This window comes from Scomber japonicus, chromosome 11 (assembly GCF_027409825.1).
Source record: "Scomber japonicus isolate fScoJap1 chromosome 11, fScoJap1.pri, whole genome shotgun sequence".
Classification (NCBI taxonomy): domain Eukaryota; kingdom Metazoa; phylum Chordata; class Actinopteri; order Scombriformes; family Scombridae; genus Scomber; species Scomber japonicus.
Genome location: NC_070588.1, coordinates 5,323,097 through 5,384,044, shown reverse-complemented (window position 1 = coordinate 5,384,044; position 60,948 = coordinate 5,323,097). Strand labels below are relative to the sequence as shown.

The 60,948-nt window shown below is 38.2% G+C and overlaps 2 protein-coding genes across 3 annotated transcripts; both read right to left on the bottom strand.

Moving 5' to 3' along the window:
- Positions 1-18,180: 18,180 nt before the first annotated feature.
- On the bottom strand, positions 18,181-31,269 carry cops8 (COP9 signalosome subunit 8). Of its 2 annotated transcripts, XM_053328196.1 has the most exons (8): positions 31,176-31,269; positions 28,788-28,858; positions 28,498-28,545; positions 27,971-28,019; positions 26,289-26,421; positions 20,314-20,421; positions 20,014-20,076; positions 18,181-19,088 (listed from the first exon to the last, which is right to left on the bottom strand). In XM_053328196.1, exons 1-8 carry the CDS (start codon positions 31,245-31,247, stop codon positions 19,009-19,011), a joined length of 624 nt encoding a protein of 207 aa, XP_053184171.1. In that variant the 5' UTR covers positions 31,248-31,269; the 3' UTR covers positions 18,181-19,008. The 2 variants fall into 2 exon arrangements, with proteins under 2 accessions (XP_053184171.1, XP_053184172.1); XM_053328197.1 differs by lacking the exon at positions 28,498-28,545.
- On the bottom strand, positions 22,522-24,691 carry trim63b (tripartite motif containing 63b). The gene has a single exon (XM_053328193.1). It carries the CDS (start codon positions 24,439-24,441, stop codon positions 23,359-23,361), a length of 1,083 nt encoding a protein of 360 aa, XP_053184168.1. The 5' UTR covers positions 24,442-24,691; the 3' UTR covers positions 22,522-23,358.
- Positions 31,270-60,948: the final 29,679 nt, after the last annotated feature.

Sequence of the window (60,948 nt, the reverse complement as noted above, 5' to 3'; positions counted from 1 at the left end):
AAGGACGAGGAGCAAAAAAAATCCTTTTTAAAATAATTATTATAATGTTTAGTAGTTATAATGTACATGGACAGTGCTATGCATGTGTGTAAGTGTGTATATGTTTGTGTGTATCTATGCTGTGTTACAATACTCTTATATTCAGTATAACAGGTGTACACAGCTGCTTATCTTTTGCATAATGATACAGAATGCTCCTCATATACAGTATTTCATTCCACCCTTAATTCGATTAACAAAACAAATGTGTGGGAAGATTGGGTGGCCATGTAGTGTGTGTGTATATATATATATAAATCACCATGACAAGCAAAAAGATATTGCCTGTGATATGCATGATTAAATGATTAAACATAAAGAAAACCTCAAATCTGATTTGGTCATTTTGGTTTTGAGTAATTTGGCTCAAGCCTCTACTAAATGTGGGACTCAATGATCTAAGTGTCCCACATCACATAGAGTTAATTTGTGTTATAACTTTACACACGAAGATAATTATCCAAATCCAAAATTGGAAAACAGCTCTCAGTTGGTGGTGACACTTGATATATTTACACCACTTCTCTCTGCCTCTCTGTGGGTGGGACTTTTGGGCAGATGTGTTAAGGATTTCAACAGCTGTGGATAACTTGCCAGTGACTGTAATAGCTTTCATCACATGTACACTTTGTAAACTGAGCTTTATACACATTCAATACAGAGATAGAATTGATCAAAACATTCCTTGTCTTCATTTTGAGATTGGATGGCACATTAACCCTCCTGTTGTCCTCGAGTCAAGGAAGGAAGGGAGGAAGAAGGAAGGAAAGGAAGGAGGAAGGAAAGAAGGGAGGGAAGAAGGAAGGGAAGAAGAAGGAAGGAAAGGAAGAAGGAAGGATGGAAAGGAAGGAGGAAGGAAAGAAGGGAGAGAGGAAAAAGGGAAGAAAAAGAAGGAAGGAAGGAAGGAAGGAAAGGAGAGAGGAATGAAGGTAGGGAAGGAAAGAAGGAAGGAAAGGAATGAAGGACAGAGGAAGGTAGGAGAGAGGGAGGAAAGAAGGAAGGAAGGAAGGAAGGAAGGAAAGAAGGACAGAGGAAAGAAGGAAGGTAATGGGGAGGAAAGAAAGAGAGAAGGAGGGAGGGAGGAATGAAGGAAAGGAAGGAAGGAAGGAAGGAAGAAGGAGGGAGGAAGGAAGGAACAGTCAAAACAGACGGGGTCAATTTGACCCAGGAGGACAACACGAAGGTTAAACTATGCAAATTGATTAAGTATGCTCCAAAAGCCAGTACTGTCTGCAAGAGAATACAATACCATTTTGCAGTTTTGCAGTCTTTCAGGAAACTGTCCTGTCCTTCCGTATAGATCAGATTCATAGACTTATGATTGGTCTAAATTGGTTGCTGGGACCACTAACAAAAACACTGACTCAAGTCTTGCTGTAATGCAATGTGACTTCACGCAACAGTGAAATATGTCACTTTAGCAAATAGCCCCATATATTGACAAACTCATTCAAGGAGTCTTTCCAGGCTGTTTTTGGTCAAAGTTGGCAAGTTGTAAAACCCAGTGGACAAACTTACGCCTTACTTTAATAGATCCACCATTTTCAGATTTGTTGGCTGTGACTATTCTATATAGAAGTTAAAAAGTAGAGTAGCTGAACAAAGACAGTAAAAAAAAACACAAACAACAAAAATCAGAGCCCCAGCGACTGGCAATTCTGTGTCATAATTTCCACACCGAGAAAAAAATGACTAAGAGCAGCTCACTGTGGTAAACTGCCGAGGCATTCAGCCCATGCCAATGCAAACCAACCTCTAGATTCCAACATGCAACCATCCAGCAGAATATGAATTAAAACAAATAACCTCAGCCTCAGCACCATTGAGCAGTGCAAATCATTATTTTGGTTTCTGATGAATGGGTCATAAAGTACATGTAAAAGATCAGGAATCCTTCTCACCTCAACTAAATCCTGCTTCCATTTCTCTTTGGCTCTTTTCCCCCTTTTTTCATATCTTTCTCTATCAACATTTTGGACATATGTGGATACAGGAATGTGTTGCATCTATTGTCTGGGCTGTCTCTGGATAATCTGGACCAATCATCTTAACATGCATGGTTTCACATAATTAGCCAGCAGGGACAGCGTTTTATCTTTTTTTTTTTTTAAAGACAATTGACAAAGAACTATAAAAGACCTGCACCACCTGCAAGATTGTCATCATTACACATTAAATACAGGTTATCCCACACAGCTGTTGACTGTCAGGACCAGATGCTTCAGCCAAGGGGCATCTAGTTTAATAATCAGTTTCAGCACAGACAAAGTAGAAAGGTCTGCTCAGTAATTCATCTGCTGTTTGTGTGTTTGTGTGACATCAGCCTGATATCTGCTGACTAGCTAGCATTAGTTAACCAGCAGGGAGGGACAAGCTGTTCAAAGTGAAATGTAGAAACCTTCCAGTCGACTCACAGTGCTTCAGCTCCAAACAAAAACAAACCAAGAGCATAAATCAGTGTGCAGAGTCATTTCTGTTAAATTCACTACAAAATAGCCAAAGACAGTTGCAGTCATCAAAAACCTGTATACTGTAGTTTGTGTGCATGTAGGATAACTAATCACATCACAATTTACAGGACTGTTGGGACTTAAAACAACTAATGTATCCAGCTACCATCAATGTTACTTTTAACTAAAAACCTTTCTGTGCTTATTGTAATCAATCAATTTTGACAATTTTGACATTTTACACATCATACAAACACAAAAATTCAAATTAATCTTAATTCAATGTACATAAAAAATGGATATAATGCCCAACCCTAAAGGCAAGTAAAGAAAATAAGCTTATAATGCACACATTTTGTTGTCAAAATCCCCCCCTCCATTTTAATGAATGCTTGCAGACACCTGCATGTGTAATAGAAAGTATTCTTTACAAGCAATCAAATACACGCTCTTGTATTCCAGTTGCTGACCTGAAACAATATTTCACAGCTAATGAAAAGTGAAAGCAGGCACTGGTTGCAAAACTTAGATCTTCAGTTGGAAAGCTATTCTTTTCCTGTGCCACTGAAAGCCTTTTATATTATCTTCTTTCTAATAAACAGGAATGATTTCAACCTCATGTGCAACATTGTCTTATCCGCTCTGTGACAGCGTAAAATTATCTGGAGCCGTAAAGACGAGAGGGACTCTCATCCCTTCCATCTCACTGAACAGGGTCCTTTGGCACAACCATATGGTGCCATTACCAAACCAGTGATTGTGTTTCCACAAGCTGATGATTCATATAGGGCCATGTTAGTGCCAGTGTAAACATTGTTAGAGGAAAGACCGTTACTGAGCTTTCTGCCACAAACTGCAACTGCTCAAAGACATCTTTGAAAAACTGTGTGGTTTTTCAGAACAAGTCTGGAGAAAAACTGAAAATCAGTGACCAGTGGTTTCATCTGAATCGACTTTTCTGTAGATGAGTGAAATAATTGGAGGTTGAAACTCTGTTTTGATCCAGAGAAACACATGCGAAAGATCATTTAATGGGGTCTTGTAGCTGAAGTGATCCTCCTGGTGAATGATCATGTTGTCGCGGTTTGCTTGACTACTTTCCAAGTGATGAACTTGGCAAGATTAAACTAAGAGTGCCGGAGCTGTGCTCCATCCCTGGTAGCTTTCTACTGTATGTGGCCAAATAAAAGGGGTGGGGGAAAGAGGATTTTTTACTGCTGTAGCAGCACACATGCTGTCGTCCCATCGATGACTCATACCATTGGCTCTGCATCTTTCCACAAGAGCCATAAAAGTCAGGGGCCTGTAATGACTTTCACATTGAGCAGCAGGGCTGTAAATACGCTCCCACTATCTGCAGCTCCTGAGTCACAGTGGAAACCACCAGCAGACTCATCTCTTCCCTTGCCCTCTGTCTCTTTTGGCCCAAACCAAGCATTGTGTGGCATCACCTAACATTGTTATTGCCCTTTCATGGTCAGGCTAAATGCTGAGCACACAGTCCATAAATCCCTTGGACTGTTGCATGTTCTACTCTGCCAAGTTAAACATCTCACAAAAAGATCTGAGGGAACAGAAGGAGTAGGAATTACATAACTCCTGGATCCCCCCTTTTAGTCTTCTAAAATGTTTAAATGTTCCCCCAGCAATGAATCTTGTGGTGACTGCAGGTTCAACAGGGTCCTCGTGGTTCTCATAGACTGTCACAAAACCAAAGAGTTGATAATGTAAAGTAAAATATAAATATTACAGGGCTATAATTAATCTCATTGATTTTAATAAAGTTAAAGTCAAATTTAAGTAAGTCATGGAGAAAGCTCAGAAATGTATTTGCTAATGAGAAACATCATATAATTAACTACGTCGCCATGCTTTTCCCTGTTTTTTATTGTTTTGTTGTTGTTGTTGTTTATAATTCCCTTATGTGAAATGCAAACAGAAATGCCCTGTTGGCAAATACTGATACTGTGAGACACCTAATTAATGTTTGAATCCAGACTGGTATTTACAGCTTACAGAGCACTGCAGGACACAGCTGACCTTCCACATAAATATTGCAAGTTTCATGATGATGGTTGTCCCTCGTTAATGTCTTCTGATGGAGTGCAGGAACAGGTTTTATTTACTTTATATCCTCCGAGGCTGGTAGTGATGATAAGATATTGTGCCTCTTAGGGCTTCTGGTAGATGTAGCTTCAGGTTTTATTTTATGGTCAAAAGGGTGAATGGGAAAGTTCCAAGTTGTTACACAGACCAAAACAACAAATCAAGGAATTTAGCTTTTCTTAAAATCTTGGTGCAACATGTTCCTAACTTTCTCCTGGCATCCTCCAGGTGTTTTGCATCAGTGACTAATTACAAGTCTGAATTGTCCACACATGTGTGATATCAGTGCTGACCCTCCAGACTCTGTCAACACACACACTCACATAGGTCTATAAAACTAAAAGACATCTCATAACACTGGTTTCTCTCCATTTAATGAAAAGAATAGGCCTGGTACAACAGGACCTTCTCACAGAACACTCTTTGATGTGTAGCAGGCACAGATCTGAATGATGAAATTAATGATGACTGAATTCCACTTCAGTTTTAGGGTCCTGCTATTGTGTCCTGGCAGTATTGTATTTGTGTAAAATATATGTATGTACAGATATATGCATATACATTTAAATATATTATCAATATATATTTGTTTTTTTAGAGAATTCCTCTAGGATACGGTAATCAATGTCCCAGTTTGTCCAAACAAATATGTGTAAAACACTAAATGTCCCTGTAATGGAAATATCCCGTAAATGTCCTAAAAATGAACAGTTACACATCAGCTACTTTCAGGGAATTAAAAAATTCTCCTGGAAATTAGTAGGAAAGTAAAGGATCTGTAAAATTAAGTATTTTTTATATTTTTGAAATATAAAAAATACAAAACAAAACTGCACATTTAAAAGTAATTGTTAGGAATTAAATTTATTAAGATTATTTGTAAATTAACAACCAAATATGAAACAACAACTCAACCAAGTTTTTTCCCCATTTTTTCTTGTATACATTGTACCAAATTACACCATCGATCCTGTAAACAAATGACCTGTTAAATACCTGCAAATGACTCCCAGGAAATTTGTATAAAATGAAGGTAAAATAAAATATTACGATGCAATACAGTATCTTGCTGTCATGCATGTGGCTGTTCTGCGAAGTGTCAAGAACACAGTGAGATCTTGGATATTGGTTAGATTTCCAGAGTTGTGTTGGATTATGTCAATCATATCACATAATAATGGAGCAGTATGCTAAGACACATGACAAAACCAAGGCCAAAGCCGCCTTGAAGAAAACTAACCCCAAATAACCCAATCATACAACAAGCTTTCCCTGAGATCTGCAAATGAATGCAGAACAATCTATTAGTGGTAACTGCTTGCAATCATGTCAATTATAGCAGTTTATGATGTCCACTTATGCAAATTGTATTGTGTTTATGTTCCATGAATCACACCTAACTGCAGAATTTCAGAAATAATTTTAACAGCCTGTTATGAAGTCTCTTTCCACAAATGAGTTCTACATTCATGTACAACTGTGCATGTAAAAGTTCCCATTGGGCCTTCCAACAATAAACAGGGACCAGAACTCACTGATTATATGCTGTCTTCTTTGTGCCAGCGAAAAACAAAACAAAACTGAGAAAAAAACACAAATGCACATTTAACCCAAACAAAGTCTGAAAACTATTAGCTATGGGGGCAAGAGATAGCGGCTTATCCACACCGACTGTGACTCCTCAAGGCCCTTGACCTCCAGTTAAGGTAAAGTTACAAGAGGAATTAATCTAAATCTGAATAGTGAGAAAATCAGACTAAAAACATACTCTGAGAAGAAGAGTATTTTCTATCTGCATTCTTGAGATTCTTTCAAAGGCGGCAGATGGTCTCAGTCTGAAACCCTTAAAGCGTGTGTAGAGTCTGCTATGAATATGGCGTAGTGTGATTGAAACCCTTTAGGGTGATTGTGTAATCCAAATAACGAGTGTTAGTGACCAAGTAAATATGTGAAGTCACATTAAAGCAGTTTTAAATTGTTTTGCAAGTAGTTTTGAATGCCTCGACTACATACAGTTTAGAAGATAATTCTGATTTATTGCAGCTAATGGTTCAAAGTTCAAGTTCAAAGAAGCCAACATTTCTATAGGTATAAAACTATTGTCACCCCTTGCAGACACACAGCTCAATTTTAGGATTATTGTTTTAAACATCTGGATTAACAGACTGATCTTCTTGTTCATCATTGACCTATTGTACTTACAATAGTTGTGCACACTCACAGTTTGTCTGTGCGGTCACATTTCAGGTGCACTCGCTCTGTTTGACCTCCATATGAAGTCATTTAGATAATCTGGCTAATCTGTTGAGTGCAACGTGATAACAACCAATTGTAAGACCCAAGTTGAAATAAAGTGTAATTATACTTTAATGATGTTAAGCATTTCCCAGACTCTGTCATGTCTAAAAACACTTCCTTATGTTCAGTATTGTAGTGTTTAGAAGCTGAAGGAGTGTAGAGATATAGTAGACAGATATATGTCTCTAATCAGTCATCAAGGCTGTGTTAGAATCATGGGCTAAAAATATCTTTACAAAGAATATTATGGAGAATAGTTTTATCACACAATCAATAACAAAATCATCTCATCAATAATAATAATTACACCAATCACTTGTCTTTCATCTGCTGAGGGAGGAAAGTTTCTCTGCACCAACCTTTAATCTGAGTTTAAGGTTTGTACCTACGAGCTGGATTTGTGACATCACAACTACACTCATGGAGCCAATTGTAGTCCAGTGTGTAAATTATAAAAGTGTGACGCTGAAACTTGAAGCCTACAGTGAGAAGGAGAATGAAAGAGCAAAGAGTAGGGTGAGGATGAGAATGAAGACTTAACAATGAAGAAGAAGAGCAACCCAGTAGTTCAACAAATATTTACATATTAACAGATTCTGAGTTTTTATATGAGGGAGAAGGAAAATATGCTGTTTTCAGGATTTTTAACAAGGTACTTTTTTGTGGAAAAAACTTATTCTGAGTAAATTACCTAGATATGACCCAACACATGACTGGAGGGGATCTTTAATAAATGATTCATATTTTGGGTGGTGTAGAAGATGACCATGCAGGAAAATATTTTACTTCCAACATCTTTTTGTCTAATATGATGCCTTGGTCAGCGGCTTTTCATTTGGGTCAGCTCCATGTGTCTAAAAGATGAGCAAAAAAACCAAAAAACAAACTTGTGTATGACACCAAATACTAAGGGTCGTCAAATTTCATGTTGAGAATTTTATCACATACTTGAGAAAATGAGTGTTTGGTACTATGAGAATAACAAATAAGGCTCTGTTTACTGTTTTTTTTCCCTCACCATTATTTGATCAAGAACATAAAAAACTGACATAAAAAAAGCACATTTAAAAGCTGTTTAAAGCCATCTTTTTGCCACTTTCTTAATCTCCATTTAGTTTTTTTTCCACTCCTTGCTGTGATACTTTCATCAGACAGCAGTAAAACTTAAGTTCAACCTGCTCCTCAGTCCCGGTCTGACAGGAAAACATTCTTTCCATCCTGAGTCAGCTGTGTGAAAAGGGATTTTCTTTTTTTTTTTTAACTAAAGAATACAGGAGGGAATACTGATAACAAGTCCCATCATTGCCATTGGTCCCATTATCCCAGTCTGTATATGACATAAACAGCAGAGCCCTCTAAATCATGGTTTCATATAAAAGTACACTACAGACATTAAGCTTGTGCCACAGCTACTAACTTTACAAATTAGACTGCAACAACAAGCTGCATTAGGTACCCTCTGTTAGTTAGGGATATTGTATTTTCCACAAATGGAAACAATAATGCTAACAAAGAGGGACAGAAATCATAGAAAACAACAACAGCTTTCTTTTGAGCAGCTTCCTATGTCAGTTTAAGTTTTTGTCTTGACAATATTAAGTCCAGATTGCCAACAGTATGAACTCACATGTCTGCACACCCTCTGGAAGTGGTTTTGTTGACTTGTTTCTTAATAGCATCAGCCTGTAGTCCAGATTTTTTCTCTCTATTGGATTTCCTGAAGCAGCAAACCTTGCATAATGTATCTTCTATGAGTTTAGAGTTAAGTGTATGCATAGTGTTTTCTGTTCATTGTGATTATGGAGATTCATTCTTGACATTGGGACATTTAGCACACTTTTACACACAGTATTAACGTGTCTGGATATATTGTCCTGATTAGAAAAACCATGCATATATTATAGAGACTGCATACTAGACTCAAAGGTGGTGCCCATTCACTCTCCGGGTGCATAAGACAAAAAAGTAACAATGTTTAACCTTCCTGTCGTCCTCCCACGTCAAATTGACCCCGTCTGTTTTGACTGTTCCTTCTGTCATCCCTTCCTTCCTTCCGTCTGTCCTCCCTCCCTCCTTCTCTCTTTCTTTCCTTTCTCTCGCTTTCCTCCCTCCATCCTCCTTTCTTCCTTCCTTCTATCCTTTCTTCCTTCCTTCCTTTCCTTCCTCCTTTCCTTCTTTTCTATGTCCTTCTTTCCTTCCTTCCTCACTTCCTCTTGTCCTTTCTCCCTTCCTCCCTCCTTCCTTCTTTCCTCCCTCCCTCCCTCCTACCTTCCTTCCTTCCTTCCTTCTTTCCTCCGTCCTTCCTTCTTTCCTCCATCCATCCTTCCTTCCTTCCCTCCTTTCCTCCCTTCTTTCCTCCCTCCCTCCTACTTTCCTTCCTTCCTTCTTTCCTACGTCCTTCCTTTCTCTCTCCCTCCTACCTCCCTTCCTTCCTTCCTTTCTTTCCTCCCTTCCTTCTTTCCTTTCCTCCCCTCCTCCTTCCTCCCTTCCTTCCTTGACTCGAGGACAACAGGAGAGTTAAAATCACTTTTCAGGAAAATATTTACAAATATAAAAACCAACACATATAAAAAAAGTATGAGGGATAATAAGATACCTTGTATAACTGACCTTGTTTGCACTTTGAGGTGTTCTGTCAAAAGTTTTACAGATGTCTCGTTTATAGCGGTGGTCTACAAGGAAAGTGTTTTTTTAAACCATGGGGGACTTTTTTTATTGCTATACCACATGGAGGCAAGGCTGAATGGCTCCAGCCATACGAAAAAACGCTTTCTAATGTAAGGCATAAATGCCCACAACACATTGTGATAGGAAGCAGCCTCGCAGACCATATTGTTTTATTTATTGTTAAGTTTTGTTTTTTTCTGATGAATTTATGCAGATGTGATTCAAACAAGATGTCACCAAAGCACATACTGTAAGCTGCAGAAGTTCAAACATGCTTTTTTTCTTGTGCAGCTGTGGTGCTTCAACCTAGACATGGGAATTTAAGCTTGCAATTGAAAGACTCCATAGTGATTGCCATACTTATTTCATTAACTACAATTCCCATGGCCCAAGACAATTTCAAAAACGCCCAGCTGGAAAAATATGAGTGACAATCTGGTATACTGTTGACATTTCATTCATTGTGCATAGTATTAGATTGGGCCTTCAAATTGTTTTTCAAAGACATCAAGCTGAAAAGTTAACAGAACATCATTTCCTTTTCATTCCAGTTGATTACTTCTCATCATCATTTGTGTGTCTGTATATTGAAAAAACATTTCTCTCAGCGCAGCCAATAAAAAGCTCTGATTTAAAGTGGCACACCGATTAGGCTAACAGCACTGAAGTCAGTTTCCTGCAGCAGAAGATGGGTTTGCAGTTAGTGAGCAAGGAAATGCTGAACAAAGCTCTACAACTCTACACTTTAGAAACTGGCAGAACCACAGTTTCATTTTCTCAATAAACCTTGAGGAGTAGAGACAGAGTAGGAAAGTGACAACCTGCAGAAACACTGAATGAGGAGGAGTGAATATCAACTGTCTTACATCAAAAAATAACCGGCTGTTTGGCAACAATAAACAAAAAATGTGTTGGTGGTGTGATGTTACCTGATGCCCCATTTCCTGTCTCTCTTCTGGTTGACTCCTACTTTCAAATATCCAGAGAATTCAGAGAGAGTGAAAAATAATAACATGGGACATGGAGCCTGTGGCCAGCTTCAAACCACAATGAGATGTTTTGGACGATCCATTGGGAAGACAAGTTATACAGTCCAAGATAGTGAGTGAAAGAAACATACAGTGCACGGACGTATGATATGATTGGGAAAAAGCTTAGGAATGCACTGATGAGTCTTTTTGCATTTGTTTATTATAATAATTCCTTTAGACCTTCAGACCTCCTTAGAAGATGATACTGGCTTTCTTTTATGGTTTCTTACTGTCAACAATGCCCATGAAGACCAATACAAACAAAGTGTTAGCTTGCCTCTAAATAATATACTGTATATAGAAACTCTACCCCCTCAGCAATCACTACTGAATATGTAAATCTCCAAGAACAAAGCCAAAATATATTGTTTCATACCAGTCTGATGTTATGGTTTAATCTTTGCCATGTTAATCATCTTAGTTTAGAAAGCTAGCATGCTAACGTTCAGTAAGTTAACACAAAGTACAGCTGCGGCTGAAGGGAATGTTATTAGTTTTGCAGGCATTTGGTCAAAAACCAAAGTATATCTGAAACTACCAATTATTTTTATGATTAAATAATCTGCTGCATGTTTTCTTGATTAGTTGTTTTGACTATAAAATGTCTTAAAATGTTTTGCTTGGTCTGATAAGCATTCCAAAAGCCAAAGAAATTCATTTTACTATCATACATGATACAGAAAGCTTCAGACCATCACATTCAAGAAGCACATTTTTGGCAGTTTTACTCAAAGTTGCAGGCAAATAAAATTAATGATGACCAGATGATGGTGTTAGGAGAAAAGCTGGTCACCAGGTCATGATTAATGATCAGTTTTGGGAAAATTAGTCAGCTGCTTAACACTGACTCATTTACAGGTTAAATCGATGAATGTTAATTGTCCTAATAGTTGTTTGTTTTTTGCCAGTTTTCATGTTCATGTTAATGCATTGATTTGTGTATTAATTTATTATATATGCAAAATCACAATGTCAACCTCATGGTGGTGCAAGAGGAAAAGTTAGAGGGTCACTAACTCATTAGGAATCATTGTATAGGAAACATGAACCCTAAGAAAAATGTCCATCTAGAGTGTTGGATCAACAGGCCAATATCACAATCTACGAAACCATGCTGCTAGTGTGGCTAAAAAAAGCTCAGAAATGTTATTTAAACAATATAGGCCATTTTTGGGGTCCCTATTTCATCAACAAATTGGTACACATTTGGTGCTCTGGTGAGTATTTCAGCAGCCTAACAGTTTGTGTGTGGTTGACTCAAAAATAAACTACAGTGCATGTGTTCATGATAATGGAGGAAAGTGTCACGCAGTGCAGCTGTGTGACTGACAGCCTGTTTTTAATAGTTCCTGCACTACGGAGCTTTGTCATAGAGGAATAAGATATAACTAATTCAATACTTTTCAATAAGATTGATTAATGTTTCCTTTTTATGAAATTTTACTGAAAAAATACAGAATATTTCCATTTATTCTTCAAAAGTTAAGTGTTTTTCTTTAGCCTTCTGATACTCTACCAAGAGCAAACATCAAGTATGAGAGCTAAAATAAAGGTTCCTTTGATCTAAGGAATCATGGCGGATAAATAAGACAAACTAATAGTTAAATAGACAGTGAAGAGTACTTTCCTCTGGCTGAGGCTTTCATAGTGTTAGAGATATCTCTGCTGCATGCTTAAACCATTTCACTCTCTCAGCACTATATTTTCCAGAAGTATTACATAACATCAAAAGAATGTTAATTTAAAAAATGTTTTTGGTGTTAAGAGATCATTTATTTTTAACTTTGTGTTTTTATTTTATTTTAAGTAAGTGCAGACTTTAAAGCTGTATAAAATAAAAACATGCTCTTGTGCATTCTCACTATACTCTGCCATTGATCTGTATTCATTTCCCTCACTTAATTTCCTCTGCAATTATACACAGTCTAAAGGTGACGTCCATAAGAGGAGGACATGTATAAATGGTACATGGTGGACTTATAAAAGACCCACTCAGCTTTGGCTGGCAGCAGGACCTTTTAAGCCAAGTCAAGTCCTGCTGGATATCTCAACTTTTAATGGTGGATTAGGAAATCTCCAGGACGATGGCCCGTGGCCATTATCTGGGAACTCCTACTGAGGTCACAGGGCTTGAAAAACAGCTGCAATGAAAAACTGCATCTAATTCTCTGTTTATGGGATCAATCTTTAAATTGTGTTGGTTCTCATGAGCATGTTTGGGGATACATGTGCAGGACCTGGCCATGCTGCATGGATTTAGAAAATCCTCAAGTGCTTTTTTATGTATGTAAGAAAAAATGACAGTAGTAGTAGTAGTAGTAGTAGTAGTAGTAAGTTTAGTAAGTACGAAACATGAAATTTCTTTGATGCTCAACTAGGGTAAACAGGAGTGATTTATGAATCCACAAGGCTTTAGAAGATGTCTGAATGTAGAGACATCTTCATATGTTTCCAGTTTGTTTATATCATTTTAAAGATACTATATCTGCAGTAATCTCTTGATATTCCATAACCTCAATGATAAAATACTTGTAAATTCACTTTTAATGAAGCTATATTAAATTTCCAGTCTCTATCTTTGTTTTAGTCTTATCCTCTTTGCAGCAGATATTTGTCCACTTGGCACAGATACAGCAACGCCTCTGCAATGTTTCCTTCACTCCGCTCCCCTCACTCTTCCTCCCACCACAGTTTCTCTTGCCTTGGCTCCTAGTGGCCCCTCGCACCATTCCTCTCCTCCTCCTCCTCCCTCTCTGATTCCCCCCTCCCTTCTCCCCTCTTCCCTCTTTTTCTCATCACCGTCCTCTGTTCCATCTCCCACATCCTCTTGGAGTCTTGTCTTGGTCTCATGGCCATGACTCATCGTCCCACATGGAAACATTTTCATTGTGGATGTGAAGGAGCTTTTACTGCTGTTAATGAAAATTTAAACAACACCCCCCCAAGTTGGAGCAAAACACGTGAGAAAAGGAAGTCTGCCTTTTTGCCTTTTATCCAAATATTGCTGCTTTTGATGAAAGCATTATAAACTTGTCTATGGTGCATTTTAGTGTCTGGTAATAGTGAGCAGTATGTTGCATGTCATTCACTTTGAGTTTACACAATCTGTCAGTAAAGGATGCCCCCTACTGGTTCATCCCTTGTCTTATGTAACCTCTTCATCTATCCAATGCATTCCCTGTTAGGTTAAACTTCTGCAGCTATCATGAGAATGCTGAATAGATTATATCCACCTGATTCAGACACTGCCAGAACTGCTGAGCTATGTCATCCAAATATGTAAAAGCATTTCCAGACTCAAGCTGCATTTAAAAAAAAAAAAAAGAATAAAGTATTGGATATGCAGTGTACACTACGTTGAAGCTGTGTTTGACTGACACATTATGAACAAATATAAAGCAGCCAAATGAATAGGTCTGTACTGCAACAAAGGTACTGCTAATATTAAAGGATATTCCATTTACTTAGAGGATAAAGCTAGTGATTTTGCTCATTTTGTCTTGAATCAATGAATTGATCTCACTATTAAAGTATTGTGTGTTTATTCAAAGCTTGATATATCGTACTTCTTTGTGTCAAGGAGCTGCATAGTTGTCCAAAGTGTATTAAAAACACGTCAGATGATGAGCCACACCGCTACACCAGGTGCATTATGAAATGTTTGGTCACGTTAGTTTGTTTTGAAACAGCTCATCACATCTGCTGTCTTTGAAGAGCAGTTCTGTGTACAGCAGAAGTGTGTGTGTGGGAACGCAGTCCTGTTTACAGTGCTTTGTGAGCTTGTTATGCTTCATATGGCAACTTCTTGAACACAACTTGAGTACAAAGTGACGCATTCGTGATACACAGAACAAGAGACTGAACCTCAGTAAACAAAATTGCAGTCCTTCATATGTGAAGTGGTGTCTGCTTTACATGGAACTACTTTCTGGAGACTGAAAACAAACATGATCATTGTTATTACTCATTGAACCCTATTTCTAAACAAAATAATATGATGGAAACTCTTTGTGGTGAAAGAGGTCATCCAGTTCAGTGCGTGGATTACTTTAAGCAGAACTGTGTTTGTATACCAACCCAGCGCTTTGCAGTCCTCTAGTACATAACGTCAGTGGCATGTGCTATGATGTGAGGCAGAGGTAACCTTTGACCCCTGGAAAAAATGACCTCACCAACAATAGCCCCTAGCTCTTTGTGAACATCTGTGCAAATGACACGAAGACACAATGACTTAGTTAAGCTCTCAAGAGTTTTTTCTCCCTCAAATAACATTGTTTTCTTCCCTGTTTCTATGAAAATCTGTTATCTGTCTGGAGACTATCGTAGACACAGAAAAAGAAGATTATACAAATAATCCAAAACAGTGATCTGAGCCACTTCAAAGCACACAGGCTAGACTACAAACACTTAAATGACAAAGACTTCTACAACGTGGAGGCCATTTATATGGAGCTATGATGAACTCAACAAAGGCATGACTGCGTTTAAGTCCTGAGAAACTATTTTTGTAACAACAGCTGTAATTTAATACAGAACACTTGTGTTGAACAGCACAAACTATTCTTGGCATCATATGGTCCTAAAAGCAGTAAATAAGTGACCGGTGAAACAAAAAAAAACAAAAAAACAGCCATTTCTACCACAGAAGTGTTGGTGATACAGCTCAGTTAATGTTACCATTTTTATAGCTGGACTCTATTTGAAGTCATGACCTTTAACTGTCGAAAAGAGCATGCAGTCACTTTGCTTTGAGGCTAAAATACAGATCAAGAATACACGAGTCCAATGGAAACCATCACCATGCTTTCTTCATTGAATCAGCATGTTCAGACCTTGCTGCTGGATCCACAGAGACTATTCTGGAAATATGACCTTGTGTCCTCACATCAAAGCACTTTCCCAGCTGTTTCACAACATTGCCTTTCACGGATTTAAGGTCTGAACCTGTAAAGCTGTGTTGGTTATCCACATGCATCAGGTTACTCAGCATTAAAGGCATAATAGGGTTTTAAGGAGCATCAAACCTGCACTGTAAAGAGTGATTTAGTATCCACATGTAGGATAATAACTCAGGTTTTTCAGATTAGCTCATTTCCCTTATAGATTGCTTCAAAGACAACCAGAGCTGTGTGCTGTGCAGAGCTTCTTCCTGGTTTGTTTAAAATCTGTCCCTGTAAGGGTTTACATAAAACTTGTGCAATTCACAGGACATCTGAAGTACTGAGGAAGCACTTTACTTGTCTCATTCAGCAACACAACACACACACACACACACACACACACACACACACACACACACACACACACACACACACACACACACACACACACACACACACACACAGGGAAGACAGGGCTGCAATGCAATGCACTGAGTAACCATTCAAAGCATCTAGGGTTCAGTTATGAAGGATGTAAAAATGCTTATTCATCAATATATAAGCAAATAAATACATAAATATATGACAAACTAAATACACAAAGACAAAAGAGATCATTAAATGCATAACTAGATAGTACTGACAGGCACAACACTCAGGTCACAAGAATAGGTGTCAATGAGCAGCAACAATGACCAAGGACATAAGAAGCAACTACAAAAAAAGAACATATAAAATAAAATAAAATATCAAACTGCAGCAGGTCAAACAATAATAGAAACATAAAATAAAACTATTAGATTGGTGATAAGTCTACTGCCAAATAAAAAGCCATCTAAATGTTGGGACACAAGTAAAGAAATGTATTTTATCTTTATATATCGCTAAATATATGTATTTAATAAATGAAGAACTGTTGATATACAAAAACAAATATTATTTCTACATCTCTATATTTATGATGTAGGTGGTATAAAACTCACTTGGGTGGTCACAGGAGTATAATCTGTTTGGCTCTTCTTTTTTAAAAACCCTTCATTTATTCGGTTGAGTTTATCTGAGATCAATGGTTTGGTTTTTCATAACATGCTGATCACATTCACAAAATTACATATTTATACCTGGAAGCTACCCAGTACCACCGCAATCTTGATCTGTTAAGAGTCCTCTTCAAAAGCACCTCAGTGGTGTGGTGGTAATGAAGGAGGGACTTTCCCCTACCCAGATTTATCCTACCAGTGTGGGGGGTTGGTTGAGCTGGCGACCCTCCAGTCACTCACTTGCTTCTCTAACATTTAGGCCACCTCTCACACCCCCTACCTTGCTCTATTAAATTTGCACTGGTAATAGTGTACGAAGCTTAGCTGACTAATTATTTACATCACATGCCAATTTAGCTCCTTAACTCCAAATCACACTCACACATCACCCATATCAAGTGGTGCCTATTTCAAAACTATATTTAAATTAGCGTATTTGGCACACAGTGAGTCAAAACCGTTTTACTCTTGATTTTTTTTACACCAGACACAAATTGAGTTTTTAAGTTTTGAACCCAGCGACCTGCACATTCAGCATAGCATTTCACCAGTCCCGTATTTGTGTTGGTGCATCATATATCACCCAGAACAGATTTAGTTCTGTTGTGACAGACTGCTCAAGGTTAGCAGGAGTGACCAGGGTCAGTTACCATCTCACACTCACATTGCTGACTGACTCTGGCACTCTGCGCTGTCATGAAGCCAAAGCTGGTTCCACACATGCCCAGACATGGGTTACAGTGAACACGTGTTTATATATATATGTACATAAATACACACTGTAATACATCTATAAATAGGAGAAAACCAATAAGGTGAAGAGAATACATGAAAATATTTGTGGGGATAAACAGAAAGCTGCAGTTCCTCAGGTTGTTTACTTAAATGGACTCAACAAGGCAACAAGAGAGCGCTAACACAGCAAATGTAAATAGTTTTAAGTGTTTGTCAAATATTTGCAGTGGTCCGTGTGTCATTTTTCACTACAAAGCAAACCATGTCAGGAAATAAATGAATTCCTGACTGCTACAAATATGGAAGGTATGACCTTAATGTGTGATTTCACACTAAATAACATCAAATATGTGCCACTTCCTTTTCATGTCAAGCTAGCAATAGATCAAATAACTACAAAGTCAATAAGTGTCTCAAATTCAGTTCCAAAACAGGATACAGATTGGGGTGAAAAAAAATAAAAAGTCACCACCAGATTTATTTTCTTGCACTGATGAACAGATGGCAGCCAGATTTATGCCTTTACAGGATGACATATCACTTTTCCTTGATGTTGTGTTGTCTGTGAGTCATACGGCTTCACTGGGTGATATTTTCCTTCACCCCAAAGGTAACGGCTAAGGTAGTCTACTAAGAAACGGCTCCAAAGACTAATAACAGTGATCAGGCTTTCAGTCTCCAGAGAGTAGTTCCTTGTAATGCAGATGCTGCTGAACATATGTAGGAATGTGGTTCTGTTTGTAGAGCTTCAGCTAGCTTGTTGTGCTATATAAATAATCAACCTCTTGACTTTGAGCTACAATGTACATTTCATAGAGAACATCAGTATTTGTCATTAAGAAAAATAGACATTTACCAGCCTTATCCTTTACCACTTTTACCTGTAAGAAGATCCCTCTTAAATTAAAGAAATAACAGAATACAAAAGTTAGAAACAGCAAAATATTTATTCACCAGTCAAAACATAAACTTCAAATACGAGGTCTGAGTACTGAACTCCCTACTAGAGCTGCAAGAGTAGTTGATTCATTATTTGTTGTTTGTTTCAGAAAGAAAATGCCACACACGTTTGATGGCTCCTCAAGTGTGATTATTTGCTTGTTTGTCCATATCATATCTGACAGTAAATTCAATATCTAAACATTTAAGTCAGACAAAACAAGCAAATTATTTACATCACTGTGGCTTCTGAGAAATTGTGACTGTCATTTCTTGCCACAATTGTTTTACATTTCGTGTACGATTTATTGAGAAAATAATCAGATAATAATCGTTAGTTGCAGCTCTACTCCACACAGTGATGCATGCATGCCAAGACTTCTGTTACTTGACAAAATTTGTTTCAGGGAACCCTTTAAGTGCTGAGACAGAATGGCCATTGTGTACCTACTGCTTTGTGTATTTATTCTGTTATGTTTAGCAATGAAAACATATTGACAGTGATGAGAATCATTTCCTGTGACACCTCCTCAGATCTGAATTTCTGCTTCAGGCAGGTTGCAAAGAACTGAAATATATATTTATATATAATACAACATTGTAGCCAATTGTCAAGATGCTATATTAGTCACTGAACATAAATAGGCAGGTCGTGGAGAAGAGCTTGCAACAATCCTACACGATGATGGGTGTGTTTTTGGTACATCTTTTTCAGGGAGTGGGACTTTGCAAGCTGTAGGAAGGAGGAAGAGTCTATACAAACTTGTGTTCTCCCCTCTGTACCAAGCAGGCGAAAAAGGGTGGCAGTGGTTGTGGCGGGTTATCAGTTCTCGAGGAAAGCCACGTAGTCAGTGAGTCTGGCCAACTGCTGCTCATTTGGAACCAATGAAACAGGGGGAGGATCTGTTGAGAGAGAGAGAGAGAGAGGGAGAGAGAAACGGTGAGGCGAGGGAAAAAAAAAGAGGAGAAGTTGAGTCAGAGGGGATTCCTCCTTGTGCCAAGTGCTATTGATCTTCTTACATCTCTCCTATTTTAACTCAGTGGCTAAAGGCCATGAGTTATAACTCACACACTCAGCGGGGCACAGGTTTCAAGTTAGCCACACTGTCAACATCTGCACATGAGCTCAACCTGTTTAACAACACTACCTGCAGAGTCTCTCCATGTGACTGTGACACATTTAGCCTGGAGATCATTAAAGAGTGCAATGCTCTGTTTCAGCAACACTTTTCATTCATCCAAACCAGAATCATTGTTCCTCACTCTATAATAGATATCACCAAACACTCTTAACTCCTAGTTTTGCTGTGCAGGGGGGGGCTCACATGTTTGGATTTATGTTGGTGGGTTAGCTGTGTTGTGTTGGACATGTGCGATGCAGATGCTTCAGCAGCAATGTCCGATGATTACAGAGAGAATAGACCGCAACCTCCTCCTCATATGTTTGCATGAATCAGGAGGTTTCTGTGACAAAATGGATCAATCAAGGATCCTCCACAGTGGACGACGTGATAATGTGATTAATATTTTGATGAAATAAGGGAGAAAAAGGGAGTGGAGCATAATCTTGGGGAAATATTAACCTTTTACAAGGGAAATTTATCGAATACAATTTCAGGAAAGTCTAGGACTATATCATCATTTTCTGTGGAATTAAAATGGCCCTAAATCCCACTCATTATTTTTATGAAACTAGTAAAACCTAGGCGGAGGAGTAGTAGGGAGATGGGTGCAGGCTTACTCGTGAAGAGAAAAACATTTGGGCACAGGACAGTGGGTTGATGATGGGTACAATTTAAAAAAAAGAAAGAGCAACACTGCCACCTACCTGGCTTCTTGGGCATCACCATCCTGGTAGCGGGGTCTGCCTGCCAGCCCTGGCTCACAACACCTTTGGGCAAACAGAGGCGGAGGAGGAGAACAAAGTCATATCAGTGGACTCTGATGTGAGACTGTTGAATGTATTAATGATAAGGTAATGGAAATAAATTGCAACACTCCCCAGTGGGAACACTGCTTGGCTACAGCTGCTATTATTACTTAGAAACACTTGTCTTTTGACCTCTTTATAAACAGTGACTGTGTTGACAAAAATTTCCTGTCAAGAGGTGTATAAATTCATGCTTACCCTTTACTGCCTCTTCCACAGAGTAGCCCACAAAGGCTGCAAAATCTTCTGCTGTGATGGAAGTATATGCCTGGGCCACTAGCGCGTACGCCCTTTGTCTTGTGCTCTCTGTGGAAGAAGCATGAACCACAGACATATCAATAGTACAGTAGGTAGTAGTTTAGTACATATGGAGTACATCAGTGCTGAAGCTGTATCTCAGGTCTATTTAAAGTAAACACAGACAACAACAACTTTCTGTCTACGCAGAAAAACACATTAGACAGACAACATGTCAGCAACAGCATGTTATGTTAATTCACTCAAGGTATTTTGTCATCATGTTTCTTGTAAACACAGCTGATAATTAGAAATAATGCTGGAGGTTGTATAATGCTGGAGGTTGATAACAATTAATCAAGAGTGACAGATAGGGTTATTGAAGCCAGGGGCTGTTTACAAAAAAAAGTGTTGTGTTGCGATCATTAGGCTCTAGGTGAGTACATTTTGGTAAAATATTGAGTGAATGCTATAAGTCTGCATGAAACATTTGTTTTTTCCTCACTCACTTAGCCTGTCCTGTTTCAAAATGTGTGTTTTAGGGTTTGGTTATATAGTAAGAGCTGCAAAAATGAGTTGATTCATTAGCAACCATTTTGATGATTGCTCAATTGTTTGGAGACATTTTAAGAAAAATAAGTATCCATATCCTCTGGTTCCAGCATCTGAAATGTAAATATTTTCTGGTTTCTTTAGTCTTCCACGACAATAAACTGAATATATTTGACCGTGGACTCTTGGTCTGGATCAAAGTAAAAGTTTGGGATGTCACTTTGGGGTCCTGAGAAACAAAGATACTTTATAGACCAAACGACTAATCGAGAATATGATCAACAGATTGATTGATAATGAAAATGACAGCCTTGCAGCCTTAGTCATGGTAATTCTGTGTGCTGGAGTTCATGGAGTCACTTTCTCTCACTCTAACCAAACGCAGGTCCCAAACAACTGACGCAAAGTAACAAAACTTTGTCTGGGATCTGAAATAAAATTAAGCGCATCGGAGCAAAAACTTTTCTGTTTTCTGCCTTTAATTGCTTTAACCATCTGGGTCGGTTTTATATTCGTCTGGGTCGGTTTGATTTGATTGTGATGACTGTGTGCGATGAACATGCGAGCTAAAAGAAAGTTTTCCATAATCAAGAATGATGATCAATTTATTATTTTGTTAAATGAAGCATGCTTTAGATGAATCATGGACATTAGATGCAGTACAATGCCTACACGTATTTCAGACCACAGAGGCCTTTATCAAAAGGCACTGGCTTAGACTTCCCAACTGTCAGACCTGCCCAATTTATCCCTCCCCCAGCCTGACATGGTGCTCTTATTTGTGAAGATAAGGTAAGAATGACAGGGCCTCACAACAGCATGGAACAACGTCCATCGGCATGCACTTTCTGCTGCTCCTGCAAGCTATCACGTAAATGACTCAGGGTTGTGGCCTTTCCGTATTTTACAGCCTAGCAACGGTTTATGTGTACCAACAGTCAGCCCCCAGTCCACTGCAATGACTAGCAGCAGTAACAATAACAAGAAGGATGAGAAAAGACAGCTGTGAGGTGAAGGCAGCAGATTTGTCAGGAGTGTTTTCCCATTCTGCAGTCCAACGGGCTTCCTGTTTTAATACTTGTCTAAAAAGTGGAAGAATTAATAATATGACCTTAGAGAAGTATGTCACAACAGAGTTTATACATCAATTGTGTCTGAAGGCATTCATATTTGTTCAGTTGGAGTTTTAATAAAAGTTATGGCTGTAAAATAACTTCTGAAGCCTTTATTTGGTGCACATGATTAATACAGACTATTTTAATACATTTGGATCCAATTATATTGTCATTGTGATCTCTCATTATTGAAGAATGAGATAAATAACCGAGGTGTTTTCCCCATCTCTAGTCAGTAGATCTCTTTCATTGCTTAAAACTGAATCATGTATCATATTTCGTAAAACAGCCTCTGTTGTTGGAACAAGTTTCTTGCACCTGATTGGCTGCATATCAGAAACTAAATGAGGCAGATGCTCCCCATGCAGCCAAACAGGTCATCTCAAGGGTTTTTTTTGTAACTCAGTCCGTCTACAGGCAGACATGTATTTTTACTGTTGCCTTTTGACCCTCGGGAGATGACTGGTGTGGCAACTGGACCAGCCTTTCTGACACGCCACAGTTGGGTTGGAGCTGCTGACCAAGACGCCTAAGTGGGAGGACGGGAGTTTTTATGGAGGAGAAACAGGACCTGGCTTGTCCTCCCTGACAGTCTATTCCAGGGCCGCTATCATTTCTCACCCTCTCACCTCTTAAAAATAGACCCCACTTTTCACCAGCAAAGGCAAAGCAGACAGGACATGGCAAGGGCTTTTATTTTTGAATACAGTCTATTGCCAAGTAAGAGCAGCAACAGGCTGAAGAGACATTTTGATGGGTGTGCTCCAAGAAAGATCTATACTACTATATATATATATATATTATACTGGGTTTGTTAAATTGTTCTTCCTCTATATACTTCTTGAATTTGATCTGAATATAAAACTCTTAAGTTTAGAATTGGGAATAAAACAAGTCCATAATTAATTTCATGCAGCTTTATTTCAGGTTCAATTGAAGATCAATTTGGTGATTACATGTAGGTCAACTTGGACAAAGTGAGAAAATGCAAAAGAACTACTTCCATAAGCTACATATGAATAAAACTGTGTTGACAATCTTAGACATTTTATTTACATTTATTTTACAGATCTATTTTTCTACTTAACACCAGCATTTAGCTGGTTCAGAAGTACAAAAGTATAAAACGTTCATTCAGGAAAGGTATGAATACGACATTGAAATTAAATATTGCACAGAAAGTAAGGGCAAGCTTGTCTAGCCCACATCCACCTTAACCTTATAGTTCTTTGACATCAAAATTCAAAGAGTCCCTGCCATACTTTTTCTTGTTAAAAAAAAATATTCAAATGCACGTATTACAGTAGTATCTACTAGACCATAACCACTACAATTTTCATTATTCTTCCTCCTCCTCTTCTTCTTCTTCTTCCTCCTCCTCTTCTTCCTCTTCCTCCTCCTCCTCTGCATCCTCAAATTCATCCTCATCACCCAATCCAAAGTCCATTTTTGCGAGGACTGCTTCAACATTCTCGGTTGACAAAGTGAAGTGGTCCATCTTCTCAAAGCCTGGCTCCGGTCTCTCTTCCCCCATTGCACATTTAGCTGCGTCTTTGGTCTGTGAGATGAGGCCCTTGGCGGTTAACAGAAACTCAGCAGCACCACCCTGCTCCAATGCTCTCACAGCAGAATCCGTCAGCTCAGAACTAGCTTGCAGGCGTTCGCCGTAACGTTGAGCCAGTGCTCGCAGAGCTGCCACCTTTTCATCTTGCTCTTTAGCGACCTGCTCTAGTAGTATGGTTTTGCGTTCTTCCAGGACAGCATATAATAGGTCAAAGCGTTCAGCTAGGCCTTGTTTAACACACTGAGCATTCTCCTGTACAGAACGGCAGGCTTCTTCCATCTGGTTGAGCAGAGCCTGCAAGCGCCCATTGCTGGCCACCAGGGAATCAATAGCATTACTCAGTTCGCCCTTCTGGGACTGGTAAACAGTTGCTAGAGGTGACACTTCACAGTCCTTGTGCTGCCCAAAAACTTTGCACATGGAGCAAGTGGGTACTTGGCAGGTAGTGCAATAGATGTTAATTCTCTCGTCTTCATGTTCTTGGCACATCGGTTCTTTAGAATCTTTAGGCTTCAGTGAGGTTTCTGTGCTTCCGCTGCCACTAACTTCTTGCTGCTGCTTATAGAGGTCGATGATATTTTCAACCAACAGGTTGCGCTGGAGCCCATGCACACCATGGCGGTCAAGCACGACCTCAAACCGGCACGTAGGACAGCGAAAGACACCACCAGAAAAGCGGTATGGGTTGCGTGAATCATAGAGGTCACTGGCACAACTACGGCACAAGTTGTGCTGGCAGGGTAGGATGACCACAGGTTTGGTGAACATTTCCAGGCAGATGGGGCAGCTCAGCTGCTTCTCAAGGCTGTCCATGGGGCTGGGGGGCCGAACCACGGATCCTGTCCTCTGGACGTCCATAATGGAAAAAGTCTCTGCCTGCAGCTAGACCAAAAAGTTTCCTAATTTCCACTGAGAGAGAAGTACAAGGTTACTCTCTCTGTCTGTTTCAACAAGTTATAAAAACGAAGGGCAGAGTCTGGCTCTTTAGTGTATGCTGCCGCCTGTGAAATGCCAATATCTATTCTGGTTGAGCGCTAGCAGCTCTGTCCTTTATACCAGCCCCTCACAGCTGGTGACACCCGATACTTTTGACCAACCAGAGCATGCATTCCTGCCTTCTTGCTGGCCAGGGATCTTTTCAGAGAATTGGCCCCCACCTCCCAAGTGCTGCATATGTCACATGTGCTAGTAGAACCGTGTCCCCTCCAAACAGACATGAGTTAGAATGAGTTGAGACAAACAGGGTCCATGTGACGGAGGAGCCCTACCTGTGACAACAAGTCCAATCCAATTGGTAAACAAGTCAGTGTTGACATCCTGTGACTTGGTTGTTTTGACCATTTTGTCACTTTTGATCAGCTGTCATTTGCTAAGTTTGCAATTTATATAGCAGTGTATACACACCACAGTAAACATGTCAAATATTATTCACACACTCATAACATAAATCACCCAAATTTATATTAATAAATTTGACATTTTGATGATCAATTACATCAATATAGTCAATTACTATATAAAATCATTATCAAGTAAAAATACCACATATTTGCTCATTAATGCTTGAGGAAGATTCAATTGTATTGTTTCTTTAACATATTTGGGGTTTCTGACTGTTTGATAATTTAAAATATTATACAGTTAGGATCACTTGGAGGCTTACTAATTTTATGAAGTAATATTAAGGGAAACCAATGGCAAAATCATGGTCTTAAGTTGGCTAATATAGCATAAACAAATAACAATTCACATGGTGATAAGAACATTATCATATTAATTATTGTTTATGGATGGATTTCCTACTTTATTCACTTTGAACCAATAAATTGTGTATTTACATTTGAATGATCTTATTTACTCACATTTATCACATCTAACAAGTAATTATCATCCCTGGTTATCTAAGAGTCTCATGACATACTGTATGTCAGCATTCATGCCAGATAAACACCGTAAACATGAGGGATAAGCTATTCTTAAACTCTTGCACAAGGGAACCAACACATGGCACAACTGTCCCAACAATCGTGACCATGACCGAAATTATTTCGCAAGGAATTTTTAAAAAACTGATTCTTTAGATGTGAGAATGAAAAAAAAAGGGTGACAACAAGAAACAGAAATATTTAGATATTCAGTTACATTACAATAGTCTAAGTACGTTTAAACTCATTATCTTCTCATTGTAATATCTCATTCAGCCTGTTGGGTTGTAACTACCAGAACTAGCATTCATGATACCAATAGGTCATATATTACTAGACATGATGTTGTAAACAGTCAAATTGGCTCCCTGTATTTTCCAACTGATTTCATTTGACCTCAGCTGGGTTGCATCATCACTAAAGCTGTGTACAACTGGTGCCCCCTGCTGATTGTCATTGTAAATCATGCAGGAGAAACGTAAATACTTAAGTCACATAAGCTTTTATTCATGAAACTGCGAATGAAATGAATTAAAAATACATCTAACATAACTTTGAAGTCATGGTAATGAAGTACAGTACCAATCAAAAATTTGGACACACTTACTCACTGAAGAGAATGTGACTTTTGACTGGTACTGTATATAATATTTAAATATCCCAAATAGGAATTTTCTCTACAATTTTCCTTTTTTTCCAGAGTAGGGAATAAAAATATAGAATATAAGATATAGAGTAATGAAAGAGAAGGGTCAGATAAGACATGATTTTTCTTGTTACCTCGAAGGGCCTCCATGACCGGAAGGATATTCTCTGACCACTGGTAAGCTGCGATGGTTGTGTAGATTCCTGGAAAGTCTCGCTGCCAAATGCGCTGGCCAACAGCCCAAACAGCTGGTAATTCAGGGTTTGCCTGCATATAACAAAAAGGAAAAGCACTTTAAAAATCTTTCCACATACTTTACTTGAGAAGGCAGCGACCCTCATACTGTACTGTAACAGAGGTCACATCCAAGTACTTGGATCATAGAAATTTTCCCAATTTTTACTCATATTTATATCATTGTAAAATACCAAATACCAAGTTCCAAGTGTTGTAATATTTAAGCAGGGTGATGATCATTATTTCCCAACTTTCAGCAAGGCATGTGACAAAGAGCAATGATCCAAATGGCACAAGATTAGGGCTGGGCGATTATGGCAAAAATCAAAATCACGATTAATTGAACTTTTAACCTCGATTACAATTAATGACCGATTATCTCCATCCTTGATGAACAATTATGTATTTTCACAGTTTCTTTAGTTTAGTATTTTACACTGCTGCCCTAACACATGAGAATCTTTAGGGAGTTAAAATAAAGATGTTTTAAGGTGTGACGCTGTGGTTAATGTCTAGTTTACTTAATTAGAACTATGTTAAGATCATGGTTTGGGTTAAAATGATCACTGGAGACAAGTTTTCAAATTCCTTAAAGATATGCAACCTTTGCTGTCATGGCAACAGTGAACACCACGATTAATTGACATGAGCAAGATTAAGAGCTCAGAGTTTCTAAATGTTGGTTTCGATTATTTTTTCGATTAATTGCCCAGCTCTACACAATATTATTCCATTTCTTATTCTACAGAAAGCCCACAAATGTATTTTCTCAATCACCTTCTTACTTCTTACTGGGACTCCTACATCAACACAAAACTTTCTGCCTAAGTATCTGTCCGAGATTTGTGTATGTGTCCTTGATTTTTGTCACTGGTGTGAAGTGGACGAGGCTCAGTTTGTGATACCATGCATCTAAATACCAGTCAGGATTTACAAATACTTGAATTAAGGCGTGATGACAGCTGCAGGGTTGTTTTCTCATGTTTGCAACAAGTTACACCTCTATTTCCAAATGTAAAAGATGGCAGTCTGCTAACTACATGGATAGGAAACAGATATAGGTCCAACTTATAACAACATGATGAAACAATATTTGTGAAAAATGCAACACCTTCAAATACACTGTGGAACATTTAGTGCTAAACATATATCTACCTCAGGAGTTGGCAAAGACCAAAAACAGAACTATAAGAGAGTTAATATTGGACTTCAGAGTCATGACCCCAAATTAATGTTAAGGTTTCTCGTAACTGCTGGATGTGGAAATAACCAAGCCCTGCCAAATCACCTTGAATGGCTGATTTTATTCAAGGAACAAACAGACACATAAAATCGTAAAAGCTGAAGATATGTCAATGTTATGTTCACATTTTGTTTTGCCGATCTCAAGCTAACAAAATAAGGTGAAAGTCATACATCCACATTTTCTTACTTCCCATTTGAATGTTGATGTGAACAGTATTTACAAGTCTGATCCTTCTAAATATGGTGGCCTCCACATCGCTCCAAGGCAGCATGAGTAGACCTATTAAATGTATCATATTCAGACAGATGTGAGGTTTAAGTTTAACTCGCTTACCGTTTTTATTGCTTGGGGAATCCGCTTCCATAGATACCTGGCATTGTTCCTGTTGGATCCAAATGAACACAAGTCAAGCAATACACAGAATAAAGTTACAAGCACAGGCAGCAATAAATAAATAAATGGGTGAGCCGTGGATGTTTTGTTTCAAATTCATACTGTTAAATGTTTGTTTTTATGTAAAGCATATTGAGTTACCCCTGTGTATGAAATGCACTATATAAATAAAGCTGCCTTGCTTTGCCTTGCCGTGATAAACCTGACAAGACTACAGCTACTTTTATTAGCACACATACCTACACATACATTTAATGCAAGCCATTCAATTCTTAACCAAATGTGTTATTTGTACAGCCATCCATTTAAATCTAATTAATCCTGCTGAGTGCTCTAAATCAAGTGATAACTGTTCTTGCCACTCACAAGATGCCACGTCATTTCATTTCTAAGAGGGTACTGATGGGTTATGGCTTTGTGTTTGTTGCTTATAGGGATGTAACATATGTATGAATATTTTTCCCAACCTTTCATTAGAGGATGTTCGATAAACAACTTCTTCGGTTTGGTACGCTCTGTGACCCAAAAGATTATTGTCAAAATAGTTTTATACTTCACTTACTCTGATGTACTAAACAATAATAATGATAGTGACAATCAATGCCCAAACTTTTGCTGCTATAGTGCACATATGTCACAAGACATAGGCTACAAAAAGTCATAGAATATGTCTTTGGCAAGCCCACATCCCCTTATAAAAAAAACAGAGTAGAGAAAAGCATGTCAGCTACTTAAAACTGAAACAGAGTTGACTTACATGTCATTATGTAGTAAATAGAGCGCCAGCAACTGAGTGTAGACTTGAGGTGTCGCGATGCCCCCTGGAGCCTGTTAAATATAAATGCAGGTCTGATATTAAAGCTTGCTGCTAAACATAAGCAGAGAACCAATTCATATTTACTTTCCTGAAAACTATCAAACTGTATTTAAGATCGGTTGTGGAAGAAGTACTCAGAACCTTTTCTTAAGTAAAAGTACCAACAAAGCAATGTCAAAATACTATAGTTAAGTCCTGCATGTAAAATCCTATTAGTCTAATGTAATGTAAATGTATGACTGATGTAGTATGCAGTATTACAGTACAAGTACTGCAGTATTATGAGTGATGTAGTATGCAGTATTACAGTACAAGTACTGCAGTATTATGACTGATGTAGTATGCAGTATTACAGTACAAGTACTGCAGTATTATGACTGATGTAGTATACAGTATTACAGTACAAGTACTGCAGTATTATGACTGATGTAGTATGCAGTATTACAGTACAAGTACTGCAGTATTATGAGTGATGTAGTATGCAGTATTACAGTAAAAGTAGTGATATATTATTATATATGACATCATTAGATTATTAATAGTGAAGCATCAGTGTTACAGTTAGCTAGTTTACACTACTTTATATACAGTTAGCTAGTTTAGTCCAGTGGTTCCCAACCTAGGGGTGGGGCCCCTCCAAAGGGCCAGCAGATAAATGTGAGGGCTGATGAGATGATTAATGGGAGAGGAAAGAAGAAAAAACTAAGTTCTGATACACAAATGTGTTTTCAGTTGTTTGACTTTTTCTCTAATCTTTGATTTTTGCTGAAATATTGGATCATTTGAACATTTATTGAAATGAAACCATGTGAGAAGTTTAGAGGGTAAAATCACTATTTGGTGGAGCTGTTAACAACTCATAGACATCTGAAATGTGACTCTGACTACACACTGGTTTCATCTTTAACTATGTGTTGTATTTTAAAAGCTTGTTATATTATCCATTGTGTCAAATCTTCATCTGAAAAGTAACTTAAATAAATGTAGTGGAGTAGAAAGTACAATATTTCCTTCTGAAATGTAGAAAGTAGTAGCACCAAATTTAAAGTGTAAGTACCTTAACACTGCACTTCAGTTTCTTTCTACCACCACTAACAGTACAGCACAGACAGTATAACATTATAGAGAAATCTGACGGCTGTAAAATGACTCTGAAGACAATTATCATACAAAGTTTGGCAACTATCCAAAGCGTCAGTTCTCAGGAAAGTCTTATCAATACATTGATCCAACAGCAGGAGAGTCTGTTGTGGTGTTCAAACTTCACTTTACTTTATATGAGTAAACTACTTTCCATATAATTAATAGTAATGCTAAAATAATCAATTAGTTTATTTATTGAGTGGAAATTAATTACCAACTATGCTGATAATCAACAGTATAGTCATTTAACAAGATGACAACAGCTGTGATGAGTTGCTGCTTTTTTTTTTTTTTTTTTTTTTTTAACTTTTTGTTGTTCAATAAGAGCAGTTTAAATGCATCACTTTTTGTCATTTTATTATTACTTATTATCTGAGATGATGTGGAGTGGGTTTTACACCACTGATAAAGACTATAAAAGCTTCATTATTAGTTAGCTTTAGCTATCATCGTTAGCTAACGTATGTAGGAAAACAAATGGTCAGTCCTAACAGTAACACTTTACTTTATATGAATCAACTACTTTCCCTATAACTAATAATAGTAATGCTAAAATAATCAGTAAGTTTATTAATTGAGTGGAAATTAATCAATTAACAAGAAATATACCACAACATTGTACTTAAGTTCAGTATTTGACTAAATGTACTTAGTTATTTTACAGCACTGATAAAGACTATAAAAGCTTCAGACTGACCACATCCAGCACAGCAGTCCTGCCAGTCCTGAAAGCAAATGGTCAGTCCTAACACTAACACAGTAAGGCTAAACTAGCACTTACTTTTAACATTATTATGAGACACTAAATTAAAACAATACAATAGCTGAAACTCTGGTTGTGTTTACCAATATAACGAAGAGCTCTCTGGCTAAGCTAACAGCTACCTGCTAACACAAGAAATGAGAGCAAACAAAAAGCGGTAAATCTGCCATTACAGAAGTATGACTGGCTTATAATAACACACTTGTAGCGTTAAGTTAAAAGGGTAATATAACAGTGTTTGTAAGTAAACGTAAGAGTTGTGCAAACAGGCTTTAATCCATATTATTCACGTTAGCCTGAGTTAGCAGCGAGCTAACTGGGTTTCACATTCTTACATCATTATTATTATTATTAAACGCTCTACACAGGACAGTTTTAATTACTGGCACATAAAATAGATAATTCCGTGCTTCAGTGCTTACCTCGAGCTCTTGGGCTTCACACTGCTCCAATAATTTATCAAAATTTTCCTCCATAATCACAGCAGCAGGCATGATGATGCCTAGCTGACCCGACTTCTTCTCCTGCTGTGTGGCTGCAGTAGATTAGAGGTGCGTCGGTGGTGCTGCTGCCCCCAGGCGGACAAAAGCATGAAGTACAGAATCTAAATCGCATACTACACCACCTCCCAACAATTCAAGATTCACTCATAACACGATGCAATACACAATATAATAAAATTAACTAACATATTATGGAATTGAATGAATTAAGGAGGCGTTTTTTAAAATCACAACTCACTTCTACAGATTAGCTTTTATGTGATGTCGTTTGTTCGTTTGTCTGGTTGTTTATTCCTGCTGTCTTTTATTTCATTTCATTTTCTATCATATTTACTGTATTGCTTTTGCTTTGTCAGTCAAAACACTCTGTAAACTTTGTTTTTAAAGGTGCTATAAAGTTATTATTATTATATTATGATTATGATGATGATGATGATGATGATTATTATTGTTATTATTATTATTATTATTATCATTATTATTATTATCATCATACAGACTTGACCTAGTAGACAGGACTACTGTTCTTGGGCCCCTCAAAGAAAACTTTAAAACAATTGCAGCTCATCCAGAGTGCTGCAGGAAGGGTGCTTACCAGAATAAAAAAAAGGTGAACCCATTGCATCTAGTTTTTCAACCCTGCATTAGAATCAATTTTAATAATCTTTTACTTGTTTTTAAATCAGACAACAGAAGATTCAAACTATTACACCAAAAAATGTTAAAATCTCAATCATGGTCTGTAACACAGTTGTTTGGACATGAGTGGATACCTCCACACTTTTCAGACAAAAGCAGCATCAGAATAGAAAAGAAAAATGTCATCACCCTGTATGCACTATTGTGCTCGTGACACAATTGACAGTCTATTTGCTACAACTCAAAATTACAAAAGTTAGGGCTTTTTTCACAATAGACATTTTAACTTGTCACAGTAGACAAAGCACAGGGGGTTACTAAGAACATTAACAGTGGTGCTATCCAAAACCATTACAGTGATCCAGCATGGAAAACACCAGAACCAAGAAATTCAAGCAGCTAAATGTAATTCAACAATCATTAGGTTGAGTTATTTAAATTTAATTATTATAAACTTGCTTTTCCAACAGAGAATGCGTTCTGTGAACAAAGGAGGAGAATTCCAAAGACCTCTAATCATTATGGCATTACAATACTGAACTATATCCAGCTAATAAATAAATGTGTTGGCCTGTACTTAACTGTGGTCAGAGTACAGTAGCAGTTTGGAGATATGGTCACCACCATTTTTAACACTGGGTAAATACATTAAGAGTTTACGATGGTGTGAAAATGGAATGGTACATAGAAGTAGAATATATAATAAAATGCAGTGTATTGCTATAGCAAGATTAATTTAGAATAACCAGACACCAAATAAAGGAGTCTTTTCATCTGACGTCATTTTTAACCTAAAACTGAAACTTTATTACTTTTGAAAAACAGTCATCAGACTTATTATGACACTTTTTCATATTTTTTGTCATTAATTTGTCATTTACATTAATTGTATTTTGCAATATTTGCTTGTTATTGTCTTTGCACTATGTCAGGCCAAAGCAAATTCCTTGTATAGGAAAACTTACTTGGCAATAAACATGTTTCTGTTTCTGATTCTGAATTTCCAAGTTCACCTCTCAAAACGTTTTGACACAACTTTCAGAGAAACCTCCAACTTTAGATTTTTTCTTTAATTGTCATTTCTATCCAGGAATTCAAATGTTCTTTTCTTTAGTGAATTGTTTTTTCATTAAATACAACAGTAGATATAACTCCACAGATCTGACAGACTGTCTTTCGCCTAAAAGTGAGTTGTCAGCTGTCTGCCAATGCTTGGGATCTCTGTATTTTTATCCTTTTTCATCTCAGCATTTTCTTTGATGCTGTCGACTGAATAAAATGTTCTCCTCCACTTCCAAAAATGTGTTGGCACTAAGAACTTTTTCTGTGCCTCCACTAACTTGATGTGGTTGTGGAGAATCATTTGTATTCTCAAACTGTCTTCAGCAGCATTAGTGGCAATTCTGTATTTCCTTCATACACTTTCATCATTGTAATGACAGTAAATGTTTTATTTTGCTTTTCAAATTTTATAGTCTGCTATAGCCTCACTTCAAACATATTCCAAATAATGTGGCACCTTCTTTTAAATTCACATTCCTTTTATGAGGCTCACATTGAGAGATTTTTACCACCCTGTTTCTCACAAGTGACAACCAAAAGGTTTTAATCTTTTGCTAAATTATTGCATACAGTCAGTCGGGCCTGCATGTTGCAAGAATTGTCCACAAGAAACACACTTAGAAATGCAAGCTTATCATACAGGACAGAAACGATAGCTTCCCAACAGTCAGTGTAAAGTAGATATTAAATTATTGTCAGTGTGCCAATTAAAATGACATTCTTTACATTGAACTTTTGCTTAACTGTACTTTTTTCTTAGAAATGTTACTGCCTGTTACCACAGACCTGCTGGCCAAATGTCAGAATGCTGATGAACATGAACTCATGGATAAAATCTCTATCCATGTAGTTATAGGATATAAGTGGTTTGATCATTCCCAAAAATTCTTGTCTTAACAGCATATTTTCATCTGGATTTGGCAGGTCACCAGCTGCCATCAATCATGATATGTATACCTGCTTCTGCCTTCATCTTATCGCCAGATCATAGACTCTTAATACAGTCAGTCTTTTAGCTCTTGTTGACTTTTTTACTGATCTGCCAGTAATCTACCTTTTTAAGACCTGCTTGGCATGACATAACTTTAATCAACATAATGTTTTGTTTCTAGTTTGATAACCAATAGAGGCATAGGTATGTGAATAATAACCTTATGTAGTAAGGGCACAGGTTTGGAGAAGGGTTTAAATACTCTTGTCGTGAAGTACTGACAAGTTGAATGGCAATGCTATATATATATGTATATGTATATATAATGCTTATACTGTAACTCTGTTCTCCTCAATTGAGCTCCTGACATCCCAGTCTTCTGACAAGTTCTTCACTTTAAGTTAACAAGCTCCAGAATTTCTTTGACAGTACTTATCACATTCAGAGACATCGAAACCTTTTATGTTGCATACAGACAAAAAGCCTACAATTCTTATGAGTGATTCTATGTTTCTTCTAAAGCTTTCTCAAAGCATGTGCTATTTTCTAAGCCAAAAATATACTGCTGAAATTCCTAAACATATTTTCAGGCAAATTTCAGAGTTGCATGATATAAAATGTGGGACACAGATTTATAAGAATCAGAGCTCCAACATGACAAGTCCAGATGTGTGCCTGCAGATATAGTCTGCTGGTAAGATTACCAAACGTTCAGTCTCCATCCCTGCTGTGGAAAGCAACATGGGCCCTTTAACTCTAAGCACAAGTCCTCTCAAATCCTTTCTGCACTTGAAAGGGAGTCAATCCACATGAAATGCTCCCTGTTGGCTACTGGAGGGCTTTTTCTAGGATATAATGAAGCCTTTGCACAACTTTCAAAACCGTCCTTAAACACAGCAATATTCAGAAGAATCTAAGGTTGCCAGATTTATAGACATCTTTGCGAATTGCTGATCATGTGAACCCAAGATTGTGTGATAAATCCTTTTTGTATAATTAAAATAATGTATCTGATGAATCATGATTTCCATTTCTTAAAAAATGTATGTACACTGGCACCCCATGAAGGTGGCATACATAATCTGCAAAGATTCTGCATTAACAAAAGTCACCACTTGCTGGCAGCATTGCACAGTTTTACAATTTTAATTTAAAGGCTACAGAGCACTCTCACATCCTCCCTGTGCTCGAGAACTACTAGTCTGTCAAATTTCTGATAATGATGATAATACATTTAATTTGTAGAGTGCTTTTCAAGGTACTCAGAGAGGCTTTACTCAACAAGTTAAAGTCTCTCTCCAGTTATGTATTTTCTTCTCAATCCCTCAGTTGGATGTTTGAGCTGCACTGTGCAGATTGATGTATGTGCAGACTTTGTTTTCACACATATCTGCTGAAGGAAGAAAGTTTCTCTGTACTTATTGGAGTTCTGAGTTTAAGGGGTTGGCCTATAAGAAGGATCTGTGACATCACAATTTATTTGGAGGGTATTTATGATAAAAAGTCCTCAATAAACCTGAAGTTGTATCAGTAGTTAAAATTTTGAAATAACAAAACACAATATGTGCATATTCAGAAGTTCTGAATTTTTCAGTGAGGTAGAAGGAGTACATGCAATTAAGGATTTAAAGGACCAGTGTGTAGCATTCAGTGGCATCTAGTGGTCAGACTGCAGATTGCAATCAAATGAATAGCCCTGCCTTTCCCTACCCTTCCAGGCATGTGGGAGAAAAAAAAAGTTATTAGACATCACATCCGACTAATATTATTCTTCCAAGTAGACTTTAAAACATTTGTGGAGGGGATCTTTAGAGCAGATCATCAACTAAAAAAAACAAACTAAGGTGGCATAGATAGTACATTAATCACACATTAAAAACAGGTTTAAAAAGATGAGTTTTGAGGAGCTGAATGGATGTGTGTTGAGGAGAAATTTACAGAACGAGGGGACGACTATGGAGTAAGTCCTGCTATTCCTGGTTCGATGCTTGGTCCTTTAGACAGCGTGGTGGTGTCAGAGAAAAGAGGCTTGTGGCGGAGATGGTCGGTGAGGTAGGAGGGGGTCTGGTCATGTAGAGCTTTGCAAGTAAAGAGAAGGATCTTTGAATGAACAGGGGAGTCAATGGAGAACAGGGATGACATGGGAATGAGTTTGCAGGTGAGCAGCAGAGCTCTGGATGTACTGGAGTTTATTAAGGACTTTGGATGATGTACCATAAAGACTGTTATTGCACCAGTTGAGGATGTGATGAAAGCATGGATCAAAGTTTCAGCAGCAGAAAGGGAAAGTGATGGGCGGAGATGAGCTATATCAGGAAAAATCCCTTGAGATGTATCATCTCATTTTCTAGGAGGATTCCACAACATAAATTCACAAAAGGCCAGATGAAGTATGAAGGATTCAGGTCTAAATACTGTATATATTTCTTGTCTGCTGCCATATTATGAACTGTCCAGAACTCTCAGGTCATCTAGGACGGTTCTGCTTACTGTCTTCAGGCTAAAAAAGGTTTCTGTTGCATCTCACTTGTATTAAATCAAATTTGGGGCTTTTTTCATATCTTGGCTTGCACAGGGATTTGTTATTTTCTCATTCTTTCTGTTTTATTCAATTTTAGCTTAAAATCCTGTCTTTGCCATGCCTTTTTGAAGTCTTGTGTAAAGCATCTTGAATTACCTTGTTGTGAAGGTGACATGAACTTGCTATAAAGCTACTAATGCTTATGTTTTGTTATGTTCACGATAAAGTTGTTCAATTCTACATTTTCTTATCTACTGTTTTATAATCTACTGCAAAGATAAACCCTGCATCTCATACCCGAACTGAAAAAACAACGATAATTTTCTTAGATGAGAACCATTATCAAAGATATTAGACCTTGATACTCTTGTTACATCCTCAATAATTCAAGTATTTTGAGAGCATATCCCCAGCTATTATAAAAGCTAATGGAGAGGATCTGAGGAATGAATTAAACATTTGAAGTATGGCTTTTTAAACAGTAAGCCAGTCGTGAGCAAGACCACACACTGGATTGGGGGAATTAGGGATCCTTGGATGTTCTTCACTTCTCATTTATTCGTGCATGTTTATTCTCTAAACCAAATGGAATTTAAATTTAACTGTGTGAGATTAATAAAGCCTGCTGGGTGAAAGGAAGGTAGCATCATGCAATGCATATAAACACAGACTACACAGACCTTATTTACAAAATATGAGGTTGTTTTTCCCACAAGTTAATTGGAACCACCAATCAAATAATGAGATGTAGAGAGCAGTCACCAGTAACAGTTTTTTAGCGAACGGAGAGGAAAAACCTTGCCCATAGTATCTAATAGGCTGAGGTAATACTGTGATTTTCCTGAGAAAAGACACTACCAAAAACAAAACAAAAAATAGCACTAACATGAACCCTTTTTACCTGTACCTTTGAAAAATGTTTTATTTATACTGTATATAAATCAAAGAAAGTGTTGCTTTGATGCTCGCATTGTAAACAGAGTTTAGTGACACTGTTTGCATGAGTCTTTGGAAGAAAAGATGCCACGGGAGACATTGCCGGGTGGGTAAATAAAGTAAATTGAGTTGTCACATTTTTTCACATAACAGGAGCTTTAACCTCAAGATTTAACGCATTATAAAAGTTCTCGAAACTTACTCATAGTTTATGTTTTATTTTCAATTTCAGATTATGGTTATCTGCTTTTTTCCCTCAGTTAGACATGAACATCATCTCCTTACCACCAAATATTGCACATAATGTTTAAATATTTGTAAACTAGAGTGAAAGGAGTGATTTATTTCATACTTTTCAGGTATACATCACTCATTTCCCACTGATTTCAAGGATCGTTTTGACATAAGTAAAATTTGATTTTAGGATGTTGTTTCTATGGTTTGAGGAATGGGTGAAATATTATTATATGTTTATCTGTAACATTAATGCTATCTATTGTCATTGTCAAGCTCTTTGGCCACAACAAAATAGAAGACAAACCATGACAAAGTTTTAACATAAAAACCATATTAAATAAATGAACATGCCAATTATAGATTAATAACATTTTGGGGTGTGTGTCTCAGTATGTGTAAGTGTACATGAGTAATGAATGTGTCTGTGTATTTTGTAAGGTGTGAAACAAGGCATAAGGATAAATGCAGGGCAGAATAACTGAACCAAATCTAAAAGAGGTGCATGTAGAGAAAAGGTAAGCGAGGGCAGTCTCAGCAGTAGCAGCATGGCAGGGAGAGTGAGATAGACCCAACTACCTGCTGCAACCAGACTTAAATAACCTGCAAACACTGTGGGCCCTGAGGCATTTCAAGTTACACTAACGATCACCTGCAGGACAAGTAGAGAGGCAGGTTAATATTGGATCAAACCCCAAGATGACACTAGGGGTCATCACACTATACAGGTGATGCTTCATCTGTTGAACACTGCTCTGTTCTCTTATCACAGAGCCTCTATAATTCATGTCTGATTGAGCTACTAGAACTTTTTTTGTTTGCAGTTTCAACTTCTCAACTTCCTTCACACTTATTCTGAATAACATCTTACCACACAGCTGGACTGTAATGGTGGACAAAATAATTAAAATAAACTTCACTGACAAGTTAATTCACTTACATTTATGTTATTCTAAGATTTAAAAAAAAGAAAAGATAGTTGCGTTGTAGAGTCCATGAGGATTGGAAAAGTCATCTTTGTTTCTGTTCATAGTCTACTCTTTAGTACACAAACATATAAGTGCAAATAAACAAAACATCCTGCTTTCCCACAGTTATTGTTCACAGGAAACAGTAGCAGATTTTGGCAAGAATTATCAGGAAAGGTCTAATTCTAAGTTCACATTACAGGCCTTAATGCTCAGTTATCATTTTTTAGTCAGATTCAATCTTTTGGTGTTGTTGGATCACATTCATGTTTGTAAGTGACATGTATCCATCTCTGGTGTGAATACTGTTGAGGTCCTATAGTGCCACACAAGCACAGATTGAACTGAAATGTGATAGATTAGCATTTGGTTACAATAACATCCTTCCATTTTGGCTTGAATAGCAAAATTTAAGACAAATTTAAAACTTCCATGTCTCTCCATTGACCCCCGTTGCTGTTTTTGCTCTCTTCCATGTTTATTTTTACTGGGCTGCGAGGTGCCAGGAATTATCGTCAGAGAAGTGAGATGTTAGAAAAACCCACATGGACTCTGATCTAACCATTCTGACAGTGGTTGAATAGTCAGAGATCAGATATGAATCAGATCTCGGACCACCTGCTTTGGATGTTGTCACTCGACTGAATGCCTGTTATCAGCCTCATAGTTCTGGGTTAGTAAGGGCCTGCTGCACCTGCTAGTAGGTTGAGAAGGGTGTTATCATCTATTCACATGGTTGATCACTGCTACGAATACGAATGGACTCCAGATCCAGTCCAACAGGAATCTAACTACCCACTTAATGTGAAGTCTGGTGAATAACGTAGTATTTTCAGGTAAGATGATTACCATTATATGTAAGCCATACAGATGGGAAAAATGTTTTGTTCACACTTCTGAGAATAAAATCAAATCTGAGTCACTTGGATATGAGCCACAATGTAAGTCATCAGTTATTCTTAACTCAAGTTTTAATCTGTTTCAGATTTGCTTAGTGAAAACTAATTGGTTGAAAATATAATCTTGGGAAAAGCATTTTGTATTGTTCAGTTCAGGATTCTAACCTACTATAGTGTTCAATCATACAATATACAAAGACTGATGCAAACATGATTCCTCTGGCTTTCCTTTATATGATTTATAAATAGTTAAGATGGTTTAATGAATGTTCAACAGTACCTCACTCAGATTGCTCCCTTTCATTTAAAATGAATAGAAAACTGGATTTAGATGGTGAGAAAATTGAATGAATCTATTATATTGCTCAACCCTCTCTTTCACCCCTTTTCACAGTATCATTAATATCCAATCAAATACCTGGGGAGACTTTGGAAACTGTGCTAACAGATATTGTTGATTCACTATCGACTGTACCTTCCTCCTCCGTTTAACTCATTCAACTAGCACATTGCAATATAGATGTATAAATCACTCACCCTGCCTGTATAGGTCCCAGCTGAAAAGAAACCTGTTCCAACAAAATAAGAGGTTTGTTTGTGTAAAATCAGGTCAAGCAGTGTGTTTTCACTTTGCATCCTACAATACCAGTGAGGTCATTTCAGCCTTGATTGTATTACTGTGGCTGTTGTTCCTTTAGATGGTATAAGGCTTACACTCCATCTGGTCCCCTTTTGTTGGTTAATGTTTTCTCATAGTAAGAATAACAAGAGGAAAAGAGCGAGGACATACACTATTCACCTGAAGGACATGAATTTGAATGCTTTTTTATTCAACATGAGATGTGAGCAGAATGTTCTTTCGCATGTCTGCATGTTCTTCTAATTCTATTAAAGAGTATTAAAAGTGCAGTGATATCAGAGCTTGGGGCAATGCTAAATCCTTATATTGTGCGTCCACCTTCTTTAATCCAAGCTTATACTTCAATGTACAATTAATAAAAAAATATGAATATTACCCTTTCATTTTTGCTGTTTCTCAAAGCCTTCACCTGCTTTAATGGTGAAATAATCTCAGGCTGTGAAAAAATGCAGGTTTCTATGCATCTGAGAAAAGAGGGATACTGGAAGTCATCAAAACATTTTTCATATTTATTTTAAGTACCGCATTTTTATTCTGCTGCTCATCCATTAATGGGTTGTGGTGACTGTACCATAAGCAGATTTGGCTCCTTCTGGTGGATCTTAAGGCTTCCTGGTCAGATGAGATGAAGAAATAGGACATGAGTGGATACCTTACAACCCTCTCGCCTACAAACAATTTATGATCACCAAGATTTGAAGATGTGTATTGTCATTTCAGTTAAATATTTTGGCTTTGAGGCTTTATTATATTCTGCCAGTTTAATCTGTTGTTCCAGAGTCGACAAACATGCATCTTCCTTTTCCACAGTCAGGAACATGTCTTAACTCTATCAGGTAGTGTAATGTCAAATTCTATAATTGATTCTTGCATTAATGTTTATGAATGAATTGCATAGTTTCTGTATTTTAGCTGAGGGCATTCTCCCAAAGTTGATGTGAGAATGAGCTTAGAGAGAGTTGATCTTCATGGTCAGATAAAACAATCACCAGGTCAATACAGTTGGCTCTAATACATTTTTTTTAGCCATTTCATGGAAACTGAAATAATTCACACAAATATATATTGTGGGCAGAATAGTGCAGAATGAGAAATACTCTGTTATCTGTTTTTGCCTTTCAGACCTCCCACTTGGTACCGGACTGACTACAAAGGCCACGCTGATGAGGCTGCATGAAGCTGGTGAGATTCTTTCCCGTGATGCCACCGTATATTGCAAAGCAGCAGGAGGCTTCATGCTAAAGTCTTCAGAATATGCATTGAACAAGGTACCACTAAATAACCCCCTGCTGCCACATGCTGGGTTTGTTGACTTCAGGCAGAGACAAGACCTGCATAAGGGATGCTCAATGTTGTCCTAAGGTAAATTATTAATTAAACTACATAAGAAGTTAATAAATAAATAAATATATAGTGTGATATTGATAGGCTTCACCCAGTGGCATCAGGGGCCCATGAAGGAAATTTTTAAAAAAGCAGCTGTCCAGCAGCTGTATTGTTTTTGTGAATGAAATAGCTCTGGGCGGGTCAGTAAGGTAGCTGAGTGGTTGGTATAGGAGGAGGAAATGATAATTTGTCCAATCACCTTGATAGCTGTCAGTCATGATGAGTCGCGATGAAGTGACGTAGTTGTTTCTCCTCTCAGGAAAAAAAGCAAGTGGATGAAAGTTGACTAGAAAAGGTAGTATCATGTTTAGTAAGCCCAAACAAAAAAGCAGCGCGTAAAAGAGGAAGGAAAGAAAGAAGCAGGATGATGGTATAGCTAAAATGACCAAAGTAGACACGTTTTTTACTCAAACCCAGGCAACCCAGGCTAAAGCTAGCATGCCGCTGGAGGTTAGCGTTAGCTTGCTAGCTAGCTCCGTAAATGAAGCGGCATTGACCGCTGCGTCCCGCTTCTCCGGACTCAGTGGACTGGCTATACTCTCTATTGGGAACAGCTGAGAGGACTTTGGACCTGAGCAGCGTCTTAAATGACTTTGCTGAGCGCGAGGCCCGGAAGATGAGCTACTAATGAGTGAGTACAGCTTCTTTTTGTTATGAAGAGGAATTAGTGGGATTTAAATCTATGGCAATGTAATATAATATTGGAAAAATGACTGTGTGATATGATATAGTTGCCACATCCATTCATTAATGCTGTGTTTTTATAAGGCATGTAATGAGCATGAGCTGTGTTTTTCTTGATGGTTATGCTTATGGACATGCTGTGCAAGATGTCTTTGTGTAGCTTTGTTAGTGTGGGCTATATTTGAATGTTTGATATTTTGGAGACATCATCAGGATGTGGTAGTTTGAGCCCAGGTCAGATAAGTGAGCCCAGGTCAGGGCAGGCTGTTAGATAAGTGTTGATGTGGAGCTTCGGCTGGTGTCCAGGATGAGTGTGTTACAGTCACCTGTAATGTTAGCCTACATAGTGACAATAGCAGTTCTCTCGAGCGCTTGTGTGTGTGTGTGTGTGTGTGTGTGTGTGTGTGTGTGCGTGTGCGTGCGCTTGTGTTTAGGGGGCACAAAAATGTGTGAGGAAAGACTGCTCTCTGGGTTTTATTATGTTGTTTTATGTTAAATTTAATGGAGGTTTTATTTACAAAATTGAATAATCTAATGGAGACTTGTGGCATTGTGGGGGCATACTTGACTACATGGAAGTGTTGAAAAAAACAGCAAAGAACAGTTCCCTAGACTTGGGAAGGTGTCACAGCTTGTTGTATGCTTACCTCACGCTAATGCAAATGCAGAACAAATTTTCTCAACAACTGGCGTGAACAAAACAGAGTGTACAAACAGATTGCACTAGACGGGATGATGTCGTCCATTATCTGCATCAAAAGTAATCAGATAACGCCATGCTGCTGCAAACACAAACTGCTGGTAGAGATGAAAATCAAGTCCAAGTCTGCTGCTTATAGTTGTACTAGGCCAAAATAAGCCTGTGTGTGTGTGTGTGTGTGTGTGTGTGTGTGTGTGTGTGTGTGTGTGTGTGAGAGAGGGAGCGAGAACAAGTATGCAAGTGAGTTACTGAGTGTTCATGTGCATATTTTGGGGAGCAGAAACTCTGTGTGAGAGGCACAAACTGAGGCCATGGTTAGTTGTTCTGCTATTTAATTGGAATGGTAGCTGACTTATGAAATAGACCTCAGAGTGTTGCCTACTATGTCAAGTTAGTTATGTTGTTATGTGAATACCATGCCCATGCAAGATTACTTTTTTTTAATTTGAGTGGAACATTTGGACAGTTAAACCTAAGTTGCATGTTTCTAGTCTGTGGGAGGAAGCCACAGTACCTGGAAAAAAGCCATACAGGCACAAAAGGAACATGCAAACTCCACATAGTAGGGCCCCAGCTGGCCAGCGGGTTCGAACCCGAATTTTGACATTTTGTAGAGCTTTATAAATGTACTTCATAAATGTACAGATAGGAGAAGGAGGACAAGAAACTTACAGCTAATGTACAATCATGTACTTTTGCTGTTTGGGGCAAATAATCATAATTGATCTCGTGGTTGAACTTGTGTAAGTAATGCAAGGCATAAGGATGAGTCCAGTCCGCCTTGCAAATGAGGGTCATCCCAAATATGTCCAAAGAAAGTCTCATTCAACAACTCATAACCATTCAAAACTGGGACATAGATAAAACATTTAACTGTGAATTCACCCAAACTGCTTCACAATAAGCTCCAACTGCCAAAATGTGTGCATGTGGTCACAGTGTAGTGAAGCCAACAGATCCCCAACAGAGAAGCAGTCCCGAGGCCAACATACTGGACACTCTCGCTTCTGCTGCACTTTGAAATCTTATCCATGAGAACCAAAGCAGAAATTATATCCTATGAGAATGCACTGATGTTAGTGTTCATTGTCAAGTAAACTCAAAGCTGGAAACAAGTTCTACTTGCTCCCACTTAATAACTGTGATGGGTTTCCATTTGGCTTGTCATGAATTAGATCCAACAAGAAGCTCACTTCAGCACAACCACATATCATTTTTTTTATTTTGGCATGATCCCCAATCTCTTTGATCCTCCAGTTTGTTATGTTCACTAGCCAAGAACGTTGCAGTTCATCACCATTCAGCTTTTTTCTATGGGGTGAAATTCACAGATGGTAGGCGGGTGCATGTCAAGATCTTTCAGATACTCCCATAAGGAAAGGGAACATGTATTATTTATAATTTCAATGTGTGTGTATGTATGTGGGGAACTGGGGGAATGATCTGTGATGTATATATAATTGCCCCTTGAATTGCCCCTGTTCTCTTTAATGTATGCATTCTGACAAACGCACCTACCCACACATTCAGAACATCTGAATAATTTACAGTGAAGAAGCTCCCCACACTTTGTAATACAGTATTATGTTATCTTGTAGCTCAACCCTCAACACACTTTTATTTTGGGGATCTGTAGTTGAATTTGCTGAAATAACCCCAGATTTTTTTTTCACTTGTGTGTTTTAATGCCTTGTATGGGGGGCTTTTATGTCTGGAAATTGCCTATAAATTAGATGGAAGAGATCGGGATGGATGGACAATTTACAAGAACCAGAATTTATAGCCGTGGGAGGGGTGCTGGACCCCCCATTTGTGTTGTTGCAAGATTTTTATTTCTTTCTGTAGCGTGTGAGCCAGTCCTGCAAAAATTGACCTGGTATATAAAGATAGCAGAGCGTACAAAACTAATTTAACACAGTCACAAAACCACAGCGACACAACTGTGGATGTTTTTCACTGGAATCTGTGTTAAAACAGAGCGCACAGGGACAGTAAACATTAAGGTACCAATCCTATACAGGTGTCTTTGTTTCTCTCAGTTATATCTCTGACTGCATTCCACAATATATGTAAAACTTACACATAACCAGAGGCAACAGTATAATTATGTATTAAACTGGGCTACTATGAGTGAAGTGATCATTTAGTTGAATTAAAAGCAACACCTGCAGTAACACAGAGTGCACAGGGTTGGTTAGCATTAAGGAAGCACTCATGGATAAGTGTCTCTCATTGAGGGTTAATGAAATAATATAATATAATATAATAAATATGCTAATTAACACAGTGCAGTTGGACCAGCTTTAAAAGAGTTTAATATTACAAATATAGAACAGCTACAATACTCATAGTTTCCTCTATTCATACATTCATTTCATAATGCATTTTGAGCATAAAAAACATCTTCTCTCAGTTGAAGGCTGAATCCAAATGTCCAAATTTAACTGCACTTGCAGACTGGCTGACAATGCGGGCATGTTCCTGAGAAGCTGAGGGCTGTCCTAATCCACAATTCATTCAGTCCACAAGGGGCCTCAAGCAGACTTTCTGCAGGCTTCCAGAGAGTCCGCCTGGGGTGCAGACTTCACTGATTTAATTAACCACAATTTATTGCAGTATAGATGATGTCATGTTGTAGTTTTTCCAATTTCTGAATAATGTATCACAACATCTCTTGAATCGTGTTGTTCAGATATAATATTCAACCACATGACATACAGGCATATAAGTATAGTCTATACAGTTAATTGAAATGCATTTTATTGTTGTAGCCTACCCTATAAAATGTGTGCAGTGTAATGACAAATGTGTAGGCGATGAAAAATGGCCAAACATTCGAATGTGCATATCCTATATGTTGTATAGAAATGTATGAATATCATATTGTTCACTCCCATAAAAGCCTATGATGGGATTTATATCTTTTCTTCAGGGTCAGATGAGCAGATATTAACATTCATTAACTTACATGAGGAATATGACCACCTTTTCACAGGTGTGTGGCAGCTGAAGGCCTTTATGTGAGTATGGTAATGATGGATTGTGCTAAAATGACTTAGAGTCACATGTTTCATTATGTGTATCACAGGGAAATTAAAGAGCCATTTCTGTGGCATGTACATGTGGATTCTGTGAATTCTTCCCAGAAACAATCTCAGTGAAATAACGCTAAATGATCTTGTTTCAAGTGAGCACGCCCAAACGAAATAGGAGAACATTAAAAGGAGATGGAGTGTAAAACAACGCATAGAAGAAAATTGATATCCTGTTCAATGTATGCTTGGTGAATTGGACCCTTTCACACTTAAAGTTCAATTGGGTAGTTGCTGAATGTCACTGGTGTTAAAAAAAAAAAAAAGTGTTTCATTAATAGTCTCTCCAAGAGGTTGCTAATAATTTGTTCTCACATTCAATGGTTTGATTTTAAAGGATCTTTTTCTCCCAAAAACTGGCACAAGAACAGAGTGTGCAGAAGCAACTGCTGCGAAATGGAAATGATTTCTTGCCATGCACAGTGTCATGGGAAAGAAACATACCATGCAACCAATAAACCTCATAGGCAGTGTGATGAGATAGACCTCAGACTGTGAGGAAAGTCCTTCTGATCAAGTACACTGCAGTCCAGATCACTTCACAGCTGAACACTCTGCCAGATCTCCACCAGAAGCACTGGTATCACCATCTGCAGCTGCCTCATCCACCAAGCATCATCCAGCCAAGCATCATTCAGCAAAGCCTCATCCAGTCAAGCTTTATCCATCCATGCCTCATCCAGTCAAGCATACCGTAAAAAGAAGACACTGGATTTTCTTAGGGAATACACAGACCAAAAAATACAAAGTTAACCATGTATTTGGTCTGTCTGATATGTGTACATATGTGTGATACAGTGGATTTTCAGAACTTCAAATACTTGAGTTGTGACCTTACTGTATATGATACTCCACGAGCAAGTCAGTAAAGAAAAATCAGAAATTCTGTGCAGTACCAGCCATGATCTTGATGCAGGTGGAGAGTGGTGGTTAAATTTTGAAGGCCGCTCTGTAGATTCTGAAAGTTGGTTTTCTCATTTTCGTCCAGGTGTGTTCATGGTCAGGTATAAGGAGCACTGGGCTGCAACTACATAAAAGAAATACTACAATGACTAGCTGATATGAAGTTTTAAGACACTACTAATACTACTATTAATGAGAACTACCATTTTAGTAAAGACTAAGTAGCATTACATAGTAGTGAAGTTGTCACCTGTCAATCTTGCAGAGTAACCGCCTGAATGATTGAGTCATGTAAACAACCCTCGGCTCCTGGTATCATGTAAAGGGTACATGTTCACTGTGCTGCAGCGATCACCATGTACATAGTTGTCGCTCAAACGTTTCCACGGCTACGAGTGAAACAGACTTGAGGCCTGTCTGGCAGCAGATTTTAAAGCCGTGCAGTCTTGTAAACAGACTTGACGTGATGACAGTGAATGTGTCACAGTACATATGACTGAAGTCTGTGAGGGAAAATCTGGCAGTAAAGGGAGATGGTACAAACACTTTATCAGACAAATGGTGAACAAGAACAACATAAACTTAAATACATCTTATTATGTCAATCAGTCAACTCCCCTCTCATCCACAGCCGCTATTTTACACGTGTGGCTGGTGCTGGATTAACGCAGAAGGCCAGATAAGCTGTATTGCTTTAATTGGGCCTGAATGCTCCACTGTGAAGCTAGGACTAATGGGAGAAGGGACTACCTGTGATTTCTCATAAAATAAATGTTGTTTTATTTCCAACGAAAAGCTTAAAAAAGGTAAATTACAATGGGGGCTTACTTTATGCATGATGTTCTGCCCTCTGCGCCCCTCGCCTAAACCAAACGCAGTGTAACAACAGTACAATAAACAGGTACAGAAAAATGTTTTTTTCTATAATAATTTACTTTAATCATTAGAGAGGCTGCTAGTAATGTCACTAAGGCAAATATTGTGGAATATTGCTTTGAAACGGCAGAATTGAAAACTGTAATTATAAACTTGTCTGTGGAAACTGAGTTTTAGACTTAGCTTGAAAGAGAAATGTCCTGACAGGTCTGATGGAGTTCAGGATTCATCCCGAGAAGTAGTGCTGCTGTGAGATCGCTGCAGGTATTTAATAAACTCAAGCATTAATGTAACATGTTAGAGACTTTATCAGAAGCTCATTAATAGTTTATATATATTTTAATGTTTTAATATGTTTTAATACTGAAATCACGTTCCTGCAGCTACAGTACATGTACAACTCCAAAGTCAGGAAATGGGCAGAGGAAGTCACCGCAGAGATGACACAACTGGTTTCATTCTCTCCATTCTGGTAGGTGCTACAGAGCAATATATACCAAAACTGCCCCAAACTGTTCCTTTGCTCATGTCACTGTCACGTCATGTGATGTCAGTTATGAGGGGTGTCACAACAAATCCCTGTGTAGGAACCATGTGACACCAAAGTATCTACAAATTAACTAATGACTACAGATGTAACAGTTTAACATACAGATTGTGCAGTAACATACTATCCATCTTTATTAAATGTACATTTACATTAAGAAGTCTGTATAGAAAATACAGAATGTAGACTTATATACATGAATATGTGAGTATCGTTTACACAGCAGCAGAGGTAAGGATGATGAAACCAAACTCCATCTTAGACAACACATCCTGCCTTCTCTGCTGGGAGCTGATGCATCTACAAAGCACTTTCAGCCCGCGGCTCAGCATCCTGCTGTTCTTCCTGTTACACCGGCCCTGCCCCAGCAGGGATGACACTGAAGGAAGACACCTTTAAAATCATACTGAATCATTTTTTAGTTTTTTATTTTCCTTTGCAACTGACTACAGAATCAGCACAATAGATGCTGATACATTTTCTTTTGCTGTGTCATAGTAATCTGCAAATCTACCATTTTCAGATGAAGATTTAAAATGTGTATAATGCTTGTAGGTATGTGTAAGCATTTTATGTGTCTGTGTGGATTTGTTTAGGTAAAGGTGACATGTCCTGAGAAACTGACGCACAGAAACTGAGCCGAATTGACAAAAACTGAAAACTAGACTACAAAAGGGACGGATTACAGAATGAGCACAGGCGAGTGAAACTGAACAAGGGCAATCTACAGAGGTGAGAAAACACAGGAAGTAAAGTAACAAAATACAAGAGGAAGACTTTTCAAAATAAAACAGGAACTTCACTAAAAGTCAAAACGCAAACAGAGAGTCCTGGTGGGAGATGACAACAGGCCTTAATTCAGCTACCAAAAAAACCCTTTCAAATATGATTAGGATTTTGGTTATGATGGGTTATTAAATAATCCTGCAGTGAATATCACAAAAAAACCCAGCATAAGCCATGTTTTAAAAAGCAAAAAGATAACTCATGAGCTCTCTTTGCGTACAGTAATTCACAGATGGTAGCAGCTTAAAAATGTGCAACTCCTGGGGCTCTGGCACGTACCACAAGTACAGTGTTGATGATTGCCTCTGACTAAATTAGTGAAACGAAAATTATCTCATGTTGCTAATTGCAGTTCAAAGAGAAATAACTGTAAAACCTTCTCAAGCTTCTAGTCATTAAAATAAAACATCTTTTGATATGAGTTATTAAAAGGGAACATATAATGCATTTTGCGATTACAGTGTTTTAATATAGTAATGATGATGTCTATTAAAAGGTCCAAAACCTGATGTGAATTAATGTAAAAATGGTGCCTTCAAATTGTTCTGATCTCCGTTTGGAATGTTAACTCTACTTCCTCTTTGTGATGTCATCAGATCACATGACCTCTGTTGTCAAGGGGAACACAGGGAGTAACATAATAAACCAACAAGGTGACTGACTGATTAAAATGGAAGAAAAAAAGGCATCAGGGTCTAACTAGAAAATAAAGGCTTACTTGGTCTACAGAATCAAAAAGAAAACAACACTTCTGTAAGTTCTCCAGCTGTAGAACCTCTACTAGGCTTTACCTTGCAAAGACATTCCAGTAGAGCCCTAAAATAAGAATATAGATCTAGAAATCTGCACATTATATCTCCTTAGTAGAAGTCAGTCAGACACTAACTGGGTTAATGTATATTCAATTTCAGCAAAGCATCCCAAATATGAAAACAGACAGCTGTGGATTAACTGTCGAGCACTTACACTCTTTCTTGTTTGCAGCCATGTGTCTGTGCATATGTTATTATTGTACTCTCTCTATTCCCCTGAAACACACACACACACACACACACACACACACACACACACACACACACACACACACACACACACACACACACACACATGCACACACACGGCCATGCATTTTCTAATAAAATGTGATAGTGACCTGAAAACATACACAGACACACAAAAGGAGACCACAATGGAAATAAGCTTTTTAGATTTACTGTTTTCCTGTGAATTAATCTGTTCAAAAAGTTTCTAAAAATATTCGGCATGCTCATAAACTCTTAAAAGAACCCCTTTGATGACATACAGTAACTTTCTAAAAATAACTTCCTCCTAATTGGCTGATTTTCTACAGAAGTCTCAGGAATGGGAGGTGATTCAGTTTTCCCAACCTGACAAGCTTGACAAGAGTTTAGCAATAACACTGTTTATTAAAGTAACATATTTTTTGCAGTACAAATAACTTTTAGCTGTTATATATAAAAAATAGTCTTGACTTCTTTTTAAAAGCATTTACTGGTTATGCAACATGCACATCTGGGCATGGTGTTTTGCATGTTTCTTCTTGTTGTGGATAGGACAGGAATTACCACTGAGGACACTGAAGCCATGCTCTCTGTATTTTCTGTGGCAATTTGTGGGGCCTGTAGGGGGAGTCAGCCTTCTACATGAACTCATGGCGGGTATTCTGCATGATGTCTCCAATATGCTCCTGCAGCATTCTGGCTTCTGAGCAGCTTTCAGTAAGTTTTCTATGATCCACATAACTAACTCCAGCACGCCATTTGGCTGTATGACCCTTGCACACTGCTACAATATAAGTGGTCTCAATGAGGAAATATACTTTGTGAATTAAAGTAAGCCTCAATAAAGAGATATTATGTTTATTAATGCAAACTCGTCTCAGCTTTCTCAGTTTTCACCAGTCACAGGGCACCGATTTTGAAAATAACTGCACAAAACAATGCACATTTCTTACTTCAGAGTATTTGATGTACTTTTAAGGAATCATTCTATATGTAAAGCATGTAATTCCTCTTTAAGTAAAGTAAGGATCTTTAAATGTTACAAAACATTAACAGAAAGCTGCCAGGTTATAGTGTCAGTCCCTCAGAATCAAATAGCACTTAATACAATATGTCTGTCTGGCCACCTTTTACATTAACCTCCACTATATTGTATATTTAAATCATAATTATAATAATAAGCATCATTTATATAGCATTTTTCTTTCTACAAAGTGCTTAACATTGGCAATATACAGTCCATTAAGATAATGTGTTTATTTGCTCTGAAGGAGCAGCTACAAACAAACACCCACACAAGACTATACTCATTCCATACTATATTATTTATATTACATGCAATATAAATAGCATAGCATACAGTAAATTTGTAATGAACTATATATTTTATGTAGGCATCTTCAGTTCTCAGTTATATCACATTCAGTGTAGTGATTAATTTGTTCCTTCACATGATGAATCTTTCTGTGCAGTGAGAAGGAAGGAGTCTGACAGGAGCACATGCATTAATTGATATGGGGATACATCTGTGACTTTTATTTTGTAAAAATTAATAAAAAATCCCATCTATTAAAGGGACACTCCAGTGAGTTTGTGAAGTTGTGGGTCTCACAAGTGACAAAAGAAGTGATTAAGTCAAAGCAGCAGAGGCTGGGTTACCCTGACTTTTAGGTACATTTCAAACCTGTATTTTGTTTGCTCTGGTCTCAATCAGGTTTGTTCCCACTACGAACAAACCTGCCTCAATTTTTTTTTTGTATCCAGGCCGAGACCACTTCCTCAAACAGTCTCTGTGTGGCTGTTTCAGTCAGCAACGATTGCTGTGTTCAGTTCAGGGTTATTATAGTTAACGAAAACTAAGACTAAAACTAAAACTAGCAATGAAAAAAATTATGATAAACCATATTTGGTGTCACACATTCTTTCATCCTTTTCAGCTTCTACAAGTCAAGGCTTTCTCTTAATACCTGAAAAACTAAAACTAAATAAAAACTAAACTGAAACTACTAAATCACTTGTTAAACTCACTAAAACTAAACTGAAATAAAAAAAAGCAAACTGAAAAACTAAATAAAAATAAAAATTAAAGAACATTTCAAAACTATAATAACCTTGGTTCAAATCTAACCAAACAAACTACTAGATAGATCAACTAGACTAAGCAATGCAGGTTTGAGTTCCAAAAACCCTTTGACCCTACATTTCCCATACTGCAACTTAATAGCATCTTTCATCATCAGTAATGTCACAGGTTACCTTTTCAAGCTCTAGGAACCTTTTTCAGAGTCATGGAAGACATTTTAAGACAGCTTTCACAGGCTGAGCCGTACTTTATGTGACAGGTAAACTGAACTTCTTGTGATATTGGTGGCATGGGGGGAAATATTTGTGCTCCCCGGGTCATTCTCTGGTCATTTTCTATCCTGGGAGCAGTAGGGCATGACCTGTCTATTTCAAAGCAATTCATCTTGCTGTCTACTGGGGTTGGCTGGGGTAAGCAGCTGTCTTGATAAGGCGGGCTGTAGCCTATGGTATCTAAGGTCAGGTGGGAGATATGCTGTGCTTTGTGCAGATGGTCAGACTGGTCTCCAATTTCAATGGAGAGCAAGCGACCTATGTACAGATACGTGAAGTGTCTTGTTTATAGTTCAATAACCAATAGAGCAGAGGTGTCAAACTCATTTTCATTCAAGGGCCACATACAGACCTATTTGATGTCATGTGGGCCGGATCATTAAAGATGGAAGAATGGAAGGAAATAAGGAAATAAGAAGGGAAGGAATATAAGACAGGCAAAAAGAAGGAGGGAAGAAAGGTAGGAATGAGAGATAGTGAAGGACGGACAGACAGAAGGAAGGAAGGAAGGAAGGAAGGAAGGAAGGACAGAAGGAAGAAAGCAAGGAAGGACATATGGAAGGAAGGACAGAAGGAAGAAAGGAACGAACGAAGAAAGGAAAAAAGGAAGGTAGGAAGGACAGATGGAAGGAAAAAAGGAAGGTAGGAAGGACAGATGGAAGGAAGGAAAAGAGCACTGGATGGCAAGTGGGCTGGATCGCACCCCTCGGCGGGCCGTATCTGGCCCGCGGGCCGCATGTTTGACACCCCTGCAATAGAGACATAGGTATGTGAAGAATAACCTTATTTGGAGGTAGTAAGGGAAACGATTTGGTGAAGGGTTTAAATACTCTTGCCTGGAAGTAGACCACAGTATAGAGTAGCACTGCACAGAGTTCTCACTTGTTCTGTAACTCTGTTCTCTTCAATCAAGCTTCAGTAAATGTTCCTGTGTGACACATCCCGGCCTCCTGACAAGTTCTTCACTTTGGGTTAACAAGGTCTTCGTCAATTCTTTGAGAGGCGGTGTTCCCCTTTAACTTGGTCGGTATCATTTTGCAGATTGCAAGGCTACTGTTTGATGAGTCCATGAAGTTTTAGTTTAATAGTAAAATGATTTTCTGATGAGCTAAAACACTGCGTAGTTGCATAATGTGACCAAATGACAGATTGTCACACAGTTTGGCACCATTTATCTACCGTGAACGCCTCCTACGCACATGAAGCAGGTGAAAAAATATACTTGACATTTGTCTTTATGATGCAATCTAGCACACAACTATAGCCTGAACAATTAACAGAGCACATACAGTATATGGGTATGTCATACAGTACATATCAACACCTCTGATGAGTTACACCATTAACCAAATCTTGCTAATTCGCTTGAAGCTGCTCCTAATTATGACGCTGAATGTGGCAGCTCATTAAATGTGTTTCCTGAGGTATCACTGTGGCTGGCCGCTCAGTTCATGCATTCTCATTTTAGCACATACCAAGGGACCGGTTGTGGTAGCCGGATGTGCTGCCCGGATTTCAGGACAACACACAACTACCAGATCATCCTTAGCTTAGAATGGATTTGCAGCTGACCCAAATTTGCTATAATGCTGAAAGTGTAAATAGCTGCTTGCTTTGCCCTACTTGGGTAATGCTGAGGTCTTTATTGACTTTTCTTGGGGTTTTTTGTGTCTTGGTTCATATTTTCTCTGTCAATGGTGTTATTAAAAGTTCAGTTAACCCTCCTGTTGTCCTCAAGCCAAGGAAGGAAGGGAGGAAGGAAGGAAGGAAGGACAGAGGAAAGAAGGAAGGGAGGGAGAAAGGAAAGAAGGACAGAGGAAAGAAGGAAGGGAGGGAGAAAGGAAAGAAGGACAGAGGAAAGAAGGAAGGGAGTGAGAAAGGAAAGAAGGAAGGGAGGGAGAAAAGAAAGAAGGACAGGAAAGAAGGAAGGGAAGGAGAAAGGAAAGAAGGACAGGAAAGAAGGAAGGGAAGGAGAAAGGAAAGAAGGAAGGGAGGGAGAAAGGAAGGGTGGACAGAAGGAAGGAAGAAAAAGGGATGGAGGAAGGAAAGAAGAAAGGAAGGAAAGAGAGAGGAAGGAAAGAAAGAGAGAAGGAGGGAGGAAGGACAGATGGAAGGGAGGAAGGAAGGAAGGAAAGACAGAAGGAGGGAGGGAGGAAGGAAGGAAAGAAGGAACAGTCAAAACAGACGGGGTCAATTTGACCCGGGAGGACGACACGAAGGTTAAGATCACAGTGGATATTTTTGTGCAGTGTTTAGTTTTCTCAGTGTGTGTAACATGAAAACAAACTCATAGCATTAAATATAGCACTTGATGATGTGTTTCCCAAGTTATTCCACTTATAATGAGGGTTTAGTGAAGTAGCTGTTTCCCTCTGAGAACAAGAACAATGAATGAAGATTACGCATAAGTCATTTTAATTTAATAAATGATAATATGATAACAAGATAGATTTAAAAAAAAAAAATTCCCCTCATAAGCTGCAGTGACAATTTGGCAAGCATACACGTAGAAAAAAAACATGCAGGTGAGGTGACAGAGCCTCACTGGAAACCAAAATCTATTTGTGAAGTGCAGTCACTTCATTGCTGTTTCTGCTCCAGCTATTTTATTTTCTGCGTCCCAGCAGTGGATGAGACAGAGGCTCTTTGGATGCGTGCCAGTCGTTGGCTGCAGCTCAGCATGTGTCAATTGAAATCAAACTCTCTCTGTGTGTCTATTCAGTATATTACAACATTATTACAACATTACAGTAAGTGGGCATTCCAGTAGTGATGATGGCCGTGGGTTTTGATGACAATCTAGCGGGGCGCATCAGTAATGCAAGGTCTTATCTGCACTCTTCTTGAACTTGCCTTGAAATAAAGCCAAGCAATGTGAAGGCATAGATGGAGAAATAGTGAATTCTCTCTGAAGGTAACAGATTTTCAATTACTCGTAGCACAAAGGAAGCACACAATCCTTCAAAAAAAAAAATATTAAGATTTAAAAGTTTCCTTGGGCTGCATGTTGATTATTTCTCTGTATGCTGCACTGCTTACATTCAGTCTGCGTTTGTGATGTATAATTCCAGTTATTATGTCTTTGTACTTTTAAATGTATTGCTTAAATGCTGTTTTAAGTTGCTGCTGTGTTATCCTGTTTCTTTTGATTTGGTGATGATATTGAACAGCCTCTCTAAACTTGTTTAAAGAGCAATATTGCAGCTGCATTCCTCCTTCCTCTTTTGTTAGGTATGAATAAAGGCAAATATTGAATGTGAATGCTTTTTACTAATTACTGTGTGAAGCAGGGATATGCTAGGTGTTAAACTGCCAAAACTACAAGATGATGTTCCTACTTTTTTTTTTTCTTCCAACTTCCCAGATAGTATAGACCAGGGGTGTCAAACATGTGGCCCGTGGGCCAGAACCGGCCCGCCAAGGTGTGCAATCCGGCCCACTTTCCTTCCTGTGTCCTTTTCCTTCCTTCCATCTGTCCTTCCTTCCATCTGTCCTTCTTCCCTCTCTTCCTTCTGTCCTTCCTTCCATCTGTCCTTCCTACTTCCTTTTATCCTTTCTTTGTTCCTTCCTCCCTTTCTTCCTTCCTTCTGTCCTTCCTCCCATCTGTCCTTCCTCCCTTTCTTCCTTCCTTCTGTCCTTCCTCGCATCTGTCCTTCCTCCCTTTCTTCCTTCCTTCTGTCCTTCCTCCCATCTGTCCTTCCTCCCTTTCTTCCTTCTGTCCTTCCTTTCATCTGTCCTTCCTCCTTTTCTTCCTTCTGTCATTCCTCCCATCTGTCCTTCCTACCTTTCTTCCCTCCTTCCTTTTGCCTCTCTTTCCTTCCTTCCCTTCTTATTTCCTTCCTTTCTTCCTTCTTTCCCTCCATCTTTTTAATGATGCGGCCCACATTAGATCAAATTGGTCTGTATGTGGCCCTTGAATGATAATGTTTGACACCCCTGGTATAGACATAATGACATTAAGGTGGAAAAAATAATCTCATGCAGGTGTCAAGTAATAAAAAAACACAAATAATTCCAGCAGTAGTTTTCCGTTAAAATCCACAAAACTATGTAACGACAAATATTTCTTAAAGAGGGAGAAATCCTTCACCATGTCTGATTTCTCATGGTTGGCATTGACTTTAATGGAAGAGAGAAAATCATGCTTTTTCCACCTCATAAATTGCTAAGAAGATTGAAGACTGGTGTGTGTCTCATATTTACAACACTCTTCACCTAATGAATCTCATAAGCCTGTGATATGGTGTATGTGCATTTAATGATATAGCTATAAATTGAGCCAAGTCTTAAGCTTTTGAAGGAGTAAAGAATCAAAGAGTGAAGTGTTCCCAACCAACCCCCGTTTCCTATAAATTGTGTTTATATGCAACTAAACTGTGCTCCCAATAATTGCATTACCTTTCCAGGCAGCAATTACAAATTCATTCATTCATTTTTGAATCGGTTTGCAACAAAAGCCTCTCTCCTCTATCCTTCCTTTCTCTCCTCTCAACCCCAACCGGTCGAGGCAGATGTCCGCCCACTCTGAGTCTGGTTCTGCCTGAGGTTTCTTCCTGTTAAAAGGGAGTTTTTCCTCGCCACTGTTGCTCATGTGGGAATGTTGGGTCTCTTTAAAGTTAAAACCTGAAGAGTACGGTTTAGATTTGTTGTGATTTGGCGCTATACAAATAAAGATTGATTGATTGATTGATTGATTGAAAAGCACTTTGGTCAAGGTTAGTGAAAGACTGATTTTGCTTAAATGCTACTAAACACATTGTGCTTTGAGTCACTGCAGACGGTTTTCTGTATTAAACCAAGACCATGATCAATGCAAGTGCTGCCAGTGCCAAAACATAGCCATTCAAAGTTAAATCATACGATACCAGCAGATATTAGGGCTGGGCCGATATGATTTTTGGGTCCCAATTCGCGATTTTATATTTCAATTATTGTGATTTTCTTTCCTTTTAAACAAGAACAGGTTGAACCAAACACTTGATAATACATCATAAGTCATATTTACAAAAAACACACATCACATCAGTTTATGAGATTTATTTTGTGCACCTGCCCTCACAAAAAAACATTCTCATCTGCCAACATCTTACAATAAACTAAACTGCTACATTTAGCTGGTCTTTAGAAAAAAATAAATAAATAAAAATCGATCCTTGTATGAGAATCGATTTTTAAAAATCGGCAAAAAAAAAAAATTGCGACTAATATAAAAATCGATCTTTTGGCCGAACCCTAGCAGATATAGTTCTACAATATAGGACGTTGGAGCATTTCACTCATAAATTCATTATAAAGTTCTTAATATGCTGACAGAAACGTAATTCAGCCAGCATTATATTTCTAACCAAACATATTTGCCGTTGAAATTTAGTTGTAATGAATATAATTTCTAGGGTCTTGAGGGTTTTTTTTCTTAGTTTTTATTAAACCAGGACCATGCAGAATAATTATTAACCCTGCTGTCGTCCTCCCGGGTCAAATTGACCCTGTCTCTTTTGACTGTTCCTTCTTTCCTTCCTTCCTTCCTTCTTTCTTTAATTTCTCCTTCGTTCTTCCCCTCCTTCCCTCTTTCTTTGCTCCTTCCTTCCTTCCTTACTTCCTTTTACTCATTCATTCCTTCCTTTCACTCATTCCTTCCTTCCTCCTTTATTTCCTTCCTCTCTCCCTTCCTCCTGTCCTTCCTTGACCTGAGGACAACAGGAGGGTTAATCTAACAATAAGTAGAGATGATTTATGCCACATTTAGCTCTTAGATCATTTCCTTTTGCAGTCCCTGGCCAGGTTTACACAGAAGAATAACCAGATGATAAAACACTCATTTACACCTTGCTTTCCATACTGTGTTAGTGCAGAGGTCACGGTCATTAGAGACCTTCGAGGTGGTTAGTTGGATATATGAAAAAAAAGACTTCCCTTCACAAGCCTTTTGTCCTTCGAGCGAACATGCTGAACCGCCATGGCAAGAGTCTTTTGTGATGCTATTGTGTGAGCTCTGCCTTCCCCAGATAGAGTGAAATAGTTCATGTCTTGGATGAGATTTTGATAACATTGGGCGAACTGGACCTTGAGTAGAATTACAACAACCTGACATACAGGAAATAGCTTTTCTTTCTGGGACTTCTTTCAAGAAGCTCTTTTGAATCTGACTTGTGTCACATCCTATTTTTATATCACTGAGATTGTCTTCAAAGGGAGAGGCTTACAAACTGAAAATGAACTTTCCCAGAATAGAAACACAGTTGAATATAAGCACTGCATAAATTTGTGTAGACTCATTGCAGGTAGATATCGTTAATTTATTTGTATGACATGCCTTTGGGATATGAAAGATGAACATAAAATGTAGAAAGCAAGAACTCAGAACAACAACAGCAGCAACAGCATTGACTGCAGGGCTTGAATGTCTGACTGAAGTTGTACATTTGGAGCTTTAGAAGTCATTTTAACCATCAGAAAGGTGCAGATATCCTGAGCCTGATTCATTTCAAATGTGTTGGCAAAGAAAAGGGAGAGAGCAAAGATGCTTTTCCATCAGGTAATATGAGCAAAGGCATAAGAAGTTGAACCCGTTTTAGACAATCATGCAAAGGGTGTGTGATGGTGCGTGAACAATACAACTAGTTCAGCTATCGTGTCTGTGCACTCTGCAGAATTTAAAACACAACATTGTTTTTTTTTCTCTTTTCCATGAGTGTGTCCCTCTGTCAAGATTCATCTCTGCAGCATGTCTACTGTGGCCTTGAAACAGCGGAGTGAACAATAGGAATAAAAACACCTGCTCTGTGGATGAACGCAGCAACACATTGCTTCACACCCATAGAGCGACTTAATGAATCCCGGCAGAGAGGAAAAAACATCTGGCACAGTTAGTCTGCATCAGCTCCAATCTCAAGGTAGCTCTGTGTCTAAAAGCTTTTTCTTTTTTTTTCATCATCTTCCAAACAGAGCCAAACATCACATCACCTCTGTGCCATCTCTAATTCAATGGATTTTTTATGTTCACAAGCTGCAGAGTCAACAGATCCCGCTCAGCATAGTGTACTGTTAGAATAAATACTGAGTAATCAAGTGTGTCACAGCAGACATCTTTACACACGATCCATTTGCAGACAGGGTGCTAATCAATTAACTGGAGAGCGGCTTTGTACTGAGGGAAAATTGAACTGTTGGCCAAATGATAAATGTGCTTTTCACCCAGTTAAATGTGAAGGATATATTGTAATGGTATTGGATGAACATAAAATAAAACCACACTTCGATTAGCTTTGGTTTTATTTAAAGGTCTGTTTTGTGTTAACATCGAGGTATTAAGTTGCTCATCTGATTCTGCATTTCAATCACCCATTCTGCATTAAATATACTTACATGGATATATTTACTCATAAATGTTGCCCACTTATTATTCTAATGTTTAATCTACCTTTACTTACTCAATGATGTGAATAATTAAGTTTGGAATTAAAATCGCCCCCGGCCATGATAGCAGTCAGTGACCTACGGCTTTTAGTGCTGCATACTTCATCAACATGTCAGCCTTTTTAAGATCCTGTCTGCGGTGGAATCAGTCATTACAATTACATTCTGCTTGGATTTGAGTGAGTTTGCCAGTGCTGTGAGTGAGGTGAGGTTTTGATCTCTCTCTCTCTCTCTCTCTCTCTCTCTCACACACACACACACACACAAATGCTTCCTCGACTCTGGCCGGCTGATCAGGAAACACAAAACTCAGAGACAGTAACACAAGTTCTCTTTCTAAAGCTCATTAGCTGATAGGATTTACACCAACACTTGAGTGAGTGTCCTCAATAAATTGAAAAACGTCACTGCAAACCTTAACCCTCCTGTCGTCCTCTTCTCTTTTGACTGTTCCTTCTTTCCTTCCTTCCTTCCTTCCTTCCTTCCTTCCTCCCTCTTTCTTTAATTTTTCCTTTGTTGTTTCCCTCTTTCCCTCTTTCTTTGCTCCTCCTTCCATAATTCTTTCCTCATTTCCTTCCTTCCTTCCGTCCGTCCGTCCGTCCGTCCTTCCTTCCTCCCTTGCTTCCTTCTTTCCTTACTTATTACTACTCTTTTCCTCCCTCCCTAACCCTAACCCTCCCTATTCTTTCTTCCTTTCTTCATTTCTTCCTTCCTTCCTTCCTTCCTTCCTTCCTTCTGTCCTTCCTCCTGTCCTTCCTTGACCTGAGGACAACAGGAGGGTTAATGTAACAAGTGCGTCAGAGGAAAGTACAACTCGAATAAGAATAAGAATGAGATTTTTAAAAAAGCACACTGTCTCAGTTATACAGCTGGAATATTTAATAGTTTACAATATTTCAGTCTGCCTTTCCTTCTTCAGGTCTGTTAGAAGTAAGAAGTCATGCAGAGAAGTTTAAGTGTACAAGTCAAACTTTGTAATATTTTATGCACAGAGCCAGACTGGCCATCAGGAGCACCAGGAGGATTCACGGTGGCCAGATGATTTACCATGAGAGTCAGACTTTTAAAATTACAATGTAGAAAATATAACAGGTA

Excerpts from the sequence above, each read along its gene's own strand:
- trim63b (XM_053328193.1), bottom strand. The coding sequence starts at position 24,441 with ATGGACGTCCAGAGGACAGGATCCGTGGTTCGGCCCCCCAGCCCCATG.
- cops8 (XM_053328196.1), bottom strand. The coding sequence starts at position 31,247 with ATGCCTGCTGCTGTGATTATGGAGGAAAATTTTGATAAATTATTGGAG. Across the intron at positions 28,546-28,787 it reads TATTTACTACATAATGACAT|AGCGTACCAAACCGAAGAAG; the intron begins GTAAGTCAACTC and ends TTTGGGTCACAG. Across the intron at positions 28,020-28,497 it reads CGAACATCCTCTAATGAAAG|GAACAATGCCAGGTATCTAT; the intron begins GTTGGGAAAAAT and ends TGGATCCAACAG.